This window comes from Phoca vitulina, unplaced genomic scaffold (genome assembly GCF_004348235.1).
Source record: "Phoca vitulina isolate PV1807 unplaced genomic scaffold, GSC_HSeal_1.0 scaffold176, whole genome shotgun sequence".
Taxonomy (NCBI): domain Eukaryota; kingdom Metazoa; phylum Chordata; class Mammalia; order Carnivora; family Phocidae; genus Phoca; species Phoca vitulina.
In genome coordinates, this window is record NW_022589879.1 from 4,091 (window position 1) to 76,179 (window position 72,089).

The 72,089-nt window shown below is 38.2% G+C and overlaps 1 protein-coding gene and 1 pseudogene across 4 annotated transcripts; one reads left to right on the plus strand and one right to left on the minus strand.

The window, feature by feature from the left end:
• Nucleotides 1-3,929: 3,929 nt before the first annotated feature.
• On the minus strand, nt 3,930-58,446 carry LOC116629020 (pleckstrin homology domain-containing family H member 2-like). 4 transcript variants are annotated; one of them, XM_032399308.1, is made up of 15 exons: nt 58,338-58,446; nt 51,867-51,996; nt 30,800-30,862; nt 22,861-23,010; nt 21,340-21,423; nt 20,632-20,713; nt 17,226-17,411; nt 14,545-15,506; nt 11,465-11,540; nt 10,064-10,158; nt 9,313-9,457; nt 6,503-6,639; nt 6,280-6,390; nt 6,027-6,113; nt 3,930-4,440 (listed from the first exon to the last, which is right to left on the minus strand). In XM_032399308.1, exons 2-15 carry the CDS (start codon nt 51,987-51,989, stop codon nt 4,261-4,263), a joined length of 2,481 nt encoding a protein of 826 aa, XP_032255199.1. In that variant the 5' UTR covers nt 51,990-51,996; nt 58,338-58,446; the 3' UTR covers nt 3,930-4,260. The 4 variants fall into 4 exon arrangements, 3 of the variants coding, with proteins under 3 accessions (XP_032255199.1, XP_032255200.1, XP_032255201.1); XM_032399309.1 differs by lacking the exon at nt 21,340-21,423; XM_032399310.1 differs by lacking the exon at nt 3,930-4,440 and having other exon boundaries at nt 5,248-6,113.
• On the plus strand, nt 31,203-32,981 carry LOC116629019 (annotated as a pseudogene).
• Nucleotides 58,447-72,089: the final 13,643 nt, after the last annotated feature.

Below are 72,089 nucleotides of genomic sequence, written 5' to 3' on the forward strand. Positions count from 1 at the left end.
CCGAGCAGGGAGCCCGATGCAGGGCCCGATCCCAGGACCCCGGGATCATGAACTGAGCCGAAGGCAGTCGCCTAACCAACTGAGCCACCCAGGCGCCCCACCACCCACCCACTTCTGAGCTTTGTTCTTCACCTCTCTCCTGGCTTCTTCCCTTCAGTTTGCAAACTCAAGGTATGCATTTGCTATCCTAAAAATGCTTCTCTTGACACCATGTTCCCTTCAGGTTCATTCCTTCTAATGTGCTGGACTGTGCGATCAGTCCTCCAAACTCAAATACTGTACTTACTCATCTCCCCTTTATCTTTCAACATACTGCAATGTACCTTCCTTGGTGAGCACTCCACAGCATCTGATACTGCAGACCACTCCCTCCTGTCACACACTCCACTCCCCGGCCCCCGTGACTTGCTTTCCAGGGTCTCTTCACACATCTCCTTTATGTGCTCTCAGCTTTTGTAAAATCCGGTGTTCCAGCAGCAGTCCCCTGCTCTGCCACAACACACATGTCCCTGGGTGACTTCTCTCACTGTCACGAATTCAACCACCAAATACATGCTGAGGATTCCCCAAATCCTTCTCTCCAACCCAGCCCCCTCCTCTGATGTAGCCTGGTGTTGCCACTCCCTGCTGGACTTCTAAATTCTTAACTTAGGTATCCTCGAAGTTCTAAAAATTGGCATGGTCCAAAATAGCCTTTGAATCAGCCTAAAACTGCCCCTCCTCTCTGAGCTCTCTTTTCATTTATTTTATTTTTTATTTTTAAATAGGCTCCACACCCAGTGTGGAGTCCAACACAGGGCTCAAGCATGACTGCGAGATCAAGACCTGAGCTGAGATCAAGAGTCGGACACTTAATCTAAGTGACTGAGCCACCCAGGGGCCCCACCCTGAGCTCTCTTATCTTTCACCCAGCCAATCTTCTCTTTCTCACTTCCTGACCCTGAATTCAAAAAATCTAACCAAAGATTTTACATCCTACCATTATTTAAATTCACCCTCTCCTCTCTTTCCCTACGACCAGTTCAGAGTCTCATCCTCTTCACAAGAACCACTTCTGCTAACTGGTCTTAGAACCTCCAGCTTACCTCCGACAAATCCACCTTCCTCGCCACAGAGTGATCTGATAACAACATGAATATGCCCCTGCCCCAGTTTACCAACCTGAAGGGTTCCACACCACCTTCAGGGTGAAGCATAAAGTCCTTAACAAGACAAAAAAGCCCTCCATGATCAGGAGCCTCCCAGCTTTTTCTCCAAAGGACTTGTTTTCAGTGGAGATGGCACTGCTTTGAGATACTCTGTCTTTGTCCTCCCGGTCTCCTAGCCTGGGAAACCTTCCTTGCCCATTTCCATTTGGTATAACTATTCTTTCTCCTCCCTGAAGACTCAGCACAAATGAATCTTCTCCCAGAAGTTGTTCCTGATCCCACAGCCTAAATTAGATTTCTCTGTGACCTTACCATGCATCTCATAATTGCACTTGGTACATATCATTATAATATGCTATTTCCCTTTCTTTCCCAATATATGATGAGGTTCTCTGAGGGATGGGGCAGTGGCCTGTTTATCTTGATGTCCCTCAGCCCATTGCCCAGCTCGTGGTAACTGCTCAATAAATTTTTGTTTTTTAAATAAATGCCTTTTTAGACAGAAAATGTTCTTCCTAAGCATTAAAATAAAAGTTGCGAGAGTGACTATCCAGAATCAAATTAGTCAAGTTCTTAACATCTACCTACATATTTTTGTACTTAATAACAATGTGACAACCTGAAAAAATCTCCTCCCTTCCAAAGTATTCAAGTGCTGTTCTACAGTATCTTAAATTGTAGCCTGAATGTGGGCTCAGAACAAGTCACTCAGAATAACTGAGGGAAGTTTTTCTCTTATAAGGCTCTGAGGGTGAAAATATGGGGGTGGACATGAAAAATGGTAGGAAGGAAACCTAATAAGCATCCTGTCTACAAACCCAAATGGTTTAGTCATCTGATAATCACATCTACTTATCTTCATTTAAAATACAATTGTGAGATGGGAGGCAGAGAATAGCAGAAATGTAATGTGCAGGAACTGACAATGCCATGTGGATAAAGTAAAAACAACCAAACAAACAGACTGTGGGAGAAGTAACAAACCCTTAGCCACAGGATCACATTAAAGTCTAAGGGTTTGATACACATGGTCCTTGAAATCAGAGGACAACTAGTTATTATGAATTATAGTAAGAATATGATTTAAAGTAGCACTGTGCTGGGCGCCTGGGTGGCTCAGTTGGTTAAGCAACTGCCTTCGGCTCAGGTCATGATCCTGGAGTCCCTGGATCGAGTCCCGCATTGGGCTCCCTGCTCGGCAGGGAGTCTGCTTCTCCCTCTGACCCTCCCCCCTCTCATGTGCTCTCTCTCATTCTCTCTCTAATAAATAAATAAAATCTTTAAAAAAAAATAAATAAATAAATAAAGTAGCACTGTGTTCACTGGAAAATACATATTTGCATAATACCAGGGAGTCTCTAAGTCACGGGTAACTGAAAAAAACATTTTCATGGTAATGTAACATTTTGGAAAAAACATAGCACAATTCTTTGTTGAATGTATTGGTGAGTTTTTTCTCTTACTTTTGGTGTAGCTGGTCAATCTGTAAATATTATTGAGTAGCACCCATCTATGTTCCCACATTAATGCTAAGTATAAATTACATGGTGACATAGCTTGTCTAAATCTAAATTTTTAACTTCTTACATAAACAAAGCACATGAATGATGAGTGATTATTTAGAGGTTATTTTTGTGTGTGATATTTCATGTGTAATTATTTTATTTTATTTTTCTTAAAGTGACCAATAGGAATTTTTAAATTGAAAAATAATATTTGTCTTAGCATAAACCAATTCTTCCTCATTCTAAAAAAGTGAGAAAACAGAATTAAGCAAGAATAAAATCAGAGTTACAATATATCTTGGTGTATTTCATTTTCAGACATTTCTCTCTCTATATATATAACAAAATGGGCTAATAATATAATACTGCTGTCTATTCTATCAACTAACAATGCATCATATTTCTAGAGCACTAAGTATTCTTTTACAATATTTAAATGGCTGCATAGTAAAGCATTATCTGATTATACATACTTGTTTAAACTATCCTCTACTTTACATTTAAGTTGATGCCAATTTTTCTTCATTATAAACTGTGCCAGGCAAGTAATCTCTCTGGGGCAAGTGAAATGTTCTATATTGTGATAGAATGATAGTAAATATTTGTCAAAACTCACCAAACTCTATACTTAAGGTATGCATTTTCTTTATCTATTTTTTTTAAGTAGACTCCATGCCCAGTGTGGAGCCCAACGTGGGGCTTGAACTCACAACCCTGAGATCAAGACACAAGCTGAGATCAAAAGTCAGATACTTAACCAACTGAGCTACCCAGGTGCCCTATGATCTGCATTTTAGTTATTATACCTCATTTTTTAAAAATAGGAAAAAAAAACAAACCATGCTGTGATGGACATTCTTACACTTAAATCTTTTGCAAACTAAGACCATTTCCCAAGTATAAATTTCTTGGACTGAGATTGCTGGATGAAAAGGTCTGTGTAAATGTTTTTGAACATTTAATATTCATTCATTTCTTCATTCGAAAACATTCACTGAACTAACACTTTGATCAAGATACTGCCAAATTGCCATCTTCTTTTCTTTTTCCAAATTGCCTCTAAAGTAATATGCTCACTAGCAGATTTCTTAATTTGTGTCAATACTGTATTTCATAATTTTAGAAAGTATCCTCCCTTTGACCAGATTATTTTTTCTAAGTAGTCCCCATGCCCATCGTGGAGCCCAACATGGGACTTGAACTCAGGACCCTGAGATCAAGACCTGAGCTGAAATCAGGAGTTGGACACCAAACCAACTGAGCCACCCAGGCACCCCTTGAGCAGATTTTTAAAAATATCATTTGTATATTTTATGTGTACCAACTCTACTTCTTTCCCATTGTGTCCTTCGTTCTTTTCCCCCATTGATATTTATCCTTTACTTACTGATTAGGAAACGCTTGTTTTTCACATGTTTTAAACAACTTTCCTAAGCTTTTCAACTATCTTTTAAAAATTCTGGTTAGGGAATTTTTGATGGTAAGAACATTTGGTATCCTAAGTAAAATACCCTTCCTATCCAAGATAATTTAAATATTCAATACACCTATTTTCTGACACCCACTTATGATCAGTGGGGCTAACTCCCCAGTTGCCCAGGACACTTCTATGCACGTAAAGGTCCTACCTTGGTGAGCAATCCCTTCACCGTTGGTTTGCCCTCAGGCTGCAGGAAAAGCGGGTTGGCAGCTTGTACTCGGAGAACATTCTGTAACACTTTAATCCATTCTTCCAATATATTGGGAGAATCTGCAGTCAGATAGTATGTGCGTTTTTCAGTGGTCAACTAGAATCGGATGAGAAAGAGATAGGAAAGGAAACTCTTAAGATTTAGGATTATTAACTTTTCCCTGTCTATCCTAAAAACATCATTAATTAATGTAGAAACAAACATGCCATACCTTGAATCCTAGGTGCTAAAAAATGACTCCATAAATAATTTAGAGTAGTTTAACCACTTTGTGAGAATTACAATAGTTAACTTGGTGTTGAAATAATTTTTTCACTTTAGTTTACTTTGAAATTTCAGAGTATTATGCTTTTGAGTCATGATTTTTTATCTCGGTTACTCATTACCGTTTCTTTTTCTCCCTTAAATGTGCTACAGGCTCCTGGCTGTTGAAGTGATATAATATAATAAAAACATATAAAAATATAATAAACATAAAAAATAATATATTTTTAGCAAATAAAGAGGAGTTATTTGTTATAGAAATGAAGAAATCAATTATAAATAAAATAAGAAGACCTTACTTAGAAGAGGAGAAATTCTTACAACCTGTGATCAGATATTATGAACCCACAATTTAGTCTTAAATTAACCACATTTCAAAATTTCCAAATATTTCAGAAGCTTGTAGATGATTCTTAAGATTTTATTTATTTATTTTAGAGAAAGAGAGAGGGAGAGAGAGAAAGGGAGAGAGAGAGAGAGTACATGGAGGGGAAGGGGCAGAGGGAGAAGAGAATCTCAAGCTGACTCCACGCTGAGCTCGGAGCCCGACGTGGGGCTCAATCCCAGCACCCTGAGATCATGGCCTGAGCTGAAACCAAGAGTTGGCCGCTTAACTGACTGTGCCACTCAGGGGCCCCACTTATAGATGATTCTTATTGGCCATGCTTCAAGACAAAACTTTCCCTCATTCTCCCTTCTACATTTTTGGGCAATTCTCAGTATTATCTCCAGAAAACACTGATAATGAGCCTTATTCCTCTCCCCAAAGGAGCAAGATATGAAAATAATAATTATTGAAGGCATTTCAGAAATAAAGTGTCTGAATTTAAATCACATTTACCAAAGTATCTCAAGAGTGTTTTATTTAGTAGGCTTCTAGCAAGACTGGCCTTACTGTGTGGGTTAATGGCCAGCAGCTATGTCTAGGGTATGACTTGGTGTGAAGTAGGACAGCCTTCTCCTCACCAATATTTCTCCCACTTAGATGCTATAGCAGCTGAAGTTCATAGAAGAAATGCCATTTTCTGGTTCTATATCAAAATGCAAGCTCTCCTGAATTTAGTAGTACATCAAACTAATAATATTGGGAATTCATTTCTCAGATAAGCCTTCCCTAAAATAGCTAGACAGTTGGAGAGCTGAGAATAGCTGGGAGATCAAGTATAGGGAAAGATGAGTGTATGGGATAAAGGGCAAAGGAAGTGCTGTGGACAGTTACTCAACACAAACCTAGCTTATGTTGTATTTTTAACTGAGAAGGCCTGGGGTTTCACACGTTTTTGAGGCATCACACTTAACACAAAATGAATAAAGAAACACTGAATCATCCAATCTCCTCTCTGTTAGCTTGGATAATTAAGAATTGGGTTTTGCATGATACAAAAAAGTAAGAAAAAAAAAAAGTTAATATAAAGTACCTGAACTGTTTGTTTGTTATCTCCTCTTAAAATACCACAGGATGCACTAAGTTCAATATGGCCCTGGGGTTTTCTAATTACATCACTCTGTAGGAAAGGAAGAAAACCGAAAGGTAAAGTGATTGATTACCTGTAACAGTAATAGTAAGAAATGCTTTGTATAATTAATTGCATTACAGGGAAGAAAATCAATCAGAAGTTTGATTTATAGTTTGAGGAATTCAGCTGTAAACAGCAAGTGCTTCCCACTTACCGGAGATTTATAGTAAAGTAATTCACCACCTTTAAGAACAAACCACCTCCTCTTCCAAGTCTTGACTTTACCACTCATTTTTAATAAATAGCCAGATTTTTCCAGTGGTTCCTAATTAAAAAGAAATTTTAAAAATTTAAGTTTCCTTTTGGAGGCTCAAACTAACAAGATTCATTAATATATTGCTTCTTTTTTTTTTTTTTAAACCTGATTCAGTGTTTACATTTTTCCCGTTATCACTGGATGATGAGCAAGTTTTAGGGAGCTTCTGTTCTGGCTGTGAGTACTCTGTGTCTGTGGAGTAAGCATCTGGGGGGATGGCATAATCACTTTCAGATGCCACTGAAGAGAGAGACACACCTAGACGAATAAAGAAATAAATTAAGTCAATATTTAATAATCAGGTGGTCCAAATGCCAGCTGTGAGTTCTCCTAAGGAATACAGCTATTCCAAAATCATAAGCCTTCCTAGACTAGATTTATTCTCATACCTTTCGCCAGAAAGAACTTTTAAAGCAGAAAACAGAACTAAAGGGTATGGATTATCAGCAAACCTCCAAGGAAGTCACAGGAATATAAATATGTTGGTATGATTACAAGCAGAGCAAATTTTACATAAACTGTGCAATATATATACATAAAATATATGCAAGAATACTAATGTATTTTTTATTAAGGATTAAAAACGTGTATTTACATATTGATATATATATATATATAGGCAAACAAATGTTTGATTTTAATTTATCAAAATTTGTACAATCACATTTTTTTAAAGATTTTATTTATTTATTTTGACAGAGAGAGAGAGAGCACAAGCAGGGGGCCCGGGAGAGGGAGAAGTAGGCTCCCCACCGAGCAGGGAGCCTGATGCGGCGCTCGATCCCAGGACCCTGGGATCATGACCCGAGCCGAAGGCAGACGTTTAACTGACTGAACCACCCAGGCACCCCTACAATGACATTTTTTTTTTTTTTTAAAGATTTTTTATTTATTTATTTGAGAGAGAGAGAATGAGAGAGAGCAAGCACATGAGAGGGGGGAGGGTCAGAGGGAGAAGCAGACTCCCTGCCGAGCAGGGAGCCCGATGCGGGACTCGATCCAGGGACTCCAGGATCATGACCTGAGCCGAAGGCAGTCGCTTAACCAACTGAGCCACCCAGGTGCCCCAACAATGACATTTTAAACCACTTAGTTTTTGTAATCACTTTTAAAGTAATCCACACCAAAAAGAACTTCATAATTTCAGTAGTATTTTTCATATAAGTTGAATATACCAGTTTATAAATTTTAAAAATCTTTTTGTAAAAGAGAAGCAATAAGACTTAAAGATACAAACAGACTATTTCATTTGCCAGCAGCTACAAAGTAAAATTCAAGGGAACATTTTCATGATAATTCACTTGCCTTTTTTTCAGAAAATGACTTACAAGTTGCAAGCCACATTTGCAGGGTCCCTACAATTGGAGATTTTCAATATAATAAAATCAAGGACTTACATTATTATTCATTGCAGTATCTGGCAATTTTTAAAAGTGTTTATTAACATTTAAGGGACTTGTCAGGACAATGTCACTATATCATTATTCTTGTTTATTTGACTAACACAAGTAAAAGTCACAACAATAGTAATACCTTTATTTTTCATAGAATAACAGAATTTAGATTTATACGGGACCTCAGAGATCATCTTGATTAATGCCTTCATTCTCTAAGGAGACTAAGGTCCAGTGATTAAATTAAAATATTTGTCCAAAGTCAAATAGCTAGGCAGGAGCAATGGTGGAGTGCAAATCTCAGGCACCCAGCCCCAGGGCCAGTGTGCTGGGCACTCCCCTGGGTGCTAGGGATAGAGCAGACAACAAAACAGAAAAATCTCTGCATTCATAGAACATATATTAGTCAGTGGAGACAGACAAAAATAGGCAGTGAGTGCTAGGAAAAAATATAACGTAGAGCAGACTAGAGGGAATTAAAAGAGCTAGTAGTTGGAGAAGAGCAAGGAATTGCAATTTGAATGGTGTGCTCAGGGTGGATCTCACCGAGAAGGCAGTGTTTGAGCAAAGCACTATAGTATGTGCCAGAGTTAGCCTGATAGACATGTGGGGGGAAGAATACCAGGTAGAGGAAACAATTAGTGTGAAGGTCCTGAAATCAAAGCATGCCTGGCATGTTCTAGGAAGAGCAAGAGGGTCAGTGTAGCCAGAGCTGAGCAAGGAAGGAGAAAGGAGATGAGATCAGAGACGTAAGAGTCACGTAACACCTCATAACCATTATGAGTCTGCAGTGTTTTGAGCAAAAGTGTAATGTAACCCGATCCTGGCTGTTGGGGGCCAAGGTAGGAGTAAAGAGGCTGGTGGAAGCCCAAAATACTAAGTCTATGAAAGTTGAACAGTTCCAGCTGAAGTTGAGGGGTTGAGGATTACCTAGGGGTTCCATGGAACATGGTTTGAAAACCAACAGAGCACACTGCATTAAAGGCTTTCATAAAATACAGGTGCCATTTAGTGTGATTATGTCTCTCTGTCACCTCTACCTATGCCAAAAATTTCTTCACAATCCACTAAAACTCATAGACATGCCCAAAATAAAGCTTTTGTTGGTTTCCATTTTAATATCAGATTAACCACCAAGTTTTTAGGTGTATTTTCCACCACTTAGCAGCATAATAAATTTAGCTGAAATAAGACTATCTCATAAATTATCCAAAATGCCACACACTAACTATAAAAGAGAAACTCTGTTTTGGCCAATTATTTCACTCTATTCCCGTAATAAAGTGATCTCTCTCTTATAGATAAGGTAAGGTTAAACAAAACAAAACAAAAAAGATCATGTGGCTTGGGTGGTATCACAAAAGAATTAAGAAGAGAACTAGGACTAGAATATAAGCATCTTAGTCCTGGCTAATTCTCTTTTCACTTTGTTCAAAGCAAGTACTTTGTTTTAAAAAGTCCTGTTATGGAGATAAAATTCCTATTAAATATCCTGAATTACGTGGAGTTGTCTTGTACGCCTGAGACTTTCCCTCACCTCGCTTCATGGCTCTAGGGCTGCCTGGGCCACTCCGACTACGCGTGTCTGACTCCGACGTCCGTGAGCTGGATCTGGAACCATCTTCTTCCTCTGACCCAGAGGAGTCATCCAGGAATGGGCTGCTGCTTATTTGTGTTGCCTTCTAAAGAAAAGCACAACAGCCTATATGTGTCCATCTCTAAAGTCACCTCTCTTTTTAGATATGAAATGTTTTACCAGAAGTCATGGAATACGATTTTTTTTAAAGGAATACAAGAATATACTTTGGCATTTTCAAAGTCATTTGTTAAATCCCAAATTCTCATTAGCAAGGCATTTGTCAAATATTAAAGATTCCTGAAAAACATAAGGCCGTTAATACTTGACAATACTTACTTTAATTAAGTACTTCAAGCAAGGGAAGGGAACCCTGGCAGTGACAGAAAAATCTTTCCAAATTAGGAGCCTTCCCTACATCATTAATAGTGATATTTTCTTTAAACAATTAACCACCATGGAGGGGGTGGAAAATCACATGGGGTAAAATAAAAATGGGCCCAGACCTCTAATACTCTGAGAAGCATAAATATCTTCTCTAGATCTTTCCATTTCTTCTCTTTTTATGATATATTAGTGTGAATGTCTACAACTTCCTATAAAGGGAGAGTCAGAGTAAAATGTCAAGAATGGAATCTGGAGCTTGAATAAACAGTTTTCTTGATCCACCATGAAGAGAGCTACATGCTTAGCAGTGACAGTAATGACTTACCCCCTTCAAAGTTGTATACACAGGGGTTGTCATATTCTTGTATATCAGAGAGGTATAGAGTCCTGATGTGGTATAGGACAACAGAGCAACGGAATCTGAAACAGAAAACAAAGTAATTTAAAAAACAAACAAACAAACAAACAAAACAAAAAACCCTTCTCTCTAGCACTTAGGTCTATTTCTTATGGACGTGAGCTAGCAAAATTTCCAATTAAAGAGAAGTTGGATTAACATGCATGACTGTTCTCTCGTCTGCTGTAAGAATGATACACTCTCTTCCATGGCTCATTACTTCCTCACATGTGCTACTTCCCCAACCAGACTGTAAGCTCTTTGAGAGTAAGGATCAAAGCTTTTATTTCTTCAGCAGGCATCTCTCTCCTGCTCAGGCTGGGCAGAAATAGCACAAGCACCTGCTGATTCAGTGAGCACTACCCTATGAAGATATTCTCCAATTCTTCATAGCTCTATTAGTGATATGGTGTTAAAACACTGGCATGCTTAAGAGTTTATCAGGTGAACTCATGCTGAAAACTTAGAATCTAATTTCCCAAACGGTAAGAACAGAAGATCGCTGAAATAGAACATCAATGGTTGCCTCTAAGATTTGAATTAGTGTTGGATAGGGAGGGGGCCAAGAGAAGGAACCACAGGAAAATTTCTCTTTTTATTCCAGACAGTTTGCTGTTGTTTGGTTTTACTTTTTATAATAGGAATGCATTTGCTTCTTCAAAATTTTTTTGAAGAAAGAAAGAAGGAATGTGTTTTAAACTCTGGAAAAAAGGACATAGAGACTGATATTTTTGCAGCTTTAAACAGCTGAAACTCCACAGCTTCTTTGCTTTCTCCTCTTTTAGGTAAAAACAAAAAGAGTTGAACATAGATGGATGTGCCCCTATATTGGTAACAATGAATTTCAACTTTAAAATGTAAACCAGCAACCTTAGAAATCATTTTCTGAAAGTTTTACATAATTCTATTCCAATGACTTCAGACATTTAGGAAGTTGTTGGCTAGTGAACTGGGAATACAAAATCACTTATTTTTTTAAACATGTTTTATTGTAATAAGAAACACATGACATTAAATTTACCACCTAAACCATTTGTAAGTGTGCAGGTCAGTTAGTGTTAATTATTGGCACACTGTTGTGAATCGGGTCTCCAGAACTCTTTTATCTTGCAAATCTGAAACTCTAAACCCATTAAGCAACGACTCCCCCGCCCCCCTCCGCCCAGCCCCTAGTCACCACCATTCCATTTTCTGTTTCTGTGAATGTGACCACTTTAGATACCTCATAGAAGTGGAATCATACAGTATTTATTTGTTCGTGACTGGCTTATTTCCTTTAGCATTATGTCCCCAACATCCATCTACATTGTAGCATGCAAAATCACTTACTTTTATTAACATTCTCCATATTGAAGGCCTCAGACATTCGCATGCCTGATTTGGCTACAGCATAAATTCTGCTCTCCTGATGTAAAAGAGAGATTTAAACTGGATATTTAAAGCAAAGACATGATTACTTTCAATACACATGCTTTTCATTTGTTCTTCATTTAATATACAGCAGAGCGGGGCATTATTATAAAACTCTCAACAGCGCCAATTCAAATATGCGAACAGCACAGCAGACCTTTTCCATCCATTAGTCATTCCATTATTTATCTTTGTTCCCAAGTTTTTGCTTGGTATTTTAAGTTCTTTTGAAGAGATAGGAAAAAAGTAAGAGAAAACTTATTCGTGATCACTGCACATAAACACCACAGTCTTCTACCATTCTACAACATGGGTAAAGAAAAAAAAACCAGAAAACTTCGAATGGCTGTAGCATGAGGTTAGAAACCATTCATAATCACTGACTACACATAAATAATACCTTTAATATCCTACTATTCTAGACTATGGTGAGAGAAAGGAGAAAAATCTGGAAGTCAGAAATCATAGAGTAGCATTAAGTGCTATCCTCTCCTTATTTCAACGTACATTTCAATGAAATAGAAGGAACACCTGAGGCCAAATAAAAAATGAATTTGAGAGGGCGCCTGGGTGGCTCAGTTGGTTAAGTGACTGCCTTCGGCTCAGGTCATGATCCTGGAGTCCCTGGATCGAGTCCCGCATCGGGCTCCCTGCTCGGCAGGGAGTCTGCTTCTCCCTCTGACCCTCCCCCCTCTCACGTGCTCTCTCTCTCTCATTCTCTCTGTCTCAAATAAATAAATAAAATCTTTAAAAAAAAAAAAAATGAATTTGAGAATGGCAATGGAATTTATAATATTATCTTATTCCAAAAGCATGTTGTTATTTGGCTTTCTTTTCTTTGAGAGAAATCTCTGAGATGGGTACTGGAAAGGTTATTAGCCCTGCCCTCTGTAAGGAAAGGGATTCCGGGCTGTTCTTAACGCATAACCACCATGTCCTGAATTCTGCACTGCATCTAACCTGGACACGGTCGCCTGGACCAGGGCATAGCAGGCAGCTAAGGCAGTCCTCTCCAGGACTGTGCCAGCCAGTGGCCTGCTAGGTAACGGGCAGGGGATCCCAACTGTCTGAGACGCTTTGGTTTGGAGAATGGCTGAGTGAATGAATCAGATGTGGTTTCTCTGAGAACAGGATTGTGAGATAAGCACACAGAGAGGAAGAGCAGAGTCAGCGGAACATTAAGATGTGTAAACACAGGGCAGTGAGCAGGAGATGAGAGGCAGCTGGAAGCACGACAGAGTGGAGGAGAGGAGTTAGCAGTAGTGAGACAAGAAGAGTCACTGCAGACGGGAGAGGTCAAGCTAAGCCACTGGTCCAGGGGCATCGGGTGTCACCTGTTGCTAAGGAATTGACGACTATTAGAGGTGCTGCTGAATCCTCACGTTTTCCCACTACAGTGACTATTGTATTTTGAAAGATATTCCAGTTCAGTAAGGATGGTCTATGCCTTCAAATAAACTCTTAAGAATCCTTAAAATAAACTCTCATAAATTGAGGTAACTGGAATACATCTCTTTTCCTTGAAACCTGAAAATACCTAACAAACAGCGAAATAAAACCTCAAACTTGGCCAGACTGCTAGAAGGCTTTTGAAAAGCACTACTACTTTTTCAGGATTGAATAGCTTCAGAAGACAAATTGAAGAGAGAAAGGCAAAAGAGTAGGAAAATGGTTTGCCAAATAAAGCGAACATGAAAAGCCTAACCTAAATCTCTGAAAATCTCAACATAATAAAAGAAGCAAAAATTTCAAATCCTCACTGCCTAAAGGATAACATAATTGAAATTCCAGAGATTCACATGCTAATAATGTCTACTTTTTTGTGCTATCCAGAATTTAATAATGAACTGCAGACGGTTTCATGTAGGCACCGCAAAGAAATGTTCTTTTGAAAGTAAGTAAGAGCAGATACAACTCAAGGTCCGAATTTACAGTAGGAAAACATGGCTGCCTTAATTTGCTTAAAATCACACTGTTCACTAAATAAAAAAAATAATAACCACAGAATATGACCCCCAAGCCCCAAAAATACTGCAACCCTGATGCTTCTCTGGAGGCCAAAGGTTAAACCATGTCAATATGTGAAGGAAAAGTTAAATCTACAAGACAGATAATTTCAGTTTGTTTCAAATATAAGAATAACTTTTTAAATATAGTGATACAGATATTCCTAGAAAGAATCACACAATGATGAGTTAACTACTGTATTAATGGTCAGTGTTTTCAATGGAAGAAATTTCAATGTACTCTAGATACACAGGAAGATGCTTTTGGTTAAAGTAATGGATTTATAAGCTCATGAAGAGTAAAATTAAATTTCTCTTAAAGTCAATCAAGTAAATGATTAAGTTAAAAAACTGATAACCAATAAGAGTTAAGTGTCCTGGTTCCAAATTTGCCCAAAGTATTACACAGGTAAGAGAAACCCTTTCTCCCCACCCCTGACATTTCCTTCCGTATGGAGGCAACTCCAGTAATATTCCAGATCCTCTTCCAACCATTCATTTCTCCCTCCCAAGGAGGAACGGCTTAACGTGACTGGCAGGCTTAGAAGGAGAAACTGGGCAGGCACCTGTCTCTCTCCCTTCTCTTGAGAAGTAATGGCTCAGGAAACACCATTTGTTCTTTCTCTAGCTGTAAGCTACTTTGGAGGGGCAAGCCTCTCCTGAAGAAGCCTCTGGAGATCCAGCGCTACCTGGGACTGGGTTTATAAATCTAGAGAATTCCAAGTTCAGTGTCGGAAAGCTCATCTGCCCACCAATTCTCTAAAATCAGTTTTCTCAGTAATAAAGGTAATATTTTGATCTCCTATCTGTCTTCACCTTATTTCTCAACTGACTCACAACTAGTTGGAAAAGAGAAGGGAAAACGGCATTCTGAAAACTGAGATGTTTCAGAACAATCTGGATCCTAAAAGAAACAGGAAAAGAAGTAAAACTGGAAAATGGGTGTTAGTTAAAAACCAGCGTGCATGCGTCGCACACAGCAATATCATTTACCCAAGAGGGAAAGCGGTGCAGGGGCGGGGTGGGCGGTTTGCCATATGCCGGCTTCTTGGCCGAGTCACAGGGTTCCTGGTCTTCGGAGCACGGGGATTCCAGGGAGTCATAGGAAAACAATCCGTCATCACAACTGGTGTCCATATTCTCTAAAATTTCTGTACTGTCGTCATCAACTAGATCAAGGTCTGTTTCCTGAGGTCTGAGCGGGCGTATCATGCTTATGGCATTTCTGTTTGTACCAAACATCCTATCGGAACTTAACTGTGGCTGGCTTAAGTGCCTTTTGGCTAGTGCCACACTTATGCTGAACACATTAGGAATCCTTAACTTTGGGGGTGGGAGGTTTGATGAAGGCACTAATTGTGTACCTTTTCCAGTGAGCGAGTTAGGATGCTTGGGAGTCAAAGCGGGGGTCAAAATAGGGCTGGGGGTGTTGGCCTCACTCGACGACGACGAATAATCCAGTCTCTGAGACTGAAATTTTTTATTCAGTTCATCTGACGAACTATCGTGCTCGTTTTTAGTTGATTCAGAATTTCCCTTTATGAGAGGACAATTCTGAGCTTTCCACTGTGCCTCCTGTTGCCAAGAATACAGCTTCTTGTGTTCTGGTCTCTTTATGCCAAAAGTCTCTTCTTCGAATATAGAACTGCTGTCGTCAGACGCTGTCAGGTACGCCTCGCTGCCCATTCTGCTACACTGGACCCCTTCCTCTGACGTGTGACTGGAAAGAGTGGACGTGTACCTGCAATTGGATCTTCCTTTGCTCCCGTCCTCCTCATCAGAGCTCCAGTCACTCCCTGGAGCCCCAGAATTCTGGGAGGCACCACCATCTGTTGCAAAGCTCGTTCTTGTTTTCCGATTCTGTTCCAGGACACAAGGGGTTTGATGCAACACTCTCTGACCCAGGTTTTTTTCTTGAATTTGGTTCTCACCCGACTTTTCTGGAATTTCCATTTCTAGAAAAGTATACATCATATTGGCACGTTGCCTTTGATAATGTAATATTTCTGTACATTTAGCTTTATGAGACTACATTGTAAAAACTGGAATTTTCGTATGACTAAAGTTAATTTACATTATCCCTTTTTAGTTGTATGTCTTGTTTAAACCCAACTTTGAAAACTGTAAGCTTTAAGATAAAATAGGAGCCCTAACACTTCAATAGAAGAGTATCAAAATTAAACTGCTTTTTACAAAGAAACATGTTGGGGGGGAAAAGGCAACTCTGTCAAAGAAAGCAACCATCAAAGGACACCACTAATTCTATTTTAAAGCAAAGGAAAGGACAGCCCTCTTTCAACTAAATTTCAAAATTATCATAAGAAAATTTAAACATAATAAATATAAAGTTATAGTCTAAAAAAAAAAAAACCACCTTTGTTCCCAAGCTTCAATACATGAAATATGCAAAGCCACGAAGAAACATAAACACAGAAAAGCTTTCCTGCCTCTACTTGGCTTATTCATATCTCCAAGTGTGTTTTATAACAAGAATAATGCTCTTTAACAATGTCTTTCAATGAGGCTTACTTTTGTTTTTAATATAATTAATAGAATGAACCACTGGCTTCATAAACAGCGAACTAAACATTTGTACAATTTATAAAGAGTACAAGAGGAACTTTTAAAACATATATTTAACCTTCATAACAAGGAACTAGAGGCTGAACAAATAAGCTCAATGATTTGGTATCAGGCAATTTGTTAAACTTGCAAGTGAGCAAGAGCTTCGGGACGGGCAACCTCGGCTGTACCAAGCTATACTCAACTGACTATTAGAAAGTGGAAGGGAAATCCAAATGACTTCTCAAAAGAGAAGAAAAAATTGCAAGCAACAGCATAAAAGCAAGTAGCAAAGGAGAATTCCGATTGGAAAAACATTATGCAGTTTTCAGGATTTCATAACCAAGTACAGAGACAGCTTGTAGGGCTATAGTTTTTCTCCTTTGGAGGAAGGAAGCGGGAGCTGAAAACAGAGACAATGTCAATTCAAGCCTTTCTAAAATATCTGGGCAAAGTCACCCTACAGGTGGCAAAGCCAGCAGCTGAACAACAGAGCAAAATTTAAAGGGGCTTTATGAATAAAAGAAGGGTGGAAATCTGCACACAGGTCCAGGACTTAAACATCTATGCAAATATTTTCCTCTTTGAAGCAAAACGGGAAAGGGAAAATCAAAGCAAATATTTTCCTCTTTGAAGCAAAATGGGAAAGGGAAAATCAAAGCACTCACTAAATTGTCCCCTGGTGTTCTTTTTCTTTATAAGTTTGCTACGCCATATTTAACTTCGTATTTGGTATCAGGTAATTTTTAAATATTTTAAGTAAATAATAGAAAGTTCATAGTTCTAATGTGAAACTCAGCTAAAACAAGTACCTTGTAGGTACAACCGTGAACTTTTTAATTTTAAATATCACTGCTACCTACCGCAGGAAAAAGTATCAAGAGGGGAAAATCAGTCCCTTCTATTCATCCTTGTCAAAGACTCCCCCAAACACACACGATAACTAGCTATACAAATTAAAGGCTGGATTGCTCTTTAAAAATATTTTCATAAAACATCAACTTGTCAAGGAAAAAAAAACAAGGAAAATTAAGCTATATTTGGATGAATCTTAGTAAATTATTTTTCCTTTTTAAAAACCGTCAAAGTAAATTCCTGTAGTCCATAAATACCTTCTATGTCTTTTCCCTCGGTGAACTCGGGTTCTTTAGATGATATCTTGCTCATTTCCTCAGATTTTACTACTTGAGGAGGACTCCTTGCTCGGGATAAAAAGCACCCAAAGGTCAAACTACTTAGGCGCTGGCCTTCCAAAAGCTTTGGTGTGGAGACAGTGGATGACTTCTTCCCCTGAACTTCTGCAAGATCATTAATCAAAATCAAGATCTGAATTTTTTATGACAGTTTATTAAACACAGAACCAAAGCATATAAAAATCTGGACAAATCACTCCTTATGCCAGAAAAAAGCCTGAATTATTTATGTCTAGTAATATGGACCCCTTAATGTCTAGCATTACATACTAATGTTTAAATCTGTTTATATATTTTGAATGTTCTAAATATTTTTTAACTGTAGAGAGAATATCTAATCCCTTTAAAAGTAGTTCTTAAACAAAAACAAAACCACAAACAAATAAAAAACAGATTATAGACAAGGAGAGGGTTATAGCTTCTTGAAAAATCGTAGTACTGGTAAATAGCAGTCAAGAACTGGTAAAATTTGAATGGGCAGTAATGCTACTAATGGTGAGGGAAGAGGGACTGAGGTCCTGGTTGCCAAGACAACCAAAGGAAATTCAGATTATCACTGGGGCAAATATCACATGATCACTGTAATAACTTTTGCTATCTTAGTTTTCAACTTGCTTCTCCCAAAAGAGCAGATGAAGGGGCTTGATCTACAATGTCCACAATATGGAGGGCCTTCATCACTTCTTTAGAGGAAAAAAAAGGGGAGGGGACAGTTTCTAGATAGAGAATTTAGATAGCTCAAGGAGTGATTAATCATGGGTTTAATCCATCTTCTAGGAGTTGTAACAACCCTGCTTGCAAGATTAAAAGCATGGAGAGGGGTGCCTGGGTGGTGCAGTCGGGTAAGTGTCCAACTCTTATTTTGGCTCAGGTCATGATCTGAGTCCTGGGATCGAGTCCCACATCAGGCAGACTTAAGATTCTCTCCCCTCTCCCTTTGCCCCCCCGCCACACTCTCTCTATTTCTTTCTCTAAAATAAATAAATAAAATCTTTAAAAGCATAGAGATCCTAGTGATAGTAAGAAAAGTTTCCCCCCAAAATTAAATTCTTAATTAACTCTGGAAGAACACCAAAGGGGTAAATTAAATAGCAGCTGATAACTGAGTAGAGCCTAAGAAAAATATCTTTATATAGTGTATTCCTTTAGGTGTATCTTTTATTATTTTCATGTTGATTATCTCTCACAGAACTAATCCACAGTATTTTAATAACCATAGATATGCATATACATTTTTAAAGTACTATATTATATCTACATACTTGTATCTATTCTTCTCTGATCCAAGTCTAGACTCCAAGGATTCGTACTGCTTAGTCTACGAGACCTAACAGACTGCCAATGAAGACTAGAATTGCAAGTTAAGAATAGCAAATAAAATAACAGCCTTTTGAGAACTGGGCTTAGTACATTCAATCTATGTCAGTGATTCCATATGTAAATATGGAATTCCAGATCAACTATGTGGATACCAATTTTCCATCACATAGTTGGAGGAAGCATGTGATATAAGAACTACATATGTTGGTCTTCATCCATGGTTCCGGGCACACAGCTCCTAAAACCCTTGGAATTTCCTAAGTGGTAAGAGCGATAAAAGTATCTTTTGTTTTCATAACAAGCCCTTTCAACCACATCTGATTTTATGTTGATGAGGTGATTTTTGGAAAGCCCCTAGACAGCTTCAGGATGGGGGCTGGTTGCCAGGGGAACCAACCATGTGATCAGAGGACTAGAACTTTCAGCCTCATCCTCCACCCCCCTACCTCTGACCTCAGGGGAGGGGAGAGTTGAAAACTGACTTAATCACCAATGGCTAATGATTTAGTCAGTCAAGCCTATATAATGAAGTCTTCATAAAAACCCAAAAGGATGGGCTTCCAGGTCGGTGAATGTGGGGAGGTGCTGGGAGGGTGGTGTGCTTGGAGAGAGCATGGAAGCTCTGCGCCCCTTCTCCACACCCTGCCCTCTGCATCTCTTCCATCTTGGCTGTGCCTGAGTTATATCCTTTGTAATAAACCAGAAGTATAGTAAGTAAACTGCCCGAGTTCTGTGAGCTGCTCTAGCAAATTATCAAACCTAGGGCGGGTCATGGGAACCTCTGATTTATAGCCAGTGGGCCAGAAGCAGGGTTGAGAACTGATACTTACAATTGTGTTTGAAGTGGTGTATGAAGTGGTGGTGCGGGGGGTAGTTTTGTGGGATCAAGCCTGTAACCTGTGGGATCTGACGCTAACTTCAAGTAGATAATGTCAGAATTGAGTTAAATTTGAAGGACAACCAGTCGGAATCCCCTGGGAATTGGAGAATTGCTTTGTGTGGGAAAAACTTGCATACATCTGGTGTCAGAAGTATTGAGGGAAAAGGAAAACAGGAGCTTTTTTCTTTACAACATGATGGCAGTAAGTATGAACATGCAGTAGACAAAATGCTTTCATATGTTTTACAATCAACAAACTCCCATGAAACCAGGAAGGCACAACTACCATTACCATTTTACTGATGTAAAAGAAAAAAATCCGGCAACATAACAGTTATTAAGTCATAGACCATTAAGGTTGACTCCAAAGTCCATGCACTTGCTTCGGTGCCAGCATTTTTCTAGTGCATTCTGGGAACCCCCAGGGCTTTGTGGAAATGTCACAGTGGGTGTAAGAAGAGGCACGGGTAAAGCTGAGTCTGCAGGACTCTGGGCCCTTCACCCAACACTGCTTCCACCTGTTTATCTCTTGAGAGTCTACAGAAAAAAATACTGCTTTAAAAGGAGTCCTGTTGCTAAATAAGTTTGAAAACCACTTTAGCAGGCCAGGATCTAATAACCCTGCGGATTCACCTTGTCCTCGGCTCAATGTGCACTTGAGAGGTGCTCACCAGAACAATATATTAAGTAAATCTCTATCTCTAACTCTACCACCCATCTTGAAGCTTTGATGCTGAAAAGAAAGAAAGAACCCTAAGCATTGGAAAATGCAAAGAGTTTATTATTCATATTATAAAATTCTGCTGAAAATATTCAGGCTGTAAGAATTTCACTCACTATTGATCACCACAGTACAAGTGAAAATAGAAAATAACTGATTTTTGAAAGCAAAACATACCTGAAATTAAACACTGAAATTAGTATTACCCCCTTTGAGTTATTTGCAATTGTCTAGCTGTGCTGTCTAATATGGACATGTGGCTATTTAAATTAAAATCCATTTAAATTAAATAAAACGTAAAATTCAGTTCCTTGGTTGTGCTAGGCATATTTTAAGTGTTCAACAGTAAAATTCCATATAGCCCAGTAAGCCCAATTAAGCTATCTTAGTCAAAATACTCATACCTTGTAGTTTTGACTGTATTGTTCTTATCTCTTCTGTTTGGTTTTGGTTGATCAAACGAAGATTCTGATTTTCTAATTCCAGCTGAAAGGACATAATGGTATCCTTTTATACAGGAATAACATTTCTAAAATGTACTAGTAAATTATATTATTTTAAAATGTTAATACCTAATTACATGTAAGCAAAATAGAAAAGAAATGATGAGCAAATATCAGATGAATTTATCAGCGTAACTATCAACCTAGATAATTACGGCTTTGATATTTATTTTTGCCAGACTGAGAGTTTCAAATATTTTCACCCCAAGGCATTTTCACGCCTTTCCCACTGTAAAATTATTTTAAACCAAATTATTTCAGCATTTAATCTGCCATATAAACCAATGTGTACTTCTCAAGATACTGAACACATTAATTTTATGATATACACATATGTTCTATAATTATTTAAAATTAACTAATTAGAACTAAAATCAACTACCCAGAATGAGGCTACTTATACTGTTTACTAGGAGTCTATCAATATTTTTAATTTTAGAAATACATTGGACATAAAAATGAAAGCTACCTATCTCATGTTTACCAAAAGACAGCAGCACCACCAACTGATCAGAACTTTGCTTCATTCAAAATGATCAGATACTCTGATGACTTATCTATTCAAAGGAAGTAAAAGGTAAAGAAAAGGCAAAATATAGCGATAAATACCTCATTTAATTTAAGTGTTACCCATTCTTTGATCTTAGCTGCTTTCTCTTCTATTATTTTAGCTTCTTGTACCCTTATTTGTTTCTGAAATAACATTAGCAGTGTGTTTAGTTCAAACATAGGCTCACTGGTCTGGAAATGTTACATCATAAATATAAAGGACAAATCCACTTAAAACCTGTTTCCAAGTTAATATATCTACCTTCAAATCATCAAATAGAGTAAAAAATGAAAGCCATTGTCCAGCAGATATAATAATAAACCACAAAGGCATATGCAATATTACTAGTTTTAACTGTTAATTCTCTTTCTCTGAAAGATCATATACTGAAATCCAAGCACTGAATTTATCAACAAAATAAATGATTTCTGGAAATGATGTAGGATTTATAACAGTAGAAGAGGGGTCAACCAGGTCAGGGAGAGGAGAATCAGAATCTCTTCTGGAGCATGGTTTGTTTTCCGATTAAACACAAGTTTCTATTTTTCATATATTTTATTTTATTTTTACATGCAAGTTTTTAAAGATCCAGAAAAATGAAATAAAAAACTCTAGCTTGGGGCGCCTGGGTGGCTCAGTTGGTTAAGCGACTGCCTTCGGCTCAGGTCATGATCCTGGAGTCCCGGGATCGAGTCCCACATCGGGCTCCCTGCTCGGCAGGGAGTCTGCTTCTCCCTCTGACCCTAACCCCTCTCATGTGCTCTCTCTCATTCTCTCTCTCTCTCAAATAAATAAATAAATAAAATCTTTAAAAAAAAAAAAAACTCTAGCTCACATTTACCAACCTTAAAATCTGGCTATGCTCACAAAACTATGAGAATGTGACTGTCATATAAATCACAGTGGGTGGGGGCTGGGGGGTGGTAAAAAGTTGGAAATCATTGACCTACAGAAATACTGATCTGCAGAGAAATGGAAAAAAATGCTGAAGATAAAAAACAACTTAGTATATTTAATAATTTCATAGTGGTCATATTTAAATGATGCTAAGTGATGATTTAAGCAAATGACCTTAATGCAATTTTTTTCCTAATAAAATTTTAAAATAAACTAAAAACTATACTCGATCTCAGTAAAGTGGTTTAAAAACAGTGTACACATTTTTAAACAGAAGGATTCACATCAAACATACCTTTAAAACACAATGTTCCATAAATATTTCCAAAACCCTAAAAATCTAAAGCAAAGATCTATTTCAAACATTTTACAGACAGAAATGCTTGCTGATAACCATGTGTTTTCAAGTTGAATACTACATTCAAACCCTAAAAAGTCTGAGCATTAAGGAGCACAGTCTCTTCCAAAAAATGTTAGATATGGACTTGGAATAACCCAAACTTAAAGAGAATGCCATTTTATTTGTACTTTTCACTAACAAATGTGATTAGACTCCATGAGTTGACCAAATAAGTGAGATTTCTGACCCACATTTAGAAATGTAGGCTCTCTCTCTTCAACCTTTGTGATTATGCATAAATAAACGCATGTATTTAGACTGTGATGATAAAATTCTTCCAAACCTGTTCTTCAAGCTGCAGTTCCAAGTTTTGAATGATGTCATCTTTTTCTTGTATTAGGGTCTCTAGATCTTGACACTTTTTATACAGCCTTGTCTCTGATTCACTGGTTTGAATATTAGCTGCTTTTAATTTCTCTTCCATAACTTGTACCTAGATTCAGAGGTTAGAAAATTAATATTAGGTATGTAATTAATTTATCATAGTATTAAATTTAGCATTTTACTTTAACATTAAATAGATTCCTAAAAGGTATCATCATAAAAACAAAATATGAACAGCATGTTTTAACAATTTAACAATTATAAAGTCTGAAGACTAATGTATTAACAATTATAAAGTCTGGAGACTATTTTGCCAAGTGGTGTTTACCTTTGAGGTACATAATGTATGGTGATTAACATAACATAATAATAAAAAAAATTCTGAGATAAAAAAACAGCATCACATGCTAAAAAAAAGAGATTCTCAGAATTTTGCTATCATATAAAGTAATGCACATGTTTACTAGAACAATGATATGTGAAGTATTTCATGTGAGTATAGAATCAGAAAGTTTGCAGCCCTCATTTTTTCATATTTTAAATGAAGTAGGAATATAAAGTAAAGGTGAGTAGTGAAAAAAGATCAGATTGGATGACCTGGTATAACAGCACATTTTGGAAAAAAAAATTGAACTTAGGTGAAAAACAAACACATACACAATGGAAAGGAAATGGAAAACAAAAGTTTTAAGGGCCAAAATGATGGAATCACAAAAAATAAAAAACTATGAGAATCAAGATATAGGTAGGAGAGTATGTTCAGTGAGGGTTTATTGATTCATTCATTTAGCAAACATTCAGTGAATAGTTGCCAAATGCCAGGCCCTGGGAATCAGTGAATAAAACGGACCCAAAATCTCATAGAAATTACATTTTAGTGGGTAAGAGAGATCACAAATATAAGAAAGACGTAAAAATCATACAGTATGCTACACAAGGAGATAAAGGCAGTGGGAAAAAGTAGAGCAAGATAAAAGATACTGGTATGTGACCTGGGGTCGAGTGATGCTTTAATTTTAATATGTAAGATACACTGGCTCTGCTTGGATCTTTTGCAAAACACATCTGGGCATATGAAAGAATGTGTGAGATGTTAATGATAAGAAAGAAAGAAAATAAAGTACTGGGCACTGTATATGAAGACTTCCATTCCATATACTCCATATACTCCAAACGGGTAAGAATGTAATTTTTGTAATGTTTTAGATTGTAGGGGGCAAAGAAGAAAAATATGCAAATGCATTTGAGAAATTAACAATGATAATTAAGATGAAAAATGTTAAACTGTTAAAAACACCTCTGAAATATCATGATGAATCCACTTAAAGTTCAAAAATACTTGACTAATGAGGCTTTCTGGAAGGAGGGTGTTAAGGTTAGTTTGGTTTTGTTTTTTTAACCATGAATACAAGCTGTCATCTGTGGGTTCACCAGAGAAATGTAAATTCAACTCAGATGCCAAAGTGTCCTACCGAAATACCACATAAATGTCTGAAAACTATAAAAATAAAAGTAGATTTTAAAAGTAGGAGAAAAATCCTGCATTCCATTATCCAAATGATAATTTTAAGTTATCTTAAGATTTATATTTTTTAACATAATATAGTGGGTTTTCTGCAGGAATGGCAGACCAAGAAGTCAAGGACAAAGGTCTCCATCAGAAATACTACCATGAAAAACAGCCAGAGGAGGACAGAGGGCTGGACAATAAATACCAAGGATCATTCTTAAGATGGCTCAGCCAGTTCCACACAGGACATTCTGTAGCTGTGGAAGCAGAGAAAGAAGGGCAGAGACCAAGTTCAAAATGGTAGTTCTTCAGGGACAGAGTAACAGATGACAGACCTGTAGGGGAGCAGACTGTGCCACTCCAAAATATGCCACTTCAGCATACTGATTATTCTGAATTTAAGTTACCTAAGAAACAGCTGGTGTAAGAATACTCTGACCCTCTTTTGTTCCCCTGAAGACTGGAAATAAATCCCCCTCCTGTACCAGGAAGGAAGAAGGCATCCTTATCATCAGAGATAGGAAATTTAGGGCTGAGAAGGCTATATAAACAAACCTTGTTACTTCTTCACTAATTTACTACCCCAAGCCCAAACCCCTTTGTCTTGTCAATTCTTCACAAATGTATTGTTTTTTTGTCTAAAAGGTATAAAAGTTGCTGCTGTCTAAAAGGTCAAAAGTTGCTGTTGTCTAAAAGGCATAAAAGTTGCTGCTGAGCCAGCCAGGTGCCCCTGATTTGGGAGTACTCTTATCCCCTTAAAAATATATTCCATTTAGGGGCGCCTGGGTGGCTCAGTCGTTAAGCGTCTGCCTTCGGCTCAGGTCATGATCTCAGGGTCCTCGGATCGAGCCCCACATCGAGCCCCGCGTTGGGCTCCCTGCTCCGTGGCAAGCCTGCTTCTCCCTCTCCCACTCCCCCTGCTTGTGTTCCCTCTCTCGCTGTGTCTCTCTCTGTCAAATAAATAAATAAAATCTTTAAAAATATATATATATATATTCCATTTAAAAGGTATTCTCATTTTATGAATGGATGCCACAGTCAGAGCTCCTTAGATGCATCTTTGCCATATACAACTATTTAATTTGACCATTACTTTTAGCTAAACAAAACTTCCCCAAGCAAGAAAAATACTGGCAAAAATGGCAAAATCTCTTAGGAAGAGAGATCACAAAGTAGTGATGGGCAATCTATTTGCCAATTGGTCCTGTTAGGACCAAGTTCCACAGGATCCACCAGCCTTCCTTCGTAATTTGTATGAATAATAGGTCTACAGAAAAGATAAGAAGCCTACAGAAACACCAAGCAGCCTTTAAAAATATCTCACTACAAGTACACAGAAAACAGCCCAGTTCTTTCTCCTGTCACTTAACCTGAACCATATGAGAATTTCAGCTACTCAGAGACTGACCAATAACAAACACCTACAAATTCAAATTGCTTGTTAAAGAAACCCTTGCGATTACCTATATATGGACATCCTCTGGTGAAGAATGCTTTGCACTTTTAGGTTACCTTTCTCCTTTTCTTCTAGGAGAGCCTCTGGTTGCATCCATGAACCTCAATCATTTCCCCAAAACCTTTATTGCTTCTGAGGTCCCTAAGCTATTCTGTAGTAAAGGATTAACTCAGCAGACTTGGGGTGCTCAAACCCTGCACATTCCAAAAAAAGAACTGGCATTTGCCTAGCTCCTGGAAAAAAATAACCTCTGAGCCCTTGTAATATCCTGCCTGATAAGACTCTATATACTTGAGATATTAGGCCACACCAGATAGTTAATGCCAATAATATGATTTATGGTGAATGCCTCTCTCTTTTTTTTTTTTTTTCCCTTCACCTAGGGTCCTGGGCCACACTGTATCAGTTTGACCTGTGCAAGGCTGGAGACTGAGTAGCTAAGGTCAGTCACAATGCATTCCATGCCTACAAGACTGACACCAACACCCCAACCCCCTGCCAATAAAAATTCTGGACACCAAGGCTCAGGGGAACTTCCCTAGTCAGCAATACTTTGTATGTTGTCACATATTGTTGATGGGAGAATTAAGTGCATCCCTGTGTAACTCCAGCGCAAGAGGACAACTAGAAGCTCATACCTGGTTTCTCCTGGACTCTGCTCCATGTGCATTTTTCCTTTGCTGATTTTAATCTGTAACCTTTCACTGTAATAAACCATAACCGTGAGTATAACAGTTTTTCTGAGTTCTGAGTCCTTCTGGGGAATCATCAAACCTTCAGGGTAGTCTTGGGGACTCTGACACAACTCCCAATGCTGTTTTCCATTTTCCTGCCCACACTATTCCTATTTTTAACCTCATCCCTCACTACTCCACTACAGGTAATTAAGATGTGATTATATTTTCAAGGGGGGGCTGTTTGAAAGTTTCTATTTCCCTATATATGTTGCAATGGCATGACAAAAATACCTGATCATTCCAAAATAGAATGAAGAAAGGAATTATAAGGATATTCAAAATACCCTTTTGAATCCCAGACCATTTACCAGTTATTGGGCTCCTTGCTCAGCGGGGAGCTTGCTTCTCCCTCTCCCTTTGCCCCTCCCCCTGCTCGTGTTCCCTCTCTTGTTGTCTCTCTGCCAACTAAATGAATAAAATCTTTGAAAAAAATACTAAAATAAAATTTACTGCAAATTAATTAATTATTCTATCACATCTTAAACACAATTATTTTGGAAATAGTGCTCCAGAATTTATGCAGTAAGGCCAGAAGCATTCTCACTGAAGTTTCTAAAACGAATTGCACTGGATAAAGTATGTTTCCATGTAATGAAGTAAATCATTACAAGGTCCTGGATAATAGCATGACTGAGTAGTTGTCACTTACTAAGAACTACAAGTGACTTGGAATCTAAGTACCAACTTCACAGAGATGGCAGATTAGTCCACATATTAGAATGGTCAGAGAGAACTTTAAAATCCTACCAAATCTGCATCAAACACAGGCAAGAGATTGAGACTAGAAGGACGGGATGAAAACACAAATTTCTATAGGGGATATTATTGTACCCCTTTTTCGTTAGCATAAATTAAAGATTTTATTCATTTGTCAGAGAAAGAGAGAGAGAGAGTGAACAAGCAGTGGGAGTGGTAGGCAGAGGGAGAAGCAGGCTCCCTGCTGAGCAAGGAGCCTTATGCAAGACTCGATTCCAGGACCCTAGGATCATGACCTGAGCCAAGGCAGATGCTTAACCGACTGAGCCACCCGGTGTCCCTGGTTAGCATAAATTAATGTAATAGATTGGAATATACACCTAATCATATACTTAAGAATGAATCCTGTGTATCAGTATCTCCCACATGTGCAATTTGCTGCTTTTCTGTCTCACAGGAATACTCATAAGTAATATGGGATTGATGTGCATGTACTGCTTTCCAAACTTAGAAGAACTACAATAAAAATGTACTACAGTATAATGATTGCCAAGATTTCTCTGGAAAAATATATGATTTCTTTTCTACAGCCAACTTATTTAATGGTTGTACAGGTAAGATAATGCCACTCATTAAAAACAAGGGGAAAAATGAAGAAAGTTAAAGTGCAGAGTTGAGTTAGTTTCAGCTGACTACTGCTTTTAGTGGTGAAATGTTCCTTTTTGGTTAATATAAATACAGTCTGGTATTAGGATATGACTCAATGACAAAGGACATGCTGAATTTAAACAACATAAACAGCAGATAGGGCACAGTCCCATGGAAACTGTTAAAGATAGCAAAGGATGTGGTTACTCTATGTTAATAACATTTACTTAGTCATGTGAAGGCCAAAAGAAGGTAATATAATCGGTACATGAGAATTCATTTGCTCTCTTTATATTTCCTGTAAACTTAGAATCATTATGTACGTAATATGGTGAATAATATGTAATGTATATAATGTATAATATATAATGTATAATATGTATAATGTACAATAATATGATATATAATGTAATATAATGTATCATTATGTAAGGAAAAGAAATCCCTTCTGAAGCATAACCAAATAGGCACTGAATAAATTTAAAGTGTTGTGACAAAAACAAGTATCTACCGATTTGCTAAATTATATAGAAATTTGGGGAGATTTGTAATTTTCACTCACTCTTTATGGGAGGAGGGTTTGATTTAAGGTCATTTAGCCAATCATGGTATCTTTTTGTTTTAAAATGTAGCACACAGAATTAAATAACTTTACACCTGATATCCTCAAAGAACAACCTCAAATAAGAAATTCTTCCCGTTAGCTTATCAAGATCAGTGGTAGGACCCTAATGGCTACAAATGGTCATGGCTTGCTTCCCTTGAACTGGGAATGGGGATTTTTGTTTGTTTGTTTGTTCTTAAGATCTAGTGAATCACAGAAGAAAACCCTGAAAATCACAAATAGGAAACACATACTAATTTAATTTTCAGAGCTAAACATATGCTGCACATATAAAGAATTTTAATTTAAGAAAAGGCAAAACAAAACCATCCTTAGTTTCTTTCTTTTTTTCCTATACTATGAGGCATTAAAGGAAAGAAAGAAAGGGAAAGGAAAGATGGGGAAGAACAGAGAGAGAGATAACCATGGGTACAGAGGTAAAGGGAGATGTCACCGGGGAAGGCCAAAGTCAGAAAGGGAAAGATAAAGAGAGAGATAAGAGAGAAAGGTAGACAAACTGCTGAATGTGTGCTGCTAGGTATGGGACTAAACAGGGACATACATACAGAGCCCACAATAGACAAAGATGAAGACATTTAGAATATAATGGCAAAGAGGGACATAAACATGGGAGTCTTTCTTTACCATTACTACTCGAACTTGTACCAATACCTAAATTTGAGGTTTTAAAGAATTACTGGTGTGATGATGGTACTATAGTTATGATTTTTAAATCTTTATTTTCAGATTAGTTGCTGAAATACTCATGGGTGAAATGATACGATGTCTAGAATCTGTTTCAAAATAACCTGGTGTGGGGGTGGAGAAGAATAAAGTGGATGAAGGTATTGATTAGCCTTGAATTGACTAATTGTTAAAGCTGATTATGGGGGTTCATTATACTATTTTCTCTACTCTTGCACTGGTTGAAATATGGCATAATAAAATTTTAGGAATTTCTTTTAAGTATAATTAAGAAAATCAAGGATTTGGGGCGCCTGGGTGGCTCAGTTGTTAATCGTCTGCCTTCGGCTCAGGTCATGATCCCAGAGTCCGGGACTGAGCCCCGCATCGGGCTCCTTGCTCGGCGGGAAGACTGCTTCTCCCTCTCCCATTCCCTCTGCTTGTGTTCCCTCTCTCGCTGTCTCTGTCTCTCAAATAAATGAAATCTTAAAAAAAAAAAAAAGAAAGAAAATCAAGGATTAGGTTAGATTGGGTTTGTTTGGAAATTTATCAGGCCACTAAATCAATCTAATGTATAAGATTAAGTCTGTTAGGTGAAAACAAGATTTGGTAGTACTTAAGTTGAAGAGAAGAAACATGACAAATTTAGAGCAAGTATAGGAAATTTAATATACATTTCTTAGAAAAAATGATAATTTTGAAAATCCTGACTTGCCTGAATGTGACAAAGATCTTTTCATAAAATGTGAAGCTATGGATTGAGGATCTTTAGACAAACTTTGAGGCTGGTAGGCTCATCCAAAAACACTCATTTTAATGTTGGCAAGGCCCAGATTGAGTTAAGTGACTTATCAAAGCTTTGACTTTTCTCCCACATGCCTATTAATACTAAGTATAAGTTTTTGTATATAGTTTTCCTGATATAACTCTAAGCATTTTTCTATATTAGCATGTCTTTTGTAATAATTATTTTTAATGATTGTTTAATATTTCATGGAATAAATATAGTTCACTTATTCATTCTCTTATAATACGGCATTCATATTATTTCCAACTCTTTATTTCTATGAAAGACACTGCTTTGAACATATTTATATTTAAAAATCATTATGGTTAGAATTGCCATAAAAATCATATTTGATTTTTTCAGAAGATAAAACCTTCTAATGGAAGCATTTTCATCTTTTGGAAATCTGTTAAGGGCAAAATAAAGTTAGATTCTCCATTTTCTCTATGGATCCAGCTCACAGAATAGTCAAAGTGATAGGATGTAGAGAAGGGTTGAAGACTATTTTGAGGATTGTTTTGGGCAAAACAAGGTTTATATTGGTAGAGAGAAAAAAAGATTTTTAAGATTTTATTTATTTGAGAGAGAGAGAGTGAACATGAGTGGGGGGAGGGGCAGAGGGAGAGGGAGAAGCAGACTCCTCGCCAAGTGCAGAGACCCTCTTGGGGCTTGATCTCAGAACCCCAAGATCATGACCTGAGCAGGTCAGACCTTTAACCAACTGAGCCATCCAGGCACCTGAGAAAAAAAATTTTTTAACTAGAATTATACTCTACCTGTTGAAAAGCTTTTTCTGCTTGACGTTCAGCATCAATAACTTGTCTCTCAAGCTGTTGCATCTATAAAGTGAGGAAAAACAGAGAAAATATAAAAGTTCATATTTCACATATGAAAACGACTGAAAATTCTTGCAATGCCATCAAATTCTTTAAGGATATTTAAAGTAGTTTAATGGATATGAATTACATACAATTTATCACATTAAAGGCTTTCAGTGCATATTTAAAAATTGATCAAATAACATACCAAAGGTTTCATACTTCTAGTACAATGTAATATATACTACATGAGTACTCATCCATAGAATTTTCTTCATTGAACTATAAATTACTGGTCAACACATATTAAGAATAGTAAGACCTCAAATGTCATATTTAATTTGTTGATCAAAAAGTCACAATGATATCAGAAAATGGGTATTCTCATAAGCTCCATAGGTGGTATGTTTAAACTCTGGGTAGTTTTTCTGGGAGAGGGAGAAGCAGGCTTCCCGCCGAGCAAGGAGCCCGATGCGGGGCTCGATGCGGGGCTCCATGCAGGACCCTGGGATCAAGACCTGAGCCGAAGGCAGACACTTAACGACTGAGCCACCCAGGCGCCCCTTAAAGCTCTGGGTAGTTTTAATTCTTATCATACATTGTAGTAAAGTACAGAAGAGATTCTGATTTAACACACACACACGTCCACAAATGCGTACGGCACAAAGAATCAAAAAATATCTCGGTTTTTGTTTTGTTTTGTTTTTTAAGTTCTGTAGAGAATAAAAAGTTTGGAGACTTTTTTTTACTTTTGAATAATATTTTAATGGGACTTCAATTTTTTGTTGCCCAAAAAGTTTGGAGATTTAAAGTAAAATACTAAAATGACGATTGTAAGTACAAAAAAGAAAAGCCTTAAAAAGGACCCGATGTAAATTACGTAAGAGATGTGTACCAGGTACTGAATACACAAGTGTGATGTAAACCTCAATTCTAAATTCTTTTTTCTGAGTGTTGAAATATGGTCAGCCCCTGAGCGTCAGTCGCCCGATCTTTGCTCATTTTCAGTTTCATTGCTGGTTATTGTTCCACAGCTTCCACCTCACCTTATACTCAGGAGCATCCGGGGTCCCACCCCAACGACTGACACACCGGCTCCAGTCCCGCCCCCTTTTCGAAACCACAGAGAAGCGGCCTCCGGCAGCTAGAGCGGCCCAGCTGGGAGGGCGGCCATAGCTCCGCACTGAGTGGGCGGCAGGGACCGACTCCACGCGGCGTTTGATCCGCGCGCTGACCTAACGCTTGATGGGGGGTTTCCCACCATGGTTGGTATTTTTTTTTTTTTTTTACCAGTATAGTGCTTGGGAGCGTTTACTCTGTTTTGATAACTATGTGGCCAATTAACATTCACCAGAGGTTAACAACCATGATCACCATCACCTTTGCCCGCCAAACAGAAAAGATTTCTTAAACATTTCAGTAGTGCAACGCACGGATCTTAATAACAGTAGCTGTGTTGATTCTATCAGCCTTGGAGAATCCAAGACGAGCATTACTAGGCTGTTGCGGAAAGAGACTTGGACCAAACACAGTGACCAAGCAGAGCCCTACAGTACTAAAAATCTGTGGTTACAGATGAGGACAACTTAGAAACATGTCTTTGAAAAGCATGGCGACAACTACAACTGGTTCTTGCACGTCCCGCTACATTTGCTGTCATTGACAATTCAGTGTACCTGTTGTTTACTAGGGCTTTATCACAACCTTTCTATCTGGGCCACACCATAACATGGCAACCTCCCATACCTGACTTTGGAAAGAGAAATTGTCAAGGATAGAGTCTGAAATACAGCCTTCTCTGCCAAGTCTGAGAAGTGTGCAGATCGAAGTGTGATTTGGAAGTTATCTGAAGACATTCAGCCAGCAACTGGCCTCAAATAAACTGGAGTTCTTGCAGAGAATGCAGAGGATTCTGAAGGAAGAGTTGTATTTAATTCAAAACCATTTGCACATCTTATTCAAGAGACAATGTGTAATAATCCTCAGCAAGTAGGAGAAGGCTGCTGTTCAGGTATGGCTATTACTTTTAATGGACCAACTCCCAGAAAGATGATAGTAATGATGTGCACTGGCTCAGGGCATTCATTATTTCAACAGTACACTGGTTTTCTTACCTCCAAATGGTTCAGAAAATGACTGAAGGCTGAGGGATAATAGAATTGTGCTGTGCAAAAGCACTTGAAATGTGGATCCACTTGAAGTGTGAATTGAGATATGTAAGTGTAAAATACACACTTAACTCATTAATACATCTATTATTTGAAAACCTAATATGAAAAGTATAAACTCAGTAATTTTTATATTGACTCGCATTGAAATATTTTCAATATGTTGCATTAAATATAAAATTATTTTTCATTTTATTTTGTTTAATAGAAAATTTTAAATTACATATGTGTCTCATATTATATTTCTATTGGATAACAAAAGTAAAACATTCCATTGCCACCATATATGGTAGTTTAACTGTTTGTCCACACAGATTTTTAAGACCATTTATTGAAGGGATCTAGCTTCTAAAAGAGGTTTCAAATATTTGGGTGTATAAACAGATATTTCCTAAGTGTATTCTCTGGACCCCATATCATCTTTAATTTTTGTGAAAATATTTCAAATGTTTAATAAGCCAGTACTGTTGTCTAAAAGCATTTTATTGAGTTACTGTATGGACTGCGGCACTACGTAAAAGCCGTTGGACAAGCACTATCTCCTGTGTAGGATAGTCTTTAAACCAAAAAAACCAACTGGCAGGCACATCCCAACACTACATTCTTCCACTACTGGCAATATGCTGATAATTGTCACCTCTACAATGTAACTACTTTATGTTACTAGGGAAAATTTTGCACTTGTGGAGCCTTAACCTCAATTTTGAATATTGTTGAGGTTGCCAGGAAAATCCACAAACAAGTTGTTGATTTGTAAAATTGTGCTGGTGAAAAAAAAGACTACTGTCACACCTATTACAATGGCCAAAATCCAGAACATTGACAACACCAAATGCTGGCGAGGACATGGAAAAACAGGAACTTTCATTCATTGCTCATGGGAATGCAAAATGTTACAGCAAGTTTGGAAGACAGTTTCGCAATTTCTTAAAAAACTAAACATACTCTTACCATACAATCTAGCAATCACGCTCCTTGGTATTTATCCAAAGGAGTTAAAAACTTATGTCAACACAAAACTGCATACAGATAGATGTTCACATCAGCTTTATTCATAATTGCCAAAACTTGGAAGCAATCAAGATGTCCTTCAGTAGGTGAATGGATAAATAAACCATGGTACATCCAGACAATGACATATTATTTGGCACTAAAAGGGAATGAGCTATGAAGCCATGAAAAGACATGGAGGAAACTTAAATGCATATATTAAGTGAAAGAAGCCAATTGGAAAAGACTGCATATTGTATGATTCCAGCTGAGGTGGGGGATAAATAAACAGGGCACAGAAGCTTTTCAGGGCAGTGAAAGTACTCTGTATGATATCATAATGATGGATACATGTCACTATACATTTGTCCAAATCCATGGAATGTAAACCAAGAGTGAAACTACAGACTTTGGGTTTTTATAATGTGTCAGTGTAGATTCATCAGTTGTAACAAACGTACTACTCTAGTGGGGGATGTTGGTAATGAGGGAGGTTATGCATGTGTAGGGGCAGGGAATATATGAGAGATTTCTGTACCACCCAACTTTTTTTTTTTTTTTAAGATTTTATTTATTTATTTGACAGAGAGAGACACAGTGAGAGAGGGAACACAAGCAGGGGGAGTGGGAGAGGGAGAAGCACGGAGCAGGGAGCCCGATGCGGGGCTCGATCCCAGGACCCCGGGATCATGACCTGAGCCGAAGGTAGATGCTTAACGACTGAGCCACCCAGGCACCCCCCACCCAACTTTTTTGTGAACCCTAAACTGCTCTTAAAAAATTAAAGTCTTAAAAAGGACTGAATGGCGGCGCCTCTCTCTCTCTCTCTCTCTCTCTCTCGCTGTGTCTCTCTCTGTCAAATAAATAAAATCTTTAAAAAAAAAAAGACTGAACAGTTTCTTAAGAAGATTGCTATGGTCTGCATGTTTGTGCGCCACCCCCCCACATTCACATTGGAATCTTAACGCCCAATGTGATGGTGATTAAGTCCTGAGGGTGGGACTCTCATGAATGGGATTAGTGCTTTTATAATAGAGATCCCACAGAGCTCCCTAGCCTCTTCTGCCAAGTGAAAATACAAAAAGTTTAAGACCCAGAACCTGACCTTGCTGGCACCCTGATCTCAGACTTCCAGCCTCCAGAATTGTGAGAAATAGTTTCTATTGTTCATAAGCTACACGGTCTGTCATATTTTGTTATAGCAGCACAAATGGACCAAGGCAGAAATTGGACACTGAGACTGGAGTGCCAATGTCACAAATACCTAAAAATGTGGAAGTGGCTTTGGAATTGAGTAACTGGTAGAAGCTGGAAGAATTTTGGGTGCATGGTAGAAAAAGCCTACATTGCCATGAACGGACCATTTAAAGCAATTCTGGTGAGAACTCAGAAGGCAAACAGCAAAGAAAACTATAGAGAAAGCCTCAGTCTTCTTAGAGAGTATCTAAGTGGTTGTGAACAGTGTTAGTAGAAATATGATGGATGGTAAAGGCCATTCTGATGAGGTCTCAGATGGAAATGAGGAACATGTTATTGGAAATGAGAGGAAAGGTGATCCTTGTTATAAAGCAGCAAACAGCTTTGCTGAATTGGATTCTCCTCTTGGGGTTTTGTGGAAGGTAGAACTTGTGAGTGATGAAACTGGATATTTGGCTGAGGAAATTTCTAAGCCAAGTGTTGAAGGAGTGGCCTAATTCTTCTTGAATGCTTATAGTAAAATGTGAGAAGAGAAATGATTTAAAGATAGATTGTTAATCAAAAAGGAAGTGGAATCTAAAAATCTGGATACTTTCCAGCATATCCATATTGGAAGAAATGGGAAAAAGCTTGTTCAGGAGAGGACAGGGTGTGGCCAAACCACCTTTTGATTAAGGGGTCAGTATGGGTTTGAACCACAGAGTTAGGTAGCAACCGAAGAAGGAAAAGTCCGTGTGAACTGAAGAGGAAGGAATTAGGCTGGCTGTTGGACTTGGGATTTTACAGGTTGGGATCTTAGAGCTATATGGCTGTGACATTGGGCTATTCTTCAAGACAAGGAGGAAGGACTCCAGCTCATTAGAGCTGCCTCCTCAGTTTCACAAGGCTGGGACGAGACTTTCCTGAGTTTCAACAAGCCACACAACCTCCACCCAAACCAAAGTGGTGCTGCCCAAAGCCATGGGGGGCCAACCCCTGCCCAGGAGAGCCATGGGAGCATGGCTACCTCCATCTAGATTTGGAAAGATGAAGCCACCCAGAACTGTGGGTGTACAACCCAAGCACAGGGCCACCTCTGGCACAAGGGCACCAGAGAGCCCCAACCAGGGCAATTCCTAATGAAGCCATGGGGGTGAGGCCACCCCTGCGATCCCAGACTGGTAGAACCATCGGCATGCAACTTCAACCCATGAGAGCTGCCCTGCAAAGCCATGGGGCTGCAAATGCTCCTGAGGGCCCAGAAGGTGAGACCCTTCCTCCCCACTCCCTGCCCCCCGAGTTGGTCCAGAAGGTAGGACCTCCATCCCAGAGGGCTGAACATCTAGTTAAAATTATTCTCAAACCTTAAGATTTACCATTAGTTGCCTTGTGGGGTTTTGAACTTGCTTGGAACCTGTTACCCCTTCTTTCTCTCCTATGTCTCCCTTTTGGAATGAAAATATCTATCCTAGGTCTGTCCCACCATTGTATTTTAGAAACACGTAATTTGTTTGATTTCATAGATTCACAGCTGGCAGGGATTTCCTTAGAATGAATCATACCTTGAGTCTCACCCATACCTGATTTAGATGAGACTCTGCACTTTATAGACTTTTAGGGCTGTTGGGATGGAATGAATGTATTTTGTATGAGAAGGACATGAATTTGAGGAGCCAGGGATGGAATGCTATGGTCTGAATGTTTGTGTCCCCCCTAAAGTTCACATATTGGAATCCTAACACCCACTGTGGTGGTGTTAGGAGGAGAGGTCTTTGGGAGGTGATGAGGTCATGGCGGGGGCAGGGGGCCTCGTGAATGGGATTAGTGCCCTTATCAAAGAGATCCCACAATGCTCCCTAGCCCCTTCCTTTGTGAGGATACAATGTGTGAGGATACAATGAGAAGTCTGCAACTCCGAAGAGAGCCCTCACCTGACTTAGCTGGCACCTTGATCTCAGATTTCCAGCCTCCAGAACTATGATAAACTTCTGCTGTTTAGAAGTTACATAGTCTATAGCATTTAGTTATAGCAGAACAAACTAAGGCAAGGACTATACAAATATCTGGTCAGATTTCTCTTTCTGAAGTTTGGTTTCTAGTGTTAACAGGGCAGAAGCCTTGTCTCTTTGCCTCACTGTTACATACCCTATACAGGTCTTTATAGGCAGTAAGTAGTCAATATATTATACATTACTGAATGAAATTACATCTATAAAGCACTATGCATATATGAATAGGATAGTATTTTTACCACTGCCAAATAACTTTTCTTCTGTCCTATGGCATTGACTCTCTACCTTCTATTATTTTCCCAACTATATTGCAAGTTGCTTGAATATGGACTTCATGTGTGAGGACCCTTTATATCTTCCATAACACCTTGCATTTCCAGCCATACAGTCAAATTCTAAAAGCTCGGTAGCAAGCAATAACCTTATAAAAAAAAGTTTATTTCCATTATAAAAAGCATCACACCTAACACACACACACAAACACACACACACACATACACACATACACTATTTCACAAGACTTGGGATATAAGTTTATATATAAACAGGCTAAATGTGCTGGAAGAAAACATTATATGTATATGACTTTGAATACAAGTTAAATAAAGCACCTATTCAGAAAGTCATTTTTGCTTTTTTAATTAAAAAAAAAGTGTAGGGGCACCTGGATGGCACAGTCGGTTAAGCGTCTGACTCTTGGTTTTGACTCAGGTCGTGGTCTCGGGGTTGTGGGATCAAGCCTCCTATTGGGCTCTGCGCTCAGTATGGAGTTTGGGATTCTCTCTCCCTCACCCTCTGCCCCTCCCCCCTGCTCACTCGCTCTCAAATAAATAAATCTTTTTTTTTAAATAGTGGGTACCATCAGGAATCCCTGAGATTTTTTTTAAGATTTGTTTATTTATTTGAGAGAGAGAGAGCACTAGAGAGAGAGAGAGCAAGCATGAGTGGGGGGCAGAGGGAGAGAGAGAAGCAGACTCCCCGCTGAGCAGGGAGCCCAATGTGGGGCTCAATCCCAGGGTCCTGGGATCATGACCAGGGCTGAAGGCAGACGCTTAACCAATTGAGCCACTGAGGTGCCCCAATAAATAAATCTTTTCTTTTAAAGTGTAGCCCTTGAAATACCAATGTAGAGAAAAGTGGAAAGAGTACTGATGTTGGAGGCAAGAAGACCAAAATCAGAATCCAGATTCCACTACTTATGAGCAATGTAATGATGAGTAAGTCATTTAACTTCTGAGTCTCCATTCCTCATTTGTAAAAGAGATTAACATTTATCTCACAGTATTTATATGAAGATTAAACAGGAGAGTGTTTAGCATTGTATCTAATACTTAATGGATGTTCAATGGATATTTATATAGCAGTGTATTTCTACCATACACATGTATTAGTTTTATGAATAACTTTAAGTTAGCAAGGTTTAGTTTAAAATGAACAGAGTAGATTCAAGAGATCTGGTTTCTAATTCTTACTCTACTATTCAACAGCTTGACATTGCACTTTAAAATTCTTATGTATAAAATAGGGATAATATAACTGCTCTACCTACCGTACAGGAAATTGTGAGGATAAAAATAAGAAAACATGTCAAAGTGATGTGAAAAAGCTGTTGGTATTTCATTTATTAAAAATATGTGGTAATGACTGCAGTGTTATAATTTTTTTTCAAGATTTTATTTATTTGACAGAGAGAGAGAGAGCACAAGCAAGGGGAGCGGCAGAGAGAGAGGGAGAAGCAGGTTCCCCACTGAGCAGGGAGCCAGATGCAGGACTAGATCCCAGGACACTGAGATCATGACCTGAGCTGAAGGCAGATGCTTAACCAACTGAGCCACCCAGGAGCCCCTGCAGTGTTATAATTTGAATGATAAAAATAAAAGCCACAAATGTCCAAAAACAGAATTGTCTAAATATGTAAGTAGATAACATACAGTCATTAAAAATGTACATAGATGGATGAAATAATGTGCTTGGGATTTGCTTCAATATAAAGTAAGAAAGGAGAAGTGGATCAGGGTATAGATGAAACAGGACTGGTCCTGAGTTAATAATCATTAATGCTGGGTAATGTGTATATGGGGATCCATTATAATATTCTGCTTACTTTTGTATGTTTGAAAATTTCTCTAATAAAAAAATTAAATATAAGTAACACACTGTAAGATACACGTAAATGGTATGTAGTATAAGTAATATATGTAAATATATCCTAATTAGGCCATTGGAGACCTTTGTGAGATCAGCTGTAGTGGAGGGAAACAAGGACATATGCTGGAATGCAAAAGTCTGAGTGAATTAAAGTAACTGGTTAGGCTTAGATAGCCACCCCCAAAGATGGCCACCAATTCCTTCCCTCACTATATGCACATGCCACTTTTCCCAATGAGAGGTGAGGTCCATTGTCCTTCCTTTTGACTCTGGGATGGCTTTGTGACTTGCTGTGACCCACAGAATGCAGTGGAAGGACACAGTGCCATTTTGGGTCTAGATTTCAAAACTGTATTTTTTCTTTTTATGAAAACACACCTATATTACGAATTAAAAGTCTACTGCTGTTGCAAAGTCATGGCAGACTAAGAAGTTGTTGAGGGCTAAATTATTCTCCAAAGTAAAAGATCTCCTTCAGTTACATTAATCATCCTATCCAAAATGTGATTTCAGCAAACCCTAATCCAGCCCATCCCCACACCACCTCAGGCTTTCTAAGTAGGTAATTTTGCGATAATGATGGACAAACTACTAGTTCTCTCTCTAGGACAAGATGGGACAATTGAAGTCCTTCTGGTTGCCTGACATTTTTCCATTCTACGGCTTCTAATGGATTTATACAACATTTAGCATCTCCTAGTGTCCATCAAAGCTGAATAATTATCTAAATTATGAGAGCTTGATTCAAAGTTTAAACTGAAGGTGTCATTTTTTGTTCTAGAAAATGTCCAGTTTCTAAAACTGTTCTCTAAAGAAGAATCAGTGCTGGCCATCCTAACAGTTTTGGCACTTGCTGTTTTTGATGCTCAGCTCTCATAGCTGCGGGTTTCCCATCCTTTCCCTCACCAACCCCCCCGCCATGCTACCTTTTTTTTTGTAATATCACCAACTCCCTAACCACATTCAGTTTTCAAGTTCTATTATTACAATATAAACTATATGTACTGGCCTTTCTTTTCTTTTTTTTTTTTTAAAGACTTTATTTATTTATTTTAGAGAAAGTGAGAGTATGAGTAAGCATGAGCAGCGGGAGGAGCAGAGGGGGAGGGAGAAGGAGAGAAATCTCCAAGCACACTCTGTGCTGAGTGCGGAGCCTGATGTAAGGCTCGATCTCACGACCCTGAGATCGTGACCTGAGCCAAAACCAAAAGTTGGATGCTTAACCGACTGAGGCACCCAGGCGCCACACTGGCCTTTCTTTTTAAAAAGAGTTAAGGATAACTAACCACTTAATAGAAATTCAGTCTATAGCTTCCAAAGCATCAGAGGGGGAAAAAAAGCTGGAACCAGGGAAGACAAAGAGAACTTCAACAACATGATGTGTAGAAACAGAATGCATTTCTTATGATTTCAGATATATTTAAAGAGATTATCTCACTAGTCGGATAAAGACATAAATCTTTCTATATTGTATTTAAAAGGGCATACTTAAAAAATGATGCTAAGAGACTGAAAGTATTCCAAGCAAGTGCTACCTAAAAGCAATATCAAAATCAGACAAAAGAGACTTTAATGCCAAAAGTGCCAAAAGTTTTATTAGCAAAAAGAGTGTCAATAATTATAAATGGGACAATTCATAATTATAAATGGGACATGTAACAATCCTGATCCTGAATGCACCTAACTTTAAAATACATAACCCAGAACATTTGATTCTTTTGATATATCCTGAAAACTCAAAATAGACTATTTTGTTCAGATGGTGATTTCCATGGAACCATCAAGATTTCCCCTCAAAAGACTGTATAAGTCCATTTACTTCACAATTTAACTTTTCTTTTGTTTTTATGTTTATCCAAGCCACAAATGCACATAAAGTACCAACTAGTTCCATAAGATTTATTAATAAAAATTATCTGTTAGCCAATTCTCTTAATATTTTACTTTCATGTTAGCCAATTCTCTTAATATTTTACTTTCATGTTCTAAATAACATGCTTCCTTTTTGTTGACTTTTTTTTTTAGTTTAGTGATTTCCTACTTACTTCCCATATGGAGAATGAGTATTTAGCTCTTTGATCTCACCATCAACACAGATACACTCTCATTCTTCCAATAAGTTTATATCTTCCCTTTGGTTAATTCACTATTCACTATTAGTATTACTGTGACTATGTATGATATTCAGAGATGAACCACATAGTAAACCATGGTTACTTTTTTCCTTGCTACATTACTTTTCCCCCTAGAGTTAAATGTCTTGTTCTTTTATTTATCCAGCTTTATATGAACTCATCAATAATTCAACTCCAAATTAAATCATCTCTCAAGATGTTCATTCACGCCTGATTTTCTACCAATTTCATCTTCTTGAAGCCACTCCCAGAGCTTCTGACCTGCACCCATCTGGACTGACTCCCCTCTTGCGAGGACACAGCTGTCTTCTTGGGAAGACCCTTCTACTTTTCCCCACCTTGGAGCTCCTGTTTCCTGTATCCTATGCCTTTCTCTCTTGGTTTCCTTCTTCCTTTTAATGGATCACGTCCTTTTGGAGATTCTTCAAGAAGGTTACATGGGAACTTTTATGTCTTAAAAAATCCATTCTAATTCCTGTTTGCATATAGCCTGTTTGGGCTTTTTTTTTCCTCTGAAAGCTTGCAGAATCTTTTCTTTGGTCTATAGTAAACTTTCATGATGATGTGCCTGTGGACGAAACTATTTTTATCTGTTGTTCTAAGTATTTGGTAGACCTTTCAATCAAGAATCTCATGTCCTTCAATTCTGGGAAATTTTCGTGCCTTGTTTCATTGACTTTGTCCACTCCAGACTCCTACCATCCTGATCTTGGACATGCTGGACTAGCCCTCTAAATTTCTAATCTTTTCTCTCCTGTCTTCCATCTTTTTAACATTTTTCTCTACTTCCCAGCTATTTAGCTTGTTTATATTCCAACCCTTCTATTAAGTTTACTATTTCTTCTACCATTTTTTTAAAGATTTTATTTTTTTATTTGAGAGAGACAGTGGGAGCACACGAGTGGGGGAGAGGGGCAGAGGGAAAGGGGGAAGCAGACTCCCGCTGAGCAGGGAGCCCGATGTGGGGCTCGATCCCAGGACTCCGGGATCATGGCCTGAGCCGAAGGCAGATGCTTAACCAACTGAGCCACCCAAGCACCCCTCTTCTACCATGTTTTTAATTTTCAAGAGTTCTTACTTATTCTCTGAATATTCCTTGTTTCAGGAAGGCAATATCTTTTCTCTCTTGGGATATTAAATGGTAAGATTTTGCTTGTTCTGTTTTATTTCCTTTTCCCTGCATAGGCAATATTGTGTTTTGTTTTGTTTTGTTTTCTGTTTGTTCTCTATCTTTCATGTTAGAGGCTTTCCTCAGATGTGTGGTCATTCATGAGAGCCTACTTATGTTTAAGGTTAAGGGACTAAAAAGCTGCCTAGATGCTTTAGCATATATATGGGGCTTGTTGACCGTGAACTTTAACATTAGGTGATCTGGCTGGACTTTCTGTTGGGGAACCACTGATTGTCAGCATTATTTCCTCTTTCCTCCTGGGCTGATAAGATTCCCCAGAGACTTTCAATCTCCCCCATGGGATAAACATTTGGCTGCCAGCATTTTAGGAGCCATGTAAGAGAGGAAAGTTGGAAGTGGGGAGACAAGCTCACCATTAAATGTGCTTGTATTCATTTAATCCCCTTGTTTTTGATGAAGCAGAAAGTATAGTCTAAGAATAAGGACTGGAGGGTCCTGGGTTTCTCCTGGGAGTTAATTTCCTCACAGAACCTTGTAAAGACCTAGAGCAAGAGTGAAGGGTGCGGGGTGAAAACAGTGGGTATTAATGGCAAATATGTAGCCCTTAGAGTCAACGAACTCCCTGAAACCTCACTTATCCCCATGTGCCAAATGTCCAGCAGCTAAGCATTTACTTCCTGTTGAAAATGGAAATGTTCTTCTCTTACAAAACTGAATAAATTGTTTGGAGGGCACCAGTCCAACAACTGTGGCATTTATGGTTCGTGGTGTAATAGGCAGTTCCCACCCACTCATCCTAAAACAAAGATTGACAGTTGACCAGCACTGACTATTTACACACAATTGCTGGTCAACTTTTCAGATGCCTCATTCTTAAATATAAATGGACCACCAAAAATCATCAGAAATTTGAGAAAAGTTTACAACCTGAAAAACAAACAAACATAAAAGTGGGAAACAATCTCAGAGGAAAGAAAAATAATTCAGGGAATAGAAAAGAACTTAAAAAAAATTCTAGTTAATGTTTAAGAACCGGAAACTTTCCACTACACTATTTCACAGCCACACCATAGGACAGGAATTGTTATGCTCATCATGAAGATTAGGAAGTTGATGTTCAGAATGAGGATGCCTTGGATAAGCTTATGCTCCCAGCCAGTAACATGCCTGAGATTTGAGTCTTCATGTTCTGATTCCCTAGTGGTCTTTTAGTTGAACCAGAGCTGCTTTGGTATTTATAAACTCCACACAGCGTATAGTTACACAGAACCATATGAAAATAAGTTCCCAATACATGAAACCACAAAATTCTTAGTTGGAAAGCATTCATCTTTATTTCTATCCCATGTATGCTATTCTTTTAGCCTAGGCATCTTTTCTTGGTAACGTAAAGTGATATTAACATTCGTAGCAGGAACAATTTTAAGTCGCATGTTCTCATGGAACATATCACAGAATGAAGCCCGGGACAGAGGTATGACTAAGAGAGGCTAAATTTGGAATTTGAGATTCTAACATAATTCGACCACTAGATAGTAAATAAGCTAAGAAGTGTCCCCCCAGATTCTGCATGTAGTCTTTACTTACATAACAATGGCTGAGGCAGGGGTAATGAATACCACATAACAGAAGTTCAATAAATGTATGTTGAACAAATGAATGAATGGATGAAAGTTTCAACTCTTTCCAAAAAAATTATTTAAAAGCAAGGATAAACTTTGACAAAAGAAAATCACTACATTTTCACAATCTGTGTTACAGATCATGAATACTGAGCACTTCACACTGCATAAAGTAAATATACATTAAGTACATCCAACCAAGTTTAGAACACTTTAATATGAGTTTAAACATAAGGGTAGTAGGATAGGCAATACTTTGACTTTTTTTTTTTTAAAGATTTTATTTATTTATCTGACAGAGAGAGACAGCACGAGAGAGGGAACACAAGCAGTGGGGGAATGGGAGAAGGAGAAGCAGGCTTCCCGCCGAGCAGGGAGCCCGATGCGGGGCTCGATGCGGGGCTCAATCCCAGGACCCTGGGATCACGACCTGAGCCAAAGGCAGACGCTTAACAACTGAGCCACCCAGGCGCCCCGGCAATACTTTGGTTTTGAATGATTGTTTTTATACTCACTCAAGCTGGAAAATAGCTTTGCAAAATACCAAAAAAAAAAAAAAAAAAAGCAATGTAGGAAGTATTCAAGTAAGTTTTTACTTTCACAATGTATATATAATGTAAATCTTGGATCAAGTCCACAACCAGTCCATACCAAGTCACTAAAAGAAAGTTGAAATAATCTGCTGCCCTATGTCAGGCTTTGGACAAAAATAGGTATTTTTACAAACAAGCTACTTACACAATAACAAAATGAAGTAGCAAATTCTAAACCTAGTGCTTTGATTTACTACCATAAAAGTGCCCTCTGTGGCCACAGTGAACATAGCAGTAAGTGGCAGAAGGCAATATGCCACTGACCTTGGATCTTAACACCACCACATTTAATACTCGGTGTTCTAAGCACCGTATGCAAATAAACTTGGTGGGGTTTTTTGCACTGTAGTATATATTTCTTTTTTTTTATTTCAAGTTTTTATTTAAATTCCAGTTAGTTAACATAGAGTGTAATATTGGTTTCAGGTATAGAATTTAGTGATTCATCACTTACGTACAACACCCAGTGCTCATCACAACAAGTACCCTCCTTAACACCCACCACCCATTTGGCCCATCCCCCACCCATCTGCCCTCCCACAACCCTCAGTTTGTTCTCTATGGTTAAGAGTCTCTTATGGTTTACTTCCCTCTCTCTCTTTTTTTTCCCTTTCCCCATGTTCATCTGTTTTGTTTCTTAAATTCCACATATGAGTGAAATCATATGGTATTTGTCTTTCTCTGATTGATTTCATTTACCATTATACCCTCTAGGTACATTCACATCATTGGAAATGGCAAGATTTCATTCTTTTTGATGACTGAATAATATTCCTGTGTGTGTGTGTGTGTGTGTGTGTGTGTGTGTACACAGACTGGTTGCTTTAAGACCTTCACACTTGTTTAACAGATTTGTTACTTTAAGATCTTCACACTCACTGATGTGGCCAGCAATTCCCCACCAAGTTATCTCTTCGAACCCATGAAAGACTCTATCACCATTTTTATTTATTTTGTTATAATAAATAATATCTTCAGTCAGTTGCCCAAAAACTGACATTTAAATTAGCCTGCAAAGTCTCATTGTCAGTATATGTATAATTCCTGTCAGATAGTGAGAAATATTAAGTGAAGCAACAAAGTGACTGAGGGGATGTGTAATTTAAAGAGGGTGGTCATGATGGTGTACTGGACCATTATATGAAGGCAAATACTATGCTGTCCAGGGCCTCCTCATTCCGATGGGAGAATCCTAGACCACCTCAGGGGAATCCTATTCACTAAGGAAGGTCAAGTGGCAGGAAATCCCAGACAGTGATATTGTATCAGGTAACGGCAGCATTACTTCACATGGGCCATGCTGATGCCCAAAGGGAAATTCTTCGTATTTTCATCTTTTTTTTTTTTTTTTTACTGAAAACCTAACCCATAGGAAACAGCATTCATTTCAACTTAAAAAGAAACTTTCCCCTTTCCCTCCGTGACTCAGAACACTAACTAGTAATACTGTAAAGTAGGAAAACTACTTAAATCTCAGCTTCACTGAAGAGTTTATATTTGGCATACTAGAGATATTTCCAACACCATTCCTTAAATTCCTCTAAAGACCTCTCCCACTTATAGCAGTATTTGCCCAAGACTTCAATAAGGCCTTTTTCTTCACAAGCGTCAATATTCAAAGTTACTTGGAAATTGTGATGGAAAAAAAAATGGAGCAAAAATAGTTCTTTTAAAAAAATCTCATTTATTCTCCAATTCCATCTCCAAAAAACATAAAGTATATATAACTGAAATCCATCTTTAATTATCAAAACACTCTGAGATCATCTCATACATTTTTCCTAAAAAAAAAAAAAAACTGAGAAAGGGTGTCTCCTATTAATTGGTAATTACATTTGTTAAGTCATCTCCTTGTACATTTAACCAGTGTGACCCTTCAAAAAGATACAGGAAAATAATGAGTTACTTCTATGTGCCAGGCACTCTATTAGCTGCATCACAAAAAGTATAAAAGATCTAAGGTTCAATGCCCATTCTGTTACTCATTAGCTGTATGATATTGGGCATACTACTCAAATACTCTCAATCTTAATGTCAACATCTTGACATTTGCTATAATAATAGTCCCCTCACAGGGTTACTGTAGGGTTTAAACCAGCTAATGGTTGTTGTAGCAAAGTCTTAGGATCCATAGTTGGCACCTAGTGTTAGCTGCCTATAGCCAGTGCCAATAAAACAGAACTAAGAACCAGATCTGTTGCAGGAAAGAAAAGTTGGCCAGAATTCCTGGCAAAGAGCTGAAGAATCAAATTAGTATTCTCTCAAGAATCTTCAGCCTTGGGCCTGCATCCATTTGGAGGGAAGGTCTGGAGAACTATTCGGGAGAAGCCTTGGGGCAGACTGGTCCTAACACAAACCAAAGGTTATGGATCGGACCAGACTGGCCTCTGGAATGCAACATTTGACTCAAGTTGGCATGCAGAAGCAATGCAATAGGGTTTTCTTTAAAAATATGTAGTGCTAGGTAAATTGTTATTACTACATACATAACACGCACAGATACCTGCTCTCAAGCAGAGATGGATTTAAATGTTGCATGGCTGAGGGGAAGACAGAATAGATGAGTGGCTGACTATATCAGAGAAAGCAAGGAATGTGGTGATAAAACTAGATTAGAGAAGCCATAGAGGGTGATAGCTAAGCATTCAGGCTCTAAAATCAGAATGCTCAGTTTCAATTCTTGTCTCCATCACTCACTCTTTAGCATAAACTCAGGCAAGTTAAGGAACTTTTATGTGCCTAAGTTTCTTCCTGGATAAAAAAGAGTAATATTAGTACCTACCTCATAGGGTTGTTATAAGAATTAAAAAGTTAATATATATAAAGCACTTTATATGTTACATAAATATCTAATATATTTCTATACATATAACATATAAATAGATTTTGTGTGTGTGTGTGTGTGTATATACTTTTTTTATATATATAAAGCACTAACAATGTATATGTAAAGAAGATTGCCCAGCACATAGTAAGCATCAGTGTCCCAATCTGTAAAATGGGAACAATAAAATGTCTTACTTTATAGCTTGTTATAAAAATTAAATAAATTATATCTATAAAGTGCTTAGCACATAATAAATCAACACATATTTGGTATTTTTATTAGAACATGGGTGGGTACCAAAAATAATTTTAATCCAGGGAAAAATACTTCGTAATGGAATATAACAGAAAATATCATGAAAAACATTATTCTCGTTTTAGTGTTGAATATATTTACTAGGAAACCATGAGTAACTTGGCATACTTGTCCACTTTCCACTGTACAAAACACATCTGAATAATTCCATCTCTTAGATCTGTCACAGGATCTAAGTCACAGATAAAAAAATACAGAAGATGAAGAAGACAAAGAAGGAGGAGGAAAGAAACCACAACTACAATAGCAATTTTTTAAAAAAGATTTTATTTATTTATTTGGCAGAGAGAGAGAGAGCGCGCGCACACAAGCAGGGGGAACGGCAGGCAGAGGAAGAAGGAGAAGCAGGCGGGGATGAACCCAGGACCCTGGGATCATGACCTGAGCTGAAGGCAGACGCCTAATCGACTGAGCTACCCAGGCGCCCCTACAATAGCAATTTTGAAATAATATTCCTCTCAATATTCATTCACCAGCAAAGAAAAAAAAAAAAAAACGAATAACCTAAACTAACAACCAAAAAGCTTATTTATAAATATAGAGAAAATATCACTTCTAACTTCTGAAAAATGGGCATTCATAAAGAAATTTGTTGAAACATGCCTTCTAAAGAACAAATGTTGCCAGAAAATTTAGAACTTAAAGGTCAATTCACCGAAACCCAAATAAGCATAACTCCGATTTAGTCCACAAAGAAACCCAGAGAGTACAGAAGTCAAGGCACCAAGAAAACTTTAAGGAGGCTGTGGCCAACAGCGTACTAACTGCTGAAAGGCCAAGGCAACACCGGGTAAGTGTCCATGAGGTACGGCAGCAAAAGCATATAATTGATGATCTTAATAAAATCATTGTATGGACTGGCTGGGATTGTGGAAAATACTAGATAAATCAGCACAGTCTGGGAAATGATTTTTATAGAGAGAGGAGCAAAAGACTAAGCATGAGTCACTAACTTTGAGTTAGAATAAGCTTCCTCAATTTAGGAGATATTCAAACTGGGATTTTTTTTTCAGATCGTAACTTTTATTCTTATGGTGATAAACAAAAGCCAATTGATATTGGGGATTTATTCCACAAAGCCTATTACTAGGTCATCCTTTGACCCAAAGTGAATAGAATAATTTTAATCTTTCCACCTAAAAGATGTTAAAGCACAAAAATTTAAGATGATATATATGAAAGTTTAAACTGAATGATGTTTAGGGCCCCTGGGTGGCTCAGTTGGTTAAGCGTCTGACTCTTGATCTCCATTCAGATCTTGATCTCAGGGTCATGACTTCAAGCCCTGTGTTGGAGCCTGCTTAAAAAAATTTTTTTTTCTTAATTTTAAAAAATAAACTGAATGATGTTTTCCTGGATTTTATTAGAATACTTCTGTGCTAAGAGATTCTCAGCTAGCAGGGCACCTGGCTCACTCAGTCCGTGGAACATGGGACTCTTGATCTTGGGGTTGTTAGTTTGAGCCCCATATTGGGTGTAGAGATTACTTAAAAATAAAATCTTTAAAAAAGAGAGAGTCTCACTTATCAATGGAAGATTAAAAATCTTTTTTGAAGATGTGATGTGTGTACCAGTCTCCATCCCAAAGGATTATGCAGACAAGTGCTTGAGAAACCACCTGTAAATTCTTCTGATCAGGTATGAATGACAATACCATTTATCTATCCATCTAGACAGCACTGTCCAATAGAAATATAATGCGAGTCATCCTGTCAGTATGGCTAAAACCAAAATCATAAGAAACAAGTGTTGGGGAGAAAAAGGAATCCTCATGCACTGTTGGTGGAAATGCAACTGGTATGACCACTGTGGAAAACAGAATGGAGGTTCCTCAAAGAATTAAAAATAGAATGAGCCTCTGATCCTGTAACTGCACTACTGGGTATTTACCCAAAGAATATGAAAACACTAATTCGAAGGGATATATGAATCCCTATGTTTACTGCAGCATTATAGCCAAACTATGGAAGCAGCTGAAGTGTGGATAAAGAAGATGTGATTTATATATATATACATTCCATATATAATATTCCATTATATATATATAATGGAATATTATTCAACCATAAAAAGAATGAAATCTTGCCATTTGCAACAACTTGGATGGATCTAGAGAGAATAATGCTAAGTGAAATAAGCCAGAGAAAAACAAATACCATATGATCTCACTCATATGTGGAATTTAAGAAACAAGACAAATGAACAAAGAAAAAAAAAAAGACAAATGAAAAACCGACTCTTAACCATAGAGAACAAACAGATGTTTGTTTGGGGGATGGTGAAATAGATGAAGGGGATTAGGAGTGCACTTCTCTTTTTTTTTAATATTTTATTTATTTGACAGAGAGAGAGACAGTGAGAGAGGGAACACAAGCCGGGGGAGTGGGAGAGGGAGAAGCAGGCTCCCCGCTGAGCAGGGAGCCCGAAGTGGGGCTCGATCCCAGGACTCTGGGATCATGACCTGAGCCGAAGGCAGCTGCTTCGAGCCACCCAGGCACCCCAGGAGTGCACTTTTCTTTGATGAGCACTGAGTAACGTGTGGAACTGCTGGATCGCTATATTGTACACCTGAAACTAATACAGCACTGTATGTTAACTACCCTGAAATTAAAATTTTTTAAATAATTTTTAAAAAATTAAATAAATAAATAACTCTTTAAAAAAAAGAATTATAGTGTGAGTTACATATGTAATTTAAAATTTTCTAGTAACCATATTTAAAAAGTAAAAAGAAATAGATGTAGTTAATCTTAGTATTTTCTTTTTTTTTTTTTAAAGATTTTATTTATTTATTTGAGAGAGAGAGAGAGAGATAGCGAGAGAGAGCGCAAGTGGGGAGGAGAGGGAGAAGCAGGCTCCCTGCTGAACAAGGAGCCGGATGCGGGGCTTGATCCCAGGACTCTGGGATCGTGACTTAGGCCGAAGGCAGCGGCTTAACCGACTAAGCCACCCAGGCGCCCCAGTATTTTCTATTTAATCTAATATCCAAAATGTTATTTCAGCATGTGATCAACATGAAAATCATTGCTAAGATATTTTACATTCTTTTTTTCATACTAAATCTTTGAAATTGAGGTGTATTTTACATTTGCAACATATCTCAATTTGTACTAGCCTCATTTCAAATGCTCAGTAGTTGCTTGTGGCTAGAGGTTGCCGTATTGGACCATACAGTTCTAGAATCCAGGTTCCCTGCTAACAGGAGTATGGGTTTTCTTGTTCACAGATGTAACTGTAGCATTAAGAAGAGTGTCTGGCACAAAATGAGCCCTCAGGGAATATTTGTTGAATGAATGAACAAATGAATGAATTAATCCATGGGTTTTACACACATATATGAAAAAAAAATTCCTATGACATAGATGAAATTTTAATTATATGACTAGAACTATTAAGAGAAGCATATAATTATATTAAACTCAATTCTAGCCCAGACTATAGTTTAGTGATACACAGTTAGTCAATACAAATTCCTAAATAGATGCATACTTTCAAAAACAGTATAAACATGTTTTACTATCAATAGGGAATATTCTTCTATAATCACTTTAAACATGATTTTCCCAAACATTTAGGAAATTAATATGCTGTCACACACCTCTAGTAAAATCAAATAAACCATAGCTTTTCTCTCTGGAATGAATGAACTCCACATTCATCAAATACACACAATTCTTACATATTCCACTAGCATTGGCAAAGAAATGCTTTTTGGCTTAATGTCCAATTCACTCTAAAACTGGCAAAAGAATATGCCAAAAATAGTTTCAAAGCCCTGACAAAAAGTTACATTATGTTCTTGATTTTAAAAATGTTTACCCCCAAAAGTACTGAGATTACTTAATGTAAATGAAATATGCCCCAAACAGCTGATGTTTGATAACAAAGGTTGGATAGAAAAGCTTACCTTCTCTGCTAAGAGCTCTCTTATCTTGCTTGCTTGAACTCTAAATTTCATGAGCTGGGACTCCAGAGCTACACATCGTTCTTTCCAATCTACTGGTCCATCTGTCTCAGAAAGCTCTGCCATATTTATTCTAGAAAAGAAAGCATTCAAACAACATAATACCAATTAGCACTCAAGATAATTCATTACATCATCCCATGTACGCATTCTAGTTACCATCTAATGATATCCACATACAAATTTTATAAATTCTCAGATAAATTTCAGAACTGGCTGAATAGCTCATGGAAAAAACTTACTGGGAGACAGGAGGCCAGGGTTGGAGGCCCAATGTGTTTATTATTCATCCTTTCTATATAACGTATCCTTTCCATGTCTCAGTTTACCCAATCTTGAAAAAGCAGGACACTGATCATAACAAACCATCGTTCCTCCTGAGTATATTGTGAGGAACAAATTAAATACTGCTATTTTTAACAGCACTTTGGACAGAATAATAGCACCACCCAAACAGAGACTACTGGTATTATTTTAGCTCTGCCCAACAGATAAAACATTTTTTTAAACTTTCAGTTCATAATTTTACCACACTCCTAAATTTACAGGACTATCTCAATCCGATTCAGTTGGTAGCATGACAGAATAACCTAAGACACTTCATTACTAGACCTACAATTATAAGTTAGATTTACATTATAATTATTACTTACCATCACCCTAAATTTGTCTTGGTCCAAGCTCTCTTTCAAGCTAAAAATCCTTTAGCATATTTAACTGGGCAAAGTATTATGACATTGGACATATTTGTATAATTTCTTTTCTGTTGCAAGAAAAGATATAAATATAAAATTTGGAATCACCTACATTAAGTAAATCGGTGTTCCCCATGACATTAATGTTTCCTTTTGGAGGAGATAAATCCCAGGGAAAAGCCTGTTAAGAGGGAAGCCAGGAGGCAAGGGAGCTGGTTTTGAAATTCTAAAGTGCAAAAAAACTATAACTTCATTGTTTCTGGTTCTGGGATTCATAAACGTTGTTTTAAATGTTAATGTTTCATCGTGCCATTTGAATAAATGACTTGATGATATATTTCCGAATTGCCCTAGCTTTGAACAGATAAAATTTGCATTACGAATGGATTTCCATAAGGAGCTAAGCCCTGGTCTCAGCATATACGTGACAGAAAAACTCTGAGAACCCCAGGATAGATCTGCAGCTGAAGTGTACCATTCTTTTGTTTTCCAAAAATATGTGTCCCTCACATATTAACCAAGTTGATTTTCTCAGTATTTAGTGTAATATAGCCCTTCCTAAACCTATACAAGTTTTTAAAAACTTGGTGTTGCTAAAAACCCACAAAAGATTATTTTCCTAGTATAAGTATTGTTTTGTGCTTAAACCAATTTTCACATTAATACTGACATTATCATTCAAAAATTTAGAAATAAATAAAAGTAGAGTTGTTCTACAAAGGCTACAACTTTATTAAGACCACCAACCATCTCAAAGCTTCCAGATGCTCCTAAATTCTAGCCATAATTTCGGGGAAACTTGTAAGGGTAAAACTGGAAATCATTCTCTTTTCATTTTTTTGATTTTATAGAAGGTTCACACCATTGTTTTCTGAGTCTCTTCTAAGGATATCAGCCTTGTTAATGACCTTTATCATTCCCTGCATTTAGGAGTAGATAATGCACAAACTTTGTCAGTCACAAACTTTTTCTCAATTCCGCTACTTCATTTCTTTCCTCCTTAGCTTTCGAGTGGACACAGAAAGAAAATATGGATGAAAAAAAAAAAAAGAAGAAAATATGGATGAAATATTATAAAATAAAAATTGGTCCTGAAAGAGATGTCGTTAAGTCTTCAATCATTTGTATCTTTGCACAGAAATGTACTGATACTGTTAAACAAGAGTTTAATTCACGTTGGTGAATTTTTGCTCTCCATTCTACTGTAAAATCTCTACAGTTTAAAAAATAACATAAAGGCAGATATTTTTCAACAAATGAAAATCAATCAATACAGTGAACCATATTAATATAGTAGTAGACAAAACCACATAATCATTTCATTCAATGCAGAGAAAAACATTTGACAAAATTCAACACCCTTTCAGGATAAAAAGAGTCCATAAGCTAGTAATAGAAGGGAACTTCTTCAGCCTGACAAAAAGCACCTACAAAAAGCCCACAGCTAACATTAAACTTAATGATCAATGACTGATCTGCCAAAGACCAGGAATAAGACAAGAATGTCTGCTTTTGCCATTTCTAGCCAACAATGTACTAGAGGTTCTAGCCAGGGCCAGAAAATAAAATAAAAAGAATCCAGTTTGAAAACTAAATCTATCTCTGGGCCTGGCATATACTAGATATTCAATTTAAAAAAAGAAAGAAAAAAAGAAAAAGAAAACTAAATTATTTCTCTTTCAGATGTCATGATCTTGTACATAAAAAATTCTAAGGAATTCACAAAAAAGCTATTAGAACTACTTGAGTTCAGCAAGGTTTCAGGAAGCCAGATCAAAATACAATCAATTATATCAATTGTTTTTCTATGCATTACCAAGAAAAAAATTCAAAAATGAAATCAAGAATATATTCCACATACAACAGCATCAAAAATAACAAAATACTTAGGAATAAATTTAACAAAAGAAGTGTTAAGGCTTGTACTCTGAAAACTACAAAACATCATTGAAAGAAATTAAAGAAGACCTAAATAAATGAAAGACATCCACGTTCATGGATTGGAATACTTAATATTATGCAGATGCCAATATTTGCAAATGTACACATACATTCAATTCAATCCCTCTCAAAATTCTAATGGCATTTTTTGGTAAAAATTGGCAGGTTGACCCAAAATTCAGATGGAAATTCAAGGGATCCAAAATAGTCAAAACAATATTGAGACTCGTATATCCAAATTTCAAAAATTACTACAAAGCTATAGTAGTTAAAACTGTATGGTATTGCCATAAAGATAGACATATGATCAACAGAATAAAAGCAAGAGTCCAAAAATAAGACCTCACATTTATAGTCAATTGATTTTTGACAAGGGTGCCAAAAGCATTCAATGGGGAAAGGATAATCTTTTCAACATTGGTGCTAGACAACTGGATATCCACATGCAAGAGAATGAATTTGGACCCCCTCCATCACAACATATACAAAAACTAACTCAAAATGGATCAAAGAACTAAATGTAAGAACCAAAGCTCCAAAAACTCTTAGAACAAAAGGCAGGGGTAAATCTTTGTGACCTTAGATTAGGCAACAGTTTCTTAGATTTGACATCCAAAGCATAAGTAATCAAAAAGAAAATAGATAATAAATTGGACTTAATCAAAATTAAGAACTTTTGTTTCAAAGGACACCATCAAGAAAATGGAAAGATAACCCACAGAAGGGAGAAAAATATTTGCAAATCATATATCTAAGAAACTTTTATCCAGAATATATAAAGAACTCTTACACCTCAACAATAAAAAACAAAATAATTAAAAAGTAGGCAAAGGATCTAAACAGATATTTCTCTAAGGAAGATATACAAATGGCCAATAAGCATGTGAAAAGATGCTCAACATCATTAGCTATAAGGGAAAAGGCAAATTAAAATCATGACAATTACTGCACACCAAATAGGATGATTATGATAAGAAAGACATGTAATAACAAGTGTGGGTGAGGATGTGGAGAAATTAGAACCCTCATAATTTGCTATTGGGAATGTAAAAATGGTATAGCTGCTTTGGAAAATAGATTAACAGTTCCTCAAAAGTTTTAACATAAAGTTACCATATGACCCAGCAACTCCAACACCAACTATATACTCAAGAGAATGGAATACGTAAGTCTACACCAAAACTTATATATAAATGTTCATAAAAGCATTTTTCAAATAGCCAAAAAGTGGAAACAATCCAAGTGTCCATCATCAGATGAATGGATAAATAAAATGTGGTATATCGGTATGTTGGAATATTATTCAGCCACAAAAAAAGAATAAAGTACTAATAATGCATGACAATTATCCTAGATGCCAAGTAAAAGAAGCCTGACATAAAAGGCCACATATAGTATGATTCCATTTACATGAAATAGGTAAATCAAAGAGACAAAGTAAGTTAGTGGTTGCCAAGGCTGTGAAGAGAGGACAATGGTGATCAACAGCTAATGAGTTTGGGGTTTCTTTTTAGAATGATCAAAATTATTCCAGAATTAGATAGTGCTGATGGTTGCACAACCTCATGAATATACTAACAGCCACTGATCTGTACACTTTAAAGGGTAAATTTTATGGTTCGCAAATTATACCTCAATTTTAAAAAGAGCATTTATTTACAAATGAGTAAAGAAAAAGTAAGTTGTATAGAACTGTTGAATCACTATGCTGTACACCTGAAACTAATGTAACATTATGTGTCAACTATACTCAAATAAAAATAATTTTTTAAAAAAGTAATGCAGAGACAAATATTCTTCTCACACATTTATTTACACAATTGTTCCCCACATATCTGTTGTCTTTTAAAACTTGTTTGTGATATATACAAAGAACAAATTTTATTTAAATATGTGGTAAAGTGTAACAATCATTTTCTCCATGGACTCTGGGCTTTGTTTTATACTTTAGAAAGATCTTCCCCACTCCAAAATTAAAAAATAAAAATTTTTTTAAAAGAAAGTAACAGTTTACGTGGATGTATAGTAGGTCAATATTTACAAATTTAATGATCCATTGTTAGTAGTTATCCCTGCCAAGAATTCCACCATTAACTCAAATGATTTAGAGGGAAATGTTTTAACCTCAAATATGGCAAGCTTATACATACATCTTACCAAGACTACTTTGCTATGAAAACGACACAATAAATAAACCCTAAGTTAAACATACCTATTCATATCTTTAGTTATGCTCATTATATATTTTACAGTGAAGTAGAAAAATCTTAAGAATATTATTAAATTGGCATCTAATGTCTGCATTCCCTATTAATAGGGTCATAATCTTAAAAAATTCAAAACTACAGATTGGTCCCCCAGAGGTCTAGACACCTGATTTCCTCATTTCATTCCGTAATTTCGGTTAGTATAAAGTAACTATTGTGTTAATACACCATCTTGAGTAAAGATTCTAACTTTGAACAACATCCACTATCATTTTCCATTACCACTGATTTTATAGAACATAACTGTATGGCTTTGGGAGTTATAACCATTTGCTAAATAAATATCATTTCTAGATTTTGAATTTGAAAGTAATCTATCTTCACTGCAGTGGAGAGGAAAAGTCTTGGTTTCCCAAATACCCCTCCCCCCATGACTTTGGGAAATATTTACTGACACAAAATAAACTGTTTACAATTATGGAGTGAATGCTCCTTTCTCTGAATCTCTGACTTCCTGTTTCTCTTCCAAATCCCAAAAGAGAAAGAAAAAGAAAAAAAAATCATCTATTTAGGCTTATCCTGATGAAGCTCAGGGTTAGCCACTCACATTCTTTAATTCTCTCCTCTTACGGCACGGGTTAACTCGGCCAGGTAAGTGTGTATTTCTTTTCTAAATCAGAAAGGATCTCTTTCTTGACCACACTGAGGCATGCCTTGTTTAAGAAGCCTCCTGACCACCAACCAGCCCCACTTGGACTAAGCCCGCCCGTCGGTGGCACTGCCCCGAGCAGCCGTGCTCCCCACTCCACAACTCCTCGGGGACACACACACACCGCTGTGCGGTCGAGGTTTGCGACAGGCATTTTCACAAAGAAAGTAGTGACCTGCAGGAAGCACAGCACCAAAGCTTTTACGCGTAAATCGTTCGACTTGCTCTTTCCACAGTTTCGCACATCAAAATCGATGGCTCAAATGTACCGTCTTTTTAAAAAGTCGTCTAATAACCTCAGGGCCAGCGCAGTTTCACGGTAGGTCATCTAAGGGCACTTTGACATTCCGGCAACTCGAGGGGCAGAAAATGGTTCTTTCAAGTTTTGAGAAGTTTCACCCCCGAGATCACAGCGCGGCTCCCAGGAAGCCGAGGCCGAGCCGCAGCATCTCTAGCTGCGCTGGCCACCGGGCGCGGGGACGCGGGACTGCCGTCTGCTCCCCCCCCAGGACCGCCCGCGCCGCGCCACACACCCGGGGCCCGCATTTTCAAACAAAATGTCACCGGAGAGCAGGGGGCGAGGAGCCGCCGGCCACCGCCTCCGGCCGAGACCCCAGACCTGGGGGCAGCGAGTGGGGCGACACCGAGTACCGGAGCTGCGGCGGGAGGCGCGGGGGCGAGTCCCGCTCCATCCCGCGCCAACGCGCTCCACCGTCCCGGTCCCCGCCCGCCGGCTCTGCCCGCCGCCCCCAACCTCCGCCCGGCGAGCCCCCCGGGACGGTGCGCTCTCGAGGGGGCGGGGATCCCGGCATCTGAGCGGCTGGGATTGCCCCTCAGCTCCGGGCCCTCTCCATCTGCCTACCTCTGCTGCGGGCCCCCGGCTGCAGCTCCCGAGGTCCTCGCTGCGCTTGCCGCGGGGTTGCTGGGGTTCTCCGCCGGCGCCAGCCCAGCTCCGAGCCGGGAGCGGGCGGGGGGAGGGCACCGCCTTCTCCTAGGACTGGCGGTCGGAATAGCCAATCGGAAGCGCAGCCGACCGTCTGACGTCACCTAAGGGTGTGGCTATGACTTGGACTCCTCCCAGGCCCTACCTCGAGGGAGTTCTGTCCTGGACTGTCCGCCCCTAGCCTTCGCCATACCTACAGCTCAGAGGGTGTCTTAGCGGTCACCTCCTTTCCATTCTCTCTGCCTCGGCTCAGCGCCCACCTGTTTGGTCTCCCAGCCTGAAGGCTCTCCTCTTGCCAATCCATCTTTTACCCTCTTGCCAGGTTAACTGTCCTGAAATGCACTTTTAATGTACGCCCTGCCAAAGACTTCGTTGGCTTTCTTTTGCTTAAATTATCAAGGATAGACTCCCTAAGCTAGTATTCGAGGCCTCCGTCTTACTTTTGCAGGTGTATTTTTTTACAGCTGCCCTTCACACACCCCCGGGAAGTCCATTTGGCACGTTTACCTGCTATTTTCTACCTCCCCTTTAAAAGTTCTAACTGTCCTCTAAGACACAGCTCAAATAATCTTCTCCATGTAACCATTCCAGTCAGCTCTCCTAGCAATAATCTCTCCTCTTGTTTCTACTCCTCTTGGCACTTAGCTCATTCTGCCTCATGTACTGCTTCTTTTTTTTTTTTTTTTTTTTAAGATTTTATTTATTTATTTGACAGAGAGAGACACCGCGAGAGAGGGAACACAAGCGGGGGAAGCGGGAGAAGGAGAAGCAGGCCTCCCGCAGAGCAGGGAGCCTGATGTGGGGCTTGATCCCAGCACCCTGGGATCATGACCTGAGCCGAAGGCAGACGCTCAACGACTGAGCCACCCAGGCGCCTCTCATGTACTGCTTCTTATCTGTCCATTCGATTGCGAGCTCTTTGAAACCAGGGATTCATTTTCTTTCTTTTTGCAGCCTCCTCAGCACCCAGCACAGAGCACTGCATAAGCAGATGGGTGATTGTTTTAATCTAATTGGATTTTACATCCCAAGACGGGGTCTGGCAAGGACAGTCTCAAGGGGGAAAAATTAGAATTCTGAATATCATGGGTAATCCTTCTGCAGGTCATAAAGCTAGGTCAGACAAATTACTCTCTTTGGTTCACAGTTGGCCAATAAAGGATTTCAAAAGGCTTTTTCTATTACCATCTTTTTTTTTTTTTAAAGCTTATCTCACCTTATATAGAAAATGCATAGAAGAGATAAAGATTTACAAAGTTCCTTAGAGGGAAGGCAATAAGTGAGTACAACTAAAAGGCCAGTGAGCAAGTATCAGGCTTCCATATTTCTTCCAGATGAGCACTAGTTTTGGACTGGATCCCAGACTACCCCCACACATCAAATTCCTTTTGCCTTCTGTGGGAGCTGATGATGCATATCATATGAAAAATTGTCTCCAAACAGCTTTGGCAAACAAGTAGGCTGGACTGGGCTTATTTTACAGAGCATGCAGGAGTTAAATAAACAGAGTTTAAGTAACTTGCATAATTTAACACAGCAAGTCAGTAGAGACCAAAGAACTAAGTGCAGGAGAAAGAGAAAGAATGCCAAAATAGAATCACTTCCGTTTGTGAGTCAGAATACTAAACAGACTAAGAGAGCTGAGTGAATAAAGTCACTCATGAAAAGAAGCTTTCTAAACACGGCTGCCACCCTTGTAAATCTCAGCCAACATTTACTTACTGTCACCTTTTTCTAGAAACATGACAAACTGAATTTGTTTGGCTATGGCAAATACAGTGGAATGGCATCCTGTTTCTGGCTGTGCTAAGAAAAATACATGGTACAAGGGAATATTATTTAGCAATAAAAAGAAATGAGGTACTTATAAATGCTACAGCATAGATAAATTTTGAAAGTTTTATGCTAAGTGAAAGAAGCGAGTCACAAAAGATCATATTTTATATGATCTTATTTACATGAAATGTCCAGAATTGACAAATTTATAGAGCTAGGAAACAGATTAGTAGTGATGAGGGGCTGGGGAGGATGGGAGGGATGGCTAAGGGGAGAGGGGTTTCTTTGGGGAAATGAAAACATTCTAAAATTTGTGGTGATGATAGTACAACTCTATGAATATGCTAGACACCATTGACAGGTATAGTTTAAATGAGTGGATCATATGTTATATGAATTAAGCCTCAATAAAGCTATTCCAAAAAGGAACATACATGTTGAATTTTATGTTTTTTATATTGAGTAGAATCAGTTGTAAAATATCTCTGACCAGCCTTCCTGAACGTTCATGGCATTCTGTACCTTTGCTTCATAGTATTTACCTCAGTTGTAAAATTATATTTATTTGTGATTATTTGATTGCCTGTTTCCCCCCACTAGACCTTAATGAGAGCAGAAACTGTGTGGTTTTCCTTTTTAATATACAACCAGCATCTAGAGGATGACATATAGTAGGTATACAATAAATATCTGTTATGTGAATGAACAAAGGCGGCAATAGATATATTTTATTAAGTACTTGTAATATTCCAGGCACTGTACTAGATTCTGAGGAATACAAAGATGAGCAAAACAAACATGGGTATCTATCTTCATAGAGTTGTGGTCTAGGGAGAGAGATGCACAGTCATTAAATATTCACGCAAATAAAGACACAATTACAAATTGCTTTAGGTGTTCTAAAAGAAAAGCACAAGATGCTATGCAACTGAATAATAAGGGGATCTGGCCTGGTCTTAGGAGTCAGGAAGGCCTTCTTTGAGAAAATGACAGTTGAGCTGAGGCCTGAAGGAACTAGCCAGGCAAAAGCAAAAGGATAATGGGAAGAGCATCCCAGGTTGCCAGAAGCATAGGTACCAGGCCCTATGGTAAGGAGGAGCCTGAGACATTGGAGGGACCTAATGGAGGCCAGAGAGGCAGGAACACAGTGAGACTCAGTGAGCAAGGGGAGAAGTATAGCAGGAGGAGGCTGTTGAAGAAAGAAGACCAGACCATCTGGGGCCTCGAAGAACAGGGTTTCTCAAACTTTAATGGAGGAGATCTTGTTAAAATGCAAATTCAGACGCACTAGGTCTGGGATGGGAACCAAGATTCTGCATTTCTAGCAAGCTTCAGGGTCACACTTTGAGTAGCAAGGCTGTGGCTACCATTATTCCAAGGAGCGCTGGGAATCCACTGAAGTGTTTTAAACAGGGACGTGACAAGATCAGATGTGACAAGAGTATGGAGGTGGTTAGAAAAGACACAAGGAGATTCAGTGCGACCAGCTGGGGAACTATTTCCATCATCCTGGTGAGAGATGGTGGCGGGCTGGGTAGCGGAGGTGATGGAGAAAAGCAATGGGTGACCAAAGCCATGCTTTAGGAAGCTCTATCCAGCATGCGGCAAGAACAGCTAGGACAGGGAGGAACAGTTAGGACCTAAGGGACTAGTTCTGTGAAGAGATGAACTAGGGTGCTCAGGGTGAGAATGAAATGAAGGCCATGGTGGAATCGAAGGTTCTGGGGGGGAACAGATAAAAATAGTAGACGGGTGACACAATGCACCCGGCATTCTTCCAAGTGCTTTAGCGTATATGAAGTCATGGCAATTTTGTGATGTAGGGACAGTTGTTTTTCCCATCTGACAGATGGGACAACTGAGGCACAGAGAGGTTCCATCACTGTCCTCAGGTTACCCAGATATTATGTAGTGGAACTGGGAATTTTGGTGTCACAGTAACCACTACTCTATACTGCATCTCAGCTTCTTTCAAGAAATTCAATCTACAAGTTCTAACAACTGATTTGAAGGTTGGGAACATGAGGGGCTGGGAGGCTTTGTGTGACTGGGAAATGATTAACCAAAGTAGAGAAGCAAGGAGAAGAGGAATTAGTTAGCTGGAAGAAGAATGATATTTGGCTTAGATGTGTCAAGCACAATGTGCAAGGAGAGCCAGCAAAAAATGAGTCAGGCTGAGTTGGGGAGAAAGGTCTGGGTTTGGGTATCATTTCAAGGTAATCTGCATAGAGGGGAGATTCTTGTGAATTCCAGGATGATTGCTGACCACACAGCCACTTGGTGTACAGGGAGCAAGGACAGAGAGATTGGAGGGAGCAGGGATAAGGGAGCTGGGTAAATACTTGGGAAGACAGGTCTGGCTCTTTAATCTGATCACACATAAAATCCAATAGAAGGAGGAGACACTGACCCCCACCTAGAAGGAGCATGTGGCTGGAGTAGAGAGAGTAGAAACCCCAATTCAGACACTAGAATTCCCAGCACCTGGGGAAATATATCAGAGACAAGGGGAAGAAGATTGGGAAAAAGAAATAAGGCTGGCAGGAACAAGCTCTCCCCAGCTGACTGGGATAAAGTCTGGAGTATAGGCTGGGACCCCCCAAGATGTTTACCTGCAACCCAGGAATCTAGCAAACTCTGGGCACCAAGGAAGCTGGCTCTCCTAGTGGAGGTGGCCCAGGGATATGGCTGACCTGCTGGTGTGTCCCCAGTGCCCAAGTTGTAATGGCCTGCTCAATCCTTTGGGTCTGCAATGAAGGTAGGACCCTCTTCAACCTCACCTCACCCCACCAGGTGAGCTTGGCCCCCACTATCACAGCCTGCTATGGGGAGCAGCTCACAGATGGGGCCAGGTCAAGGCCAAGACTGGTGGAAGTAAGAGTTTTATGGGCATCGGTAAGACCACAGAGAAAGAACAAGTGTGTACAAAGGAAAAAGACAAACGCTGGGGCAGAGCTTGCAGATCACTTATTTTAGGGCAAATGAAAGGAAGAGAACCATTGAAGCAGATTGAGGGGTAGTCAGCCACAGCTTGGTCAGGACCCATGAAGTTAAAAACAAAGACACCACACATGAGAGTCACACAGGGAGACAGTGACCCAGACAGTATAAAAAAGTGTTAAATGTGAACAGATGATTTATTCTGTTTGGGGTCAGTACCTACCAGGCAGAGGCAGTCATTCTGGTACAGATCCGTATCACAGCTAGTAACTAAAAATCTTCCCTCTCTCTTTTTATACTGCATAAAGGGACAGCTTAAGCCAGAATAAAGGAACAACAACAACAAACACACAGCAAAACTGACCACAATGTCCCCTGACACTGACAATTAGAGAGAAGACACATTATAAGGACATTATTATGTGCTAGGTAATAACTGTAGAATGAAAAAAGGTCTTCAAAAGACTGTGGAAAAAGCAGAGGTGAACAGGAGGGTAGCAAGTAGAGAACACTTAGTGAGGAGGTGGGGCTTGAGCTGGGGAAAGATTTGGTGCATCAGAAGGAACTGGTTACTTCATTGGCGGGGTGGGGGTGGGTGAACTGCTTGAGCCCAGGAGGAAATAGCCTGTACATGAATGAATGAATGAATGAATGAAGGTGGTATCCATGAGGTAGGTTAAACCAGCCTGCCCAGCTGGAAGGAAAGAGGTTTGGCATCAGTTGACAATGCAATCGTAACAGCTGATGTTGAGGTGTTGAGGAGCAAGACCCACCACAACGTGATCCAAAGTGCCTGTCCCAGGTTTCTTTTATCATTGTCTATGGGATGTAGCATGGCTGTTTCAGAAAACCTGGCAGTGCCGTGCAAGAGGTATTTGATTGGCACTGAACTGAATCAAGTTCAACGCTAGAACACACAAGCTATTGTAAGCTTGCCTGAAGCATTTATCTGAAGGATAGCAGATACGCAGCAGGAAAATCCTGAGTGGAAGTGAGGAGAAGTGGGGCGATGAAGTTAGAGAAATGTACAAATGAGAGGGCTGTATGGAGGGACAGAAGAGGGGTCAATGTCGTGTTGAACTCAAGAGCTGGGTTCGCTCTGAGCCTCATTGGAGTAATGTGAGATGACTTGGCAGCAGCGTTTCAAACTAACAATTGAAATGAAAAAGTAATTACTTGCATCCTTGTTTTCAGTAGTCTGTGCCTTCACTTAACCAAATTCATATGGTGACCCTGTACTTTGAACTTTAGTGCTATGTTACCCTGTTATATGCTCAAATCAACATAAAAACATGTTTTTAATTCCCCATAGCCATTTTTGTTTTACAACATTTTGTTTCCTGATTATAAAAGCAATATAAATTCATTTTCATTGGAAAATATAGAGAGAGAACAAAGAAGAAAATTGAAATTACCCACAATCCATCACTCATAAACACTATTACGCTGTTGTCTTTCCATTTAGTGTTTATTTCTATACACTGTTTTCCTTTAATGAGATTTCCTTAGAATATTATGCTGAATTCACACATTTTGTCTTGCTTTTACACTTAAGATTCTACTGTGAACATTTTCTTTGTCGTTAAGTATTATTTGAAACCATTTTTAATGACTAGCTAATATTCCACCATAGGATTGTACCCTAATGTATTTAACCATTCTCTTGTTAATGTACAATTAGGTTGTTTCCAGTTTTTCACGAGTATAAAAACAACAAAACTATTTCAATGCTTTTGTATTTTCCAAATATAATAGTCTTTTGGGAGACTTTTTTCATGACAGCTTTACTGAGATATAATTCACACACTATACAACTCAGCTATTTAAAGTGTACAATTCTATGGTTTTTAGTATAGTCACAGATTTGCACTGTTTAATTTCGTCTGCACTAAATCGGGAGATTCTGTTCAGCTCTGGATTAGCAACAATTGGCCTTTGGCCCAGCTCCAGATTCACAAAACTAGCCAAGCCTTATTCTTATGGACCGTTCCATCCCCAGGGGTTTTTCTCAATATAAAACTGCGCCTCTTCCAAGCGACACACCTGTTGCTTTCGTGTTTTCTCTTTACACACTAACTTGTACACTTAACTTTCTAACTGGCACAATTTCACCAGGGACAGTTTGGAATGCAGTGGCCAATTTGGGGAAATTTTGACATGAGCGAGGTTGTTCATTTGAGAAGTGCCTTAGAACAAAAAAAGAAAGAACCTTCTTGAGGAGATTGACTCGATTGTCTAAAATTCTGTTTAACCATAGAAACATCCCCTTCTTTGTTTTTGTACTTCAGGCATTAATGAGACCTCACGTTTTAATTTATGGCTTGATAAAGTTGTCAAGGAGTCAAGTTTCGTCCAAACCAACTACACATCACTCTCTTTTGTGTGTGTATATATCTAAAATTTATTTTTTCTCTATGTAAACTTTCTTTCCCCTCCTTGCAGGGGAACATAATTAGCTTTTTACGAGAACGGTTTCATACTTGTCTGAAGCTGGTTCCCTCACGTTTTTTCTGTTTCTTTTCTTCTCTTTTCCTTCTCTTGGGAGACTTTAAAGATTAATTAATTTTAAAGAAGCATTCAGTGGTTATGTGCTCACTCGAAGAAAATAGTCCAGATAAGCAGTCAAAAGTATCTAAAAGAAAGAAAAAAATTATTAAACTCTGTTTCTTCTTGTTGACACTAAAAAGTATGTTTACACACTTGCCTGCATCACAGCTATGAGATAAAAAGAAAGGCCTTTAATTTTAAGATGAAAGAATAATTTTTGTCATGTTTGAGAGGCTTTAAAAATTAGTTTACTATATAAAAATGTCAGCCCGACAGTTTGGTTTGTTCAAGACCAGGGTTAAATTTCTTGTGATTCAAACTTCTTAAATTTTTTATCCTGATTTTATGAATTAAGTTAATTACCACCATTTCCACAACTCGCTTTAAGTGAAAAGTTTTATTATAAAACTGCACTCAACTAAAAGGAATGATAATGAATATCTGTTCAAAAGGTTTAATTTTATGAAATTCTTACAATACTACAAATGATAGGGATTTAATGTGTTAGCTATGTTATCATTTCCAGATTTTTAACTAACTTTAAAACCTTTGGCAAATCATTAATTTAATTAATAAATAATCTTTGGATGAACAGGTAGTTTCTAAAAGAAGAAACAGATGGGGTGGCTGGGTGGCTCAGTTGGTTAAGCCTCTGACTTCAGCTCAGGTCATGATCTCAGGGGCCTGGGATTGAGCCCCTCATTGGGCTCCCTGCTCAGTGGGGAGTCTACTTGTCCCTCTCCCTCTGCCTTTCCCCCTGCTTGTGCTCTCTCTCTTTCTCTCTCTCAAATAAATAAAATATTTTTAAAAAGTAAAAAAATAAAAGAAGAAACACATACAAAACATTGGTCACTAAACATAATATTAAGTTACCTTTATTGCTTAAATAGACAATGGATTAACAAAATATGCAAATACTTTCAGATGATACAGACACACACAATTTATTTTTGCCTCCTCAAATTTGTTAAAATTATATGAAATGCTGAAGGAGAAAAAAATAGCTAAACAGCATTTGGTTTTCAATTCTCTAGTTTTCTTTTGTGTCTGAAGAACAGAAAAGTTGGTTACTTTGGTTAAATATGACAATATAAATATTTAATTACACTAGATACAATAATATTTTAAAATATAAATAGACACAATGATAACGCATATGCTTTTCTGTTTTTTAAGGAAGTTATAGTTTATTTATTTATTTATTTATTTAATTTATTTTATTTTTTTAAAGATTTCATTTATTTGACAGAGAGAGGCACAGCGAGAGAAGGAACACAAGCAGCGGGGGTGAGAGAGGGAGAAGCAGGCTTCCCGCCGAGCAGGGAGCCCAATGCGGGGCTCGATCCCAGGACCCTGGGATCATGACCTGAGCCGAAGGCAGACGCTTAACGACTGAGCCACCCAGGTGCCCCTATAGTTTATTTAGATGGTAAATTTACTATGATATACTTACTTTATTACTAAGTTAATTATATTTTAAAACTAAGTTAAAGGCTTCAAGTCAATACCTATTTGCATATTTATATATTTGTATATGAATGTGGGAATGAATACATATAAAGGTGTATCAATAAGTCCTTTACTGCAGACTGTTGTGTGAATAATATACAAAAGGAGTAATATTAGAATTTGGATTTTTTTTCCATAAAATGGGTACGTTGTTTTATGTTCAGATCAGTAGAGGTCATCAAATTATTCTGCTCACACTTGGTGCTTCCTGACATAGTCTTAAATCGTTTTTTGAGTCCCCACTTTTGGGGTGCCTGGTTGGCTCAGTCAGTAGAGCATGTGACTCTTGATCTTAAGGTTATAAGTTCAAGCTGCATGTTGGGTACAGAGTCTACTTGAAACTGAAATCTTAAAAAAAAAAAAAAGAGTCCTTACTTCTAAAAAAAGGTAAATTCCTAGGAATTGTTTATTGCTGTGTTTTTGCAACTTTGCTGCAAATTGTTAGCCTTCAGATATTTATTAATCTGTCTCTTTTAATCATTCTTGATGTTGCCTTTTCTTAATTCAAGCCTCAAATTCTGAATAATAAAACTGTTAAGATGCCTTTTATGACAAACTACTTCCAGGTTCCTAAATAACTACTAGGTAAGAGAAAGAGTTGCTCCATCCTGCTATGAAAGAAAGGAAAATAGTAATAAACAGGTTTGTCTAAAATTCTCCAAATTGTACTTAATTCAAAACCTGTATGAGATTTTTTTTTTTTTGACAAATTTAGGATGAAAAAGAAAAACTTGACAATAAAAGGGAGTTTATCTTCTTGGGCAAATTATGCTTCAGTAAAATATCTTTCTTAAATACAAATATGTATAATTGTGTACTTTTAGGATTGTATACTTTTCAAGTTTTTATTACAAAGACTGGGTATAATATCTACAGAAATGTGTTTTCCAGTATTCTAGATTCACAATTCGTATTTCCCGTTTTGTTGATGCAAAGTCTGAATAAACACTAATAGTATTAATTCAAATAGCTGGTAATCTTCAGAGACCTATTGCTTATTTCAGCATTTCACTGAGTAACCAAAACATAGCCACCTTGTCTAAAAATGTGACAGCAACAGCAAAGTGTGTAAAAACTTCATTTGATTTTGTTTTAAGGTCTCCACTCAACATAGTGGTTCCCATACTCTACAGACTCTTCTTTTTTTTTTTTCCAGACTCTTCTATCGATAGAAAATGCTCATCACATTTCAGCTAGTCACCACCTAATTTTTATACAAAATTGTATTGCCCTGTCCATATCACTGCAGCACTAACAGAGCCACTGTCCTTCCTTCCCATGAAAAAAGAAAACCCCATGATGATTTACCCCCTACCACGGAACTCTCCTTGTCCCTTACAGACCTTGTAGAGACTTCCTTGTGTATCCCTGATATAATTTTGTAATTGTTTATACTTAAACTAAAAATTGCCAAACAGGCGAGGCTATCACAGACTTGAATTTACCCTGGAAATTTAAGCTTCCCACAGAAATTAAATCAGTTCATTGGCCATATCAGTTGCTCTTGCTCAAGCCTGTCAACAAACAAACCACAAAATATTTGAACTGATAGTAAACATTGTTTGGGGGCGCCTGGGTGGCTCAGTCGTTAAGCGTCTGCCTTTGGCTCAGGTCACGATTCCAGGGTCCTGGGATCAAGCCCAGCATCGGACTCCCTGCTCAGCGGGAAGCCTGCTTCTCCCTCTCCCACCCCTCCTGCTTGTGTTCTCTCTCTCGCTGTGTCTCTCTCTGTCAAATAAATAAAATCTTTAAAAAAAACAAAACAAAAAAAACAAAACAAAACAAAAAACATTGTTTGGTTTAGTCTATGATTTCAAAATGCCTTAGAAAACAGAGATCTCCTGACCACTACAGGAACCCTTATAAAATGGACTGTGAAAGAAAGAACCTTGAGATGTTTTGGTAGAACCTAAAGAGATAGCCACAATAAAAGGGAGAATTTAACAAAAATCCTTCATGACATTACTCACAATAGCTGAGAGAAATTAGCCACGGTATAGAGCCAGCATTAGTGGGGTAATTTTAAGAAGTATTGTAAATGTTTCTGATGTATATCCTATTTGTCAAATATTTATATATGGGACTTTGCTCAAATATAACCTCATGAGTGAGGTCTTCCCTGACTACCTTGTATGAAATAAAAACCTTCTCCTTCACTGTCCTGCTTTGTATTACTTTTTATCAGTTTGTCTATTGCTTGTTTTTTGCAGTAGAATGTAAGCTCTGAGAGGTTCTTTGTTCTATTTAGTCTCATTATTTTCAGTGCCTAGAGATGTCTAGTATATAATGGGCACTGAAAAAGTGTTTATTAAATAAATAAAATATACTTTCCTAACTCTATTGCACTTAGCATCTTTCATTTAGTCATTCAACAAATGGTACCTTTTCTCTTTTAGGCACTATATTGAGATCTGATGATGAACAGTGAGTAACCTCTGCCTTCAGGGAGGTTAAAGTCTAGTCAGAGGCAAATGATAAATAAGTTGGCCGTTAAAGCACAGTATAATAAAGGCTGTGATAAATGGAAGTCCTGGACATTGTGGGACCACATAGGGACTCATGTGGCCCAGTCTCAAGGAAAGGAAGACCTCCTGGAGGAAGTACTGTTCTAACAAAGACACAAAAGACAAGGAGTTAATTTGGGTGGGAAATTAGGAGAGTCAAGAGTGTTTCATTCTTGGAAAAGTGTGAACAGTGAGAGAGTGTGTTGTTGTCAGACTAAAGACTCACCCTCCCCAAAGGTACTGATATGTCTCATGTGTTCGAGTCTTTGGGTGTATTGTTCCCTCTGCTGGGAATGGCTGGAATGCCACCTATTTACCAGACAGGCACTTCTACATCCTGAAAAACTGTTGGCTGTGTGGCTTCTCTTGCCTCACATAAGCCAAAATAATCACTTTCTTCTTTGTCCCATCTCTATAATCAGTGAGTGTTTCCTCTGTTCCAGCCCTTGGCAATGTTTTTCTTCAGTGCTAGATGGAATTCCTTAGAGAACAGAAACCATGTCTCATATACTTTGCATCATTCAGCACTAGGCACCTAAAGGGCCGGGCAGAGAGTAAGGCACTCACCAAATATTTGTTGAATGAATGAATGAGTGAATAATTAGTTCTGCTTCTGAATGTCATTTCGTGATTCTATTACTTTGAGGAGTAATGACTGGAAAATCCCATGACCATCTTACATCAAAAAAAGAATGATGGCAGAGTAAAAACTAATATAAATATAGACATAGATCTATTGGTATATCTATTTTGCCTATATCTATCTATCTATCTATCTATCTATCTATCTATCCATCCATCCATCCATCTATACATGTTCTAGCTCTTGCTTAATTAGTAAAAGAGGTGAAGAACCACAAATATGTCTTATTCCATAAACTTGTTAATATATGCCTTCCATCAGTTCCATGAAAACATCTGTGTTCTGTGAGATGGGGCTTACATTCAGGATATTTATTAGGGACCACTTTTTAAAAAAAAAGGATTTTATTTATTTGAGAGAGAGGGAGAGAGTGGAGGGGGGCAGTGGGAGAAGCAGACTCTCCAATGAGCAGGGAGCCCCCTACAGGGCTCCATCCCAGGACCCTGAGATCATGACTTGAGCCGAAGGCAGACGCTTAACTGACTGAGCCACCCAGGCGCCCCAGGGACCACCTTTCTGTTGGAGGTGAGGATGCAGGATTGGAGAGAGAACTGTGATGTAGACTCTCCAAAGCCTCAGGAAATGCCATAGGGAGTCCTTGAGCACATATGACCTCAATTGGAGTTGTCCCACAGGGACCTGAAATATACCAAGAATGCTATCAGTTTATCAGTAGTTGGATGGAAGGGTGTGTGCTTGGACATAGCAAGAGTTTGGGGAAACCCTGATAGGAGTGACAGCTGGTCACTAAATTATGAGCAGCCTGGGCAGCAAGTCCTTCCCTGAAGACCTCTGTGTCCACTGCAGTATTATTCCATAAACACCCAGTCAGAATTTCAAATAAGGTAGTTTATATTCAAATTTCCCTAACAAAAATGTGTCTATTTAAAAAGGTATGGAAAGCAACAAAGATGTATGATGGAAATCAGTATATTGGAAATATACTACAAACACATTTTTCTCAGAGACATTATTGGAAAGTATTGCCATGTAACTTCCTTCCTTACAGTTTGATGGGCAATACTTTTATCCCAGAATTTTGGTTTACTTTGTCCCAAAAGACATCTAATATTTTCCATGGTAGATTGCAGATCACTCTCTCCTTTGAGGTACTGTGAATTTCATATTTTCCATCCCTTTTCCATGACATCAGGAGCCAAGTATCCAAACAAACTTCACTTAAACTGATTCATATGGTGGCTCTGTACTTTGAAGTTTAGTGTTAATCTTTCATATTATAAAATAATTCTTCAAACCTATTTTAAAGCAATGAAACCAACTGGTCTCTTGAAACTTTTTCAATATAATAGATATTACTGAAGAATTTTAACATTATAAGAATTACCTCTTAGTGGAAAAAAAAAAACCCACTTTCCCTCTGACTATAAGAACTTTTTCTTTTGTACTCTGTTTTTCTACCTGTGTCATCCTAGACAATTCTGTTCTACTGTTGCTCTTTCTTCCTGGCTGCATTTCTTACTGGTTCTAACCAGTGCTTCACATTTTTTCTTTCTTAGCTGTTTTCTTTCATGGCTTATATGGATATTGCTATCAATAGGATCTAGAGGTCATCAGTAACACATTAAGGGTCAATTCTGCATTAAAAAGCATTAGACTCTTACAGACAACTGAAAAACTGTCTGCCAGATCCTTAAGCTTCAAGACTCTTGAGACTCAGCTGTGTTCCCCTTATGCACTTACATCTTGAGCTGTCACTCAAGATTGTATTCTTTTTCTCTGTTTTTACTGCAC

Bases quoted from the DNA above. Each gene is read 5' to 3' on its own strand.
- LOC116629020 (XM_032399308.1), bottom strand. From the start codon at position 51,989: ATGGCAGAGCTTTCTGAGACAGATGGACCAGTAGATTGGAAAGAACGA. The intron at 11,541-14,544 runs GTAAATGATATT...CTTTTACATCAG, and splicing joins TGCACCGCTTTCCCTCTTGG to GAGAGCAGAATTTATGCTGT. The intron at 9,458-10,063 runs GTAAGTCATTAC...GCTTTTCTTTAG, and splicing joins TGTATACAACTTTGAAGGGG to AAGGCAACACAAATAAGCAG.